This window comes from Desmodus rotundus, chromosome 10 (assembly GCF_022682495.2).
Source record: "Desmodus rotundus isolate HL8 chromosome 10, HLdesRot8A.1, whole genome shotgun sequence".
Classification (NCBI taxonomy): domain Eukaryota; kingdom Metazoa; phylum Chordata; class Mammalia; order Chiroptera; family Phyllostomidae; genus Desmodus; species Desmodus rotundus.
The window spans coordinates 49,891,045-49,962,719 of NC_071396.1; the positions used below are offsets into that span (position 1 = coordinate 49,891,045).

General features: G+C 43.6%; 2 protein-coding genes and 2 non-coding genes across 4 annotated transcripts; all 4 read right to left on the bottom strand.

Moving 5' to 3' along the window:
- Positions 1–220: 220 nt before the first annotated feature.
- On the bottom strand, positions 221–15,712 carry HSPA9 (heat shock protein family A (Hsp70) member 9). The gene is made up of 17 exons (XM_024575118.3): positions 15,502–15,712; positions 14,035–14,093; positions 13,737–13,824; positions 12,716–12,897; positions 11,791–11,915; positions 11,167–11,240; positions 10,962–11,068; positions 10,277–10,439; positions 9,708–9,800; positions 6,434–6,643; positions 4,669–4,896; positions 3,496–3,600; positions 2,793–2,910; positions 2,317–2,411; positions 1,630–1,722; positions 1,303–1,443; positions 221–974 (listed from the first exon to the last, which is right to left on the bottom strand). The coding sequence occupies exons 1-17, from the start codon at positions 15,580–15,582 to the stop codon at positions 897–899; spliced, it is 2,040 nt and encodes a 679-aa protein (XP_024430886.2). The 5' UTR covers positions 15,583–15,712; the 3' UTR covers positions 221–896.
- Positions 4,121–4,189, bottom strand: LOC112318219 (small nucleolar RNA SNORD63). The gene has a single exon (XR_002976192.1). It is a non-coding gene; the product is annotated as a small nucleolar RNA SNORD63 (small nucleolar RNA).
- LOC112318218 (small nucleolar RNA SNORD63) lies at positions 5,963–6,034 on the bottom strand. The gene has a single exon (XR_002976191.1). It is a non-coding gene; the product is annotated as a small nucleolar RNA SNORD63 (small nucleolar RNA).
- A 40,223-nt stretch (positions 15,713–55,935) lies between the features above and the next one.
- On the bottom strand, positions 55,936–56,106 carry LOC112318206 (small ribosomal subunit protein uS14-like). Its single transcript, XM_045184020.1, has one exon. The coding sequence runs from the start codon at positions 56,104–56,106 to the stop codon at positions 55,936–55,938; it is 171 nt and encodes a 56-aa protein (XP_045039955.1).
- Between the last annotated feature and the right edge of the window lie 15,569 nt (positions 56,107–71,675).

Below are 71,675 nucleotides of genomic sequence, written 5' to 3' on the forward strand. Positions count from 1 at the left end.
AGAGATCTATCTAGTCTTTGTTAACATTCCAAACTAAAGATGGGGTTATTAGAGGGAAAAAAAAAAAAAATCCCTCAGAACCAGACTTGTCCTTGGTGATTTCATTATACCAGCCCTTCCAAATCCTGTTTTAGTAACCCTAGGTCAGGGAAATGGAAGGTATGATGCATATTATATTCTCAAAGCTAAATCTCAAGAGTCTCACTCCTCACAAACAAGATCAAGATGCTTTTCATATTTATTTTTTTAAAAAATCCAGAATGGATCAAAAAAATCAAAGATACAGGTGCCAGGCAAAGGCCACAAGGTAGTTATAAAAGTGTCCCACAGGAAAATTACGAAGCCTTATTACTTTGTTTTAAGATTTGTACTTAACATAAATACTTAAGTTTTCCCATTGACCTTGCTTCCTTCCGTTGCTCTACCTCTGAATGTGGCAAGGCAGACTTGGCCTTGCAAGGCCTCGGTTGAAGGATCCAACATACACACATACTGGCAGAGCAGCAGTTAAGTATCTTATCTGGGTGGTCTCATTCCACGTCTTTGACTGACTACCTTCATTGTTGTGTGGGGTGGTTTCACCCCTTGGAAATATGGTTACTTCAGCACAAAACAATGTTAAGTCTTTATAATGATCAATAAATCATCATCTTCCCTTTCACGTGCAGCTGAAAAATGATAGGCTAAGGACAGAACATTGTGAGCTTTGCACTGTTGGAATTATCACTCATTAAATGATCATTAGCTAATAGTCACTAAATTTACATATCAATGAAATTATATATAGAATACTGCAAAAACACAGTAAAAGAATGAAGTCTGCCCATTTCTGCTCAGGAAGTCCCTTTACTCCCAAGCGTCATAAGATGTTGTCCTTTTGGCTTCAAAGTTTACTATTACTGTTTCTCCTCTTTTTGATCTTCCTTTTGTTCCCCGGTGCCAGAACTTCCGGAGCCTTCTCGCTCAGAGGCCATCTGTTAAGAAAACGTTTGATAGCCACTCATTTAATGTTAAGGCGGACAGCTTGCTCTTTGATGAACTAAAAAATGAAGGAGCCACATCCTGCCTATTCCACTCTCCCTCCCTCCACACACACTATTGGTGGTTTCTGTGACTCCTCCCCTTTAACCTCACCTTCCCTCTGGAAGGGGAGGAGAGGGGAGGAAGGGTACTGTGAACACACAGGTTCTAAGAATGGCTAGGTAAGGAGCCATTAGTCAGAGCAATCAAGAGCAGTTACAACAGGATCAAGTCAGGAGGAGCAAAATAGTAATTGAGAAAAACACCCTTCAGTCCTTGTACCTTTTTGTATGCCATTTCGAAGAGTTTCAATGATGCTTGCTGAAGGGAAGATGCTGCCTGCCTTATGTTTTCTCCAGTTTCGCTATCTTTTCGAGCCAGGAGCTCCCTCATTTTGGAAATCTCTTCTTTTAGTTTGTTGCACTTAAAAACAAAATGACACAAAACCCTCACTTTTTCTGGGTTTCTTATCCTATTACGTAAAGCAGTAATATTCAGAAACATTTTTTAAAACTAAATTCTTATCAAGACCCACAGAGATAGATGAACTTCATTGACACTGGTGACAATGCCCAACTTCTTGGACTGTTCCATTATAAGAGGGCTTACCTCGTCAGCCGGCAATTGGTCCTTGAATTCTTCCATCTTGCTTTCTGTATCATGGATGATTCCTTCAGCCATATTAACCGCTTCAACTCGTTCCTAAGAGAAACGAGAAAGTGAAGACTTTCCACTGAACCCGTTGGCTGAAGGTTCTCACTGAGAAAGACAACCTACTGACTGCTGCATATAGCTACAGAGTAGAAACAGTAAGGGGAGGAATCACTGGGGTTGGTCTGAGATGTCTGTAAGAGATTGCAGCTGGATTTTGTAATACAAGAATTGATATTGGAAGACAGAATAAATTACATGAAGGCATTTCACTTATGTTATGAGCAAAGGGGGACAAAGGATAGACTGAGGGTAACAGGAGACACAAGATCAATGCCAAATGTTCCAACTCCCACTTTCATCTCCAGTTGAAGATGGAGAAAAGGAAGAAGTACTAATCAGCCCTGGCTGGTGTGGCTCAGTGGACTGACCACTAGCCTGCAAACCAGAAGGTCACTGTTTTGATTCCCAGCCAGGGCACATACCTGGCATCTGTGAGCCAGGTCTCCAGTTGGGGGCATGTGAAAGGCAACCGATCTATGTATCTCTTACACATTGATGTTTTTCTCCCTCTTTCCCCCCGCTTTCCCTTCCCCTCTCTCTAAAGTAAATATATAAAATCTTAAAAAAAAAAGTACTAATTACCTTCTTTCGCCTGTCTTCCTCAGCATACTTCTCTGCATTTTTAACCATATTTTCAATATCATCTTTGCTTAACCCACCAGAAGACTGGATCACAACTATAGTGAAAAGAAAGCATTGTTACTTCACAGGTAAAATTAAATGTTTTATTCTCTACTGCATTAAGAAAAATAATACTCCTGCTCAAAACAGCCAATGATGTGAATTATGAAGAGGAATGATACCATGATGATGTCCTATAATAAGCAGAAACCAAGGAACTGATATATACAAACACCAACTGTCCTGCCTCCTACCAAAACTTCAGCTCAGCCAGCAATCCAGAGGCTCAGTCTGAGAGTAAAGGGACAGAAAGGACTCAGCATCATCCTGAGGCTGGGACAAAAGATAGGCACAACCTAGAGGATCTTGTTCCCAACAGAAAGGCACTCGAAGGTCCCTTACCTCACTCTTACAATCTGATAAATAAGAAAACTTACTCTGCTGCTCACGTCCTGTACCCTTATCTTTGGCAGAAACATGTACAATCCCATTGGCATCAATGTCAAATGTAACTTCAATCTGAGGGACTCCACGAGGGGCTGGGGGAATTCCGATCTAAAATAAATAAATACACAGAGTAAGCTCCTCTCACAAAGAGCTCTAATTCCAAACTTACAGTCTTCTGGGGAACAAATCACTTGGTTCCAAGGAGGTACAAGCTATAGCTTCACTTAATTAAATGTGCAAAAAAAAGTCTGTAAGTAAAGGTAGCAGTTCCATTGCTACCTGAAATAAACAGGGCTCCTGCCAGGGAAGGGTGGGTACAACAAGTAATCATAATGGCTATACACACCTGGGGACACAATGAATAATAAGAGCAACCCCTCCATTATTGTTCATCTCACTAAGAACCAATAAGCAATGCTAATTAGAAGCCAATATCAAACGTCTCTTAAACCAGTAACTAGGAATTTCTCCTAATTAGCACTGTTACGAACATTTCCGTCTCTTCTCTTTATGATAGTCTTAAAGTTCCTAAGGCACAAGCAAGGCTTTCAGGTAAAATTGAATTTGCATGTACACTATGTTAATAGACTATCTGTGTTTCAACTGTTTATGGTAGTATGAACAAGGGTCAGAATACCATCAAACTTACAGTAAGTAAGAATGAGGGGCGTACTTAGGATTCCCGATACCCACCAAAGTAAACTGTCCAAGAAGTTTGTTGTCTCCAGCCATCTCTCTCTCACCCTGACACACTTTAATCTCCACCTGCGTCTGACCATCAGCGGCTGTAGAAAACACCTAGGGAAAAAGAAACTTCGTGGATTGGCAGTCTAATAAAACTACTTCTCTTACACAAAGTATAAACCAAAGAAAGAAACCAACGCCCCAACACTCGTAGAGTCCTAATGTACACAATTTTCAGAACAAAGGTTTGTATGTCTTTGCTGGGAACACGAGTAGGATTAGCACAGCAAAAGGGCATGCAGCAGCTACTGTTTCTGCTAAGCAAATGCACTGTACAAAGATGCAGCACTGGCACAGAGGGCCTCATGGAGAGAGAAAAAATGAGATGTTGAAATATGCTCATCTGGGAAAACAGGTCAGAGGTAGGACAAGTACAGGGTCTGGCACAAATAACCCCCCCCCCCCCCATTGCAAAGTCATAAGCATGTAATTCTGTAGCATAATATCATACTCAAGCACACCATATAACATTTTAGGTGAAATGTTCAAATTAAAACTATAAATTATCACACCCATATTACTGCCCTACCAATCACACTCAAGTAGGCGCTACTTCTGCTGGACCCTGTTATCTTGTGCTCAGCCATAAGAAGTCATCACACACTTTTCTTCAGAATGATGTGTTGGCAATACATCACCGCACAAATACAGCAACAGCAAGTTTTTAACACAAACATCAAAATTGGGCAAGTCAGGAAATAATTCTTAATCCGAATATTAACAAACTAAGACCCAAGCCATTGTCCAAATAGCCCTGGCGTGGCAGTGCAAGACATCCATCATTACTCCGTAACAGAAGCACATTCAACTGTCTTAGGCCATTCTTTTTATTGCCTTTGAGAAACAGAAGGGTACAGGGAATTTAGTCCTAAGTGATGAGGCTCCTTTTGGCAAATTATTTTAATCCTGTGAAGGAGACTATTAATGCCTTCCCTACAATCACCACTGCTGGCTGACAGGTGAAGAGAACAAAACAACAGATAAGAGCCTTACCACCCACATTCAACTAGTATGGACTGCAAAACAAAGGCTGCAGTTTCCAGGAAAAGCTCACAAAAGTGGCTGGAATCACACCGCTCACAGAACCTAGTAACTCTAACATTAGGGAGGGGAGGTTCTTACCTGGCTTTTCTTGGTTGGAATAGTGGTGTTCCTGTTAATAAGTTTGGTAAATACACCTCCCAGAGTCTCAATACCCAGAGAAAGGGGAGTGACATCCAGGAGCAGCACATCTGTGACATCACCGGCCAACACACCTCCCTGAATGGCAGCTCCAATGGCCACAGCCTCGTCAGGATTGACAGCTTTACTTGGGGCTCGGCCAAAGAGATCCTGCACAGTCTGCTGAACCTGAGCATCAAGAAAAAAAATAACCTGTTACCCACTACTCAAAGCAACTAATTGCCCAAGGGGGGGAGAACACGTGTGTGTTCCAAGACCCTAGCAAATCATAGGACAGGTTGCTTCATTTGGATCCGAGAATTTCACTCAAATTACTAGTATTTCAGAGTTGAGTTCTTGTTAATGATCTGAGTGTTAGCAGGCAGACAGCACTCATATTTTACTCACATGACATCTCATTCATAGCCCTTTTAAATTTGAGAAGAATTTGTTTTTGTTACCTGGTTTCCCATACAACACATTAAGTTGGAAATACAGGTCCTGCCCTGGCTGGTATATCTCAGTGGACTGAGCGTGGGCCTCTGAACCAAAGGATCGCTGGTTTGATTCCCGGTCAGGGCACACACCTAGGTTGTAGGCTGGGTCCTGGTAGCGGGTGTGTGAGAGGCAAACATACATTGATGTTTCTCTCCCTCTCTTTCTCCTTCCCTATCCCTCTCTAAAAATAAATAAAACCTTAAAAAAATTTGGAAATACAAGGTGCAAGGCATGGGAACTTAAAAATCGTACAGCCCAAGTCCTCTTCTACATATCAACTAAAAACCAACTTTAAAGAAGCAGTGGTTATACAAGGACAACACTGACACTAAACTGGGACGTGTTCTCTTTTCCTTTTTTTACTAATGCTAAAAAAACCCTGCTATTTAAATAGCAACCAAGATAATTTGTTAACATATTCATGGTCCAAAGCTTCTCTCCTTCACTCCAGACTTATTCTGTGTTTATTTTCCTAAGCCCATGTACTCAAAAAATTAAGAAAACATCAAGGTTCAAGACAATTCTATGATGGCCCTGGCTCAGTGGATTGAGTGCCAGCCTGAAGAACAAAGGGTCGCCAGTTCAATTTCCAGTCGACACATGCCTGGGTTGTGGGCCAGGTCCCTGGTAAGGGGTGCCTGAGAAGCAATCACACATTGATGTTTCTCTCCCTCCCTTCCCTTCAAAAATTAAAAAAAATCTTTAAAAAGAAAAAGAATTCTACATAAGCTATACAGAATTTCATCTTCAACAGTTCTGTGCTCAGTCATTAGCTTTCCACACACCTGTCTTTTCAGAATGATGTGTTGAATAGAATGCATCATTGCACAAATCTTTGGTGAAGAGATAAAGTTAGAAACCTCAAAGACTATGCTGCAAAAACACATGTTCAAAATTGCCCCATAGAGGCTAGTGAGTACCAAGGTTTTGAGTTATCTGACCTCAAATGTTCATTCCTAAAAATTCTGCAAGATTTAAGTTTAAGATTCTCCCTGCTACCAACCTAAAGACATTTTGCCCTTCCTAAACCTTTTTCTTACACCCTTGAATTTTAAAAAAAAAGGTGAAAAGAACTCTTTAGATAGGGCACAAATTCATTCTCCTTTCAGGGTTACCATGGAAGAAAGGCCACATATTCATCTCCCTACACCTAGGCCATTTATCCCAAGAAAACATCTGCTGGCCTTCTCTGCTCTCCATGTTGAGAATCCCACGGGTCCATCCATACCTTAGGCATTCTAGTCATGCCACCAACAAGAATCACTTCTCCTATGTCACTCTTGCTGACTTCTGCGTCTTGCATGGCTTTTTGGCATGGGGCGATGGTCCTCTTGATTAGCTCCAACACAATCCCCTCAAACTGAGCCCGGGTCACCTTCATATTCAAATGCTTAGGTCCAGAAGCATCCATTGTAAGATATGGCAAGTTGATGTCAGTCTGCAAAGGAAGCAGGGAGACCAGTAGTAGTGAAGTTTCTTTATTCAGTTAAATACTGTAGGACAGAAAGACTCTGAATGCTACAGTGGTCACACCTACTTTTAAAGGAACAGCCAACAACTTAAAGGGACGGTGACCCTTTAAGACTCAACCTCTTTATCTTTCCAAAGGTAAACGCTACAGAATTTGTTATTAAACAATGAAGAACAGAGAAGAGAAGCAGGAAAAAGCCCTGTTCAGGAGATGAAGAAATTCCTTCATCTAACTTAATTAACTAAGTCAATTTAACAACTAACATGGCCACAGTCACACCATATAATATCCAGTATTTAATAAACCCTAAATCCTAACAAGACCTGGAATATCTGGACTAACAAAACCCTTCACTAAATATGCCAACATAAATGTCCCAGAGGTAGACCACCAGGAACAGAATGACCTTATGTCTCTCCTTCAACTTCACATCAAAGCAAGCCAGCAGGGCATTAAGAACCGAGAAGAGGAAATCCTTAACTACTTTTTTTTCAGGTAAGGTACCTGAGACTATTAAATGCTTAACAACTAGCAAGAGTTAACATACCTTCTGTAAAAATACTGTTATTGGGTATTGCCTTAAAGAACACTATCTTTGCAAAATGTCAACAACCTGAATCAGAAAATAGAATGTAATCATCCAAACCAACGTGATCCAGTAGAATTTTCTGTGACAACAGCCAATGTTCTATAATCCGTGCTGTTTGAGCGGCCACTAGCCACATGTGGCCAAGCCTCTGAAATACAGCTAGTACAACCAATGAATAATTTTAAAATTTTATTTAAAGAGCCACATGTGGCTACTTTATTGGTAGTTTCATATGCTGCAAGTTAATGGCAATCGGCAAAACTCTAGGACTCTCAACTCTGTAAAACCAGTTCATCACAAAAGTACTGTCCTTCATCTTCTCAAATTCAACCAAGTCCTCTCACCACCTGGTATTACAATACAGTGATTTCCCACATCCACTCAGGCTGCCCTCTGCCACAGAACCCCTCCCTACTGAAAACAAAACTTGCTTTGAAAACAAACCTTGGCCAAAGTGCTTTTCATAAACCCAAATCGGACCACGTCACTGCCCCCACACAAAGTTTTCAGTGGTTTATACTCACACTCAAGACAGACACCAAAGCACAAATCTATTAAGCCTCTGGCCTCATGTCCCCGGCTTCCCTCTGCCCACCCGTACTTCAGCCACACTGACCCTTCTCAGGTCTGCACCCCAACGCTTCACACTTGACCCCTTTTCCTGATTAACACATTTTTCAGAAGTTCTCTTTGTTATGTCCAACACCTGTCAATTATCAGGTTCCTCTGTTATAACTGTAAATCTAACTTTGCCATTTTGCCACCTTAACAGCTTAAGAGTACTTACTATTACATGTTGTCCCAAGCATGTTACATATGTATATTAATTTAATAACGGGGGGAAAGTAGCATCCTCGCTTAACAGATAGGACAGAAATGTTAAGTAATCTATCCAAGGTCACACTGCTACCAAGTGATGAAATAAGACTTGAACCACAGCAGTCTAGTAACAGAGCCACCCTTAACCTCTACCTTACATTACTTCTGATTTGACATTTAATATAACATTCTAAATATTAAATAATATCCACCTCCCACACCAAACTGCATGAGAGTAAGGTTTCTTGGAATTTCTCCTATAGCTTTACAATCATACATGCATGAACATTTATGTACAAGGGTGCTCAATATACTTTGCTGTAACAGCAAAAAGCTGGAAAACAATACAGATGCCTATCAAAAGGATACAGCAAGTCTTGTGAATGGTGACATTGTTATAACATTGCTCACACATCACAGGAATTTAACTCTTGTTTCCATCAATTAGTCTATGGTAAAACTGGTTTCCTTATACAGTATTTTGCTTAAAGTCGCAGAACCTACTGATGATGGTAAGTGAGGACTTACTGTATAGCCACACTATAACCAACCAACCTCTTCCTCCAGAAAGTGTCAGACCCCTGGGAGGAAGTACAAGCTATTCTCCTGCATTAAGTACCCCAGTAGTTCAACCCTAACCCTACCCATCATGTTCCACTCTGTATGATAGGAGGAAACAAAGCAACATCATCGACATCATGGGTGACTTTATACACCTGTCATTCCTCATAGCTACTTAAAAAAAAATATCCAGGTTTGATTGAAAGTTAATACCTCTTCTTCCTTTCCTGGTGGGTAATCAAACTAACAACTAAAATAGTCACAGGCCCTGCTTCTGTGCTGCCACCAGAGAACCTGGAATTAAATCTCCTGCTTTCCATGTTGTTTCACTTCTGACCCAGATCTAACGTGCTTTCTACAATTCTGTTCTAAGTGATTAAGTCAAAGTGAAGCTTCACCTCTTAGAAATGAAGCAACATAGGCTGACACCTTAAAGCAGGGGTGTCAAACTCATTTTCACCGGGAGCTACATCAGCCTCATGGTTGCCTTCAAAAGGCTAAAATAATTTTAGGACTGTAACTATTCCGTAACTGTTAAGGAGCTGAAATTACATTTGGCCCTCTGAAAGCAACCATGAGGCTGCTGTGGCCCCTGGTGAAAATGAGTTTGACACCGCTGCCTTAAAGAGATGCTGAGTAAATCTGATGTCCAGAAGGAAAAACTTCCTCAGGTGTATAAACCCCAGTCTTCAGTGAGGTTTCATAGCTCACTTTCTAGATTAATGATCCAACTAATTAAATTAAATGAGAGACAATTGGAGACTCAGACAATGAGGTATTTTGAGTTAAGACAGTAACAGTTCTGAGAGTCACCTAGTATTTATAGGATAGCAATTCTAATTTTGCACACTTGAAGTCTAGATTTTAGCTCCAGTATACATAACCTCCAATTTGGATGGATAACAAATTTAGCTCCTCCATTAAAAAACAAAAAACTGCTCCTTTGCTCATGGAAAGGTTTTTACCGTCACCAGAAAACTGTAACGCAATTAGAATATGCTATTGGAGAAAGTTCAGGCTGCAAAGATCCATCAAGACTGATGGGATTTATCCATGTCTCACCTGCACAGATGAGGAGAGTTCACACTTAGCCTTTTCAGCAGCTTCCCGAACTCTTTGAAGTGCCATGTTGTCTTTGGTCAAATCAACTCCCGTCTACCAAGTGAAGACACACAATACTGGTATTAGTGAAGTGATGAACTACTTAAATTGCAGTGGTAAGCTGTTAACACAAAAGAGAGCCATACCTTTGTTTAAAAGCATAAATTACTTATTACCTTTGAAACTCTATAGGGAAAAGAAAATCTGTTCTAAAAAAGCTAATCTGTGCCTGGAGCCAGAGGGTTGAACTGATCTCACTTCCTTCAGCCGTAGGATTCCAGCTCAAAGGAGTTCCTAGAACCCTTTTTCCAATATTATATACACAGTGCCATATCCTTTCAACCTGTTGTTTATTCCCAATCTGAAGGTGCAAAAACCAGAACTAATCAGTCTACCCATGAAACTTAAATACAAATATTTTAGTATTCTATTTGGGGCAAAAAAATTCACTGCCCTATTCAGGGCGGCAATCTGAACAAGGAAATTTTCACTATCCCTACGTCTGCTTATTAACCACACTGGTAACTAACCTCTCTTTTAAACTCCTTCACAATGTGTTGTAGCAAGGCCTGGTCAAAGTCTTCACCACCTAAGAAAGTGTCTCCATTGGTGGATTTCACCTCAAATACTCCTTTCTGAATTTCCAGGACAGAGATATCAAAAGTTCCACCACCTAAATCATACACAGCAATGCTAGAAAGAAAAAAGGGGGGCCTTAAAGAACGAAGTAATGAAGTACTGATACACGCTGCAACGTGGACCAAATCTTGAAAACATATCTGACCAGCACACGATGGAACCTATGCAACTATACACGAACTTGGCTATTTTCTCCAAAGTATAATTACTATGAAACTTAGTAATTATAAGTGACATTAACATATGGTCCTAACAGCTACATGTGAAGTATACATACAGCTGAAAAATTCATTTAAAAGCAGAATTGACAGCATTCAACCACTCTTTTGGATAAATGCCTGTCAACATACCAAAAGGGACGGGACTGGGATTGGGGGCGGGTGGAATGACCTTATTAAACCAGTACTTAGGGGAAAAAAGTAAATAAAGGAATGGTCTTGAAATAAATGAAAAACAGACCACACAGCCTTGAATAAAGTCAAGGCAGTACATTGTTAGTCTAAGTAGAAGGCTCGATCACTAGAAATCAAGATGACGACTTGGGATAGTAAGTCCCAGTGAAGTCTACAGACTTACACTTTGTCTTCCGATTTGTCTAGACCATAAGCCAGAGCAGCAGCTGTAGGTTCATTAATCACTCGAAGCACATTTAGTCCAGCTATCTGGCCAGCATCCTTAGTGGCCTAAAAAATAAAAATGAAAATTAAAACAGAGACAATAAAGTATTTTCCACCTTTTGTCCCAAGTACCAATAATTTCCTAAATAAATATGCTGACTTACCTGTCTTTGAGAGTCATTGAAATAAGCTGGGACAGTGATCACAGCATTTTTTGCTGTATGCCCCAAGTAATTTTCTGGAAAAGAAGAAATGAATGCAATCATGAGATTCCGTCAGATGAAATAGGTAACAGAATTACTAATGGAGCCTAACAACCTGTGTCACCCTCCTGGAGCCACAAATAGCACTCACCAGTTTTTCAGCTTGTGCTCTAACATTTAGTAACCTTGTAGGAACACACTCCAAATAAGGACACTGGTTAAAAGCCAAGATCTCACCTCCAACACTGTAGTGAAGGTTCACCAACTAGAATGACTTAAAGTGGCTACTAGTTTCTTCAAGTAGGAAGTTCTAAGTTTTACCTAACAGAGACAATGTATGTACAGTTTAATGTACAGTCGTTTGGCTTTCAATGCAATATTCCCCAACTGGGAAAATAAACAAGAAAGCCACCATTAGGGAAACTTGGGAGATACATTCAATCTGCGGGAAAGTATGAAGAGTAACCAAGCTTTGCCATTCCTCGTTTTCTGAATAAAAGCCACCAGACTCATCCAAGGGACACTGAGATATGAAAGCTAATGATGTCAAGAGACAGTCCCCAGGTATAAACTAAACCTTCTTACCTGCAGTTTCTTTCATCTTCATTAAAACAAATGCTCCAATCTGACTTGGAGAATAAAGCTTTCCATGAGCTTCAACCCAGGCATCACCATTGGAGGCACGGACAATTTTAAAGGGAACATTTTTACTGCAAGACACAAAAAATTGTATCTGAAAAAACATGCTAGTGCAATCTACCATACAAGGTTACTTTACAGCATGAATGTCCACCCTCCATGCCCAGAGATCCACAGCCAATGAAAAATTCATTTAATGAAAACCTTTAGAAAGTAAACATTAACACATTAAAACATCCTGATGAAACCTGAACATTCTTTACTTCCCACCAAACAAAAGATTTATGCAGCTGCTTTGTAAAATGATCACAGTTACCACCACAGGACCCAGAATTTCTATTAGGTGTCTAGCCAAGAGAAATGAAAATATGTCCACACAAAAATCTGTATGCAGTGTTATTCATTTAGTTGTAGCTAAAAAATGAAAACCACCCAAATGTCCGTTAACTGTTAAGTGGATAAACAAAATGTAGTATATATCCACACAATGGAACATTATTGGCTATAACAGGTAATGAATTATTGATACATAGTACAACATGAATAAACCTGGAAAACATATCTGATCAGCACATGATGAAGTCTGTGCCACTAACTGCTTTATGAGTTTAACACCAATTTACATGGTGCAGGAATGACTAACAAATCTCCATAGACCTTGTCTATCACAGCAAACACCCTACCTGTAGGGGCAGAGCGAATTTTTCCTGTGGGGGCAGAGTGAATTTTTTTTGAAAGGTATCCTTTTGGCATGGGCAGGGCTTACTCCCAGGGACATGTAAAATTACTAAGGTAAGGTGTTCCAGGGATCCTGCTAAAAAGAGTCTTCTGTGCAGCCTTTGCAAATAACTATGCTTTTGCTATTACTCACATGTCTTTCTGGACTTCAGGGTCATCATATCGCCGGCCAATAAGACGCTTGGTGGCATAGAATGTGTTGTTTGGGTTGGTGACAGCCTGTCGCTTGGCCGGCATGCCAACAAGTCGCTCACCATCTGCTGTAAAGGCCACGACTGAAGGGGTGGTTCTGGCACCTTCAGCATTCTCCAGCACCTAAAACACCCAAAGCAAGACAGAGAATGAGGTTCCAGCCACCACTAGTGTTTTTCTATTAACCATTTAAGACAAAAACAGATATCAAATCGCAAAATGCTCAAGAATAGTACTAAAGGGCACTTTTCTTCTACTACATATAGAGGATGTTTAAGTAACTGTAGTACTTTACTTTGAAGTAACTTATAACTAAGAAATACAAGACCCCCCCATACATATAAACCAGATCTTTCAGTCAATGTAGAGACAAGATAGTCTTTCTTTGTCAGACAATTAAATCTACTCCTTAATTTTTGGTAATGCCTACAAGTTTCAGGAATATAAAAAAATTGCCAAGAAGCAACTCAAGAATCCCAGGTGCTTTAAATCTTAAGAAGAACCTAGAAGGAATAAGGACTCTTCTGGGAGAATAGCCTGTTATCATAGCAACTCCCTAAGAACATGCTTTACACAGGATGCAGCCCGTGTGTTATGTGGAGCTCCACTTGCTTCTAGACTGTTCCTGAACCTCTAATCTTGGTTTAACTGACTTACAAAAGTACAGGAATGATTATGGAAGTAATCTGTAATCCATCTGCAAGCCATCCCAATGGGTCCTAATGGTAATTTAGTAGTCCAAGAGGATACGATTAGTCCAGGAGGACACACTTAAATCCTGGGCAGTCAAATCTTCAACTATCAGTACTATGCAATTAAGCACAAAGGTTCACCTCACAAGAGTCTTAAAAACTTAAAAGCAGCTCTAAAAATGTCCGTTATCTAAGCCAAATGGCACAGAATTCCAAATTGGGTACTATCTACCATTATACGATCCAGAACTTCCAATGATACATGCTCACCTTTGCTTGTTTACCTTCCATAACTGCCACACAGGAGTTAGTAGTACCCAAATCAATACCAACAACTGCTCCCTTGATTGCTTCTGATCTGTAAGACATTTAAATAATGCTACAGTTACCATCTTAGTAGTGGTCTTCAAAATGACTACAGAGACACGTAAGAAAATATTTGGTTCTGTGGAAATAGTGGCACATTATGTAATCTGTGTCATTTTTCCGAGCAGAATCATTAATCACAAAGAGACCACTGCTGTGGGGTTTAGTATTTATCTCTCAAAGAAAATGAAGTTACACTTACGCATAGTCCCGCCTTGAAACAGTTCTAAAAGCCTCATGACTAAGGCCATTCCAGCAATCCTAAATAAGAAAAAAAGTTGCATCAGCCATGACTATGTATGAAGTCTTTAGCTTGTTCCATATTCTTCTTGAGAATAAATGAAAAATTGAGACTTTCATTCTATTAAGTGGGTATCATGTATAAAGTATACTGAAATGATAAAATATTTTAAGTGTAAGAGGCACTGTGGTACTTAAACAGAAAACAAATGTAATAAAGTGTGTTTTCCAAATAAACCAGTTAAAAATAAGTAGATAAAATGAAGTAGGTGTAAAATAGTCTTGAATTACATTAAAACATGGTTTTTCAACCTTGGCATTACTGACTTTCAACCAAATATTTATTGTGGGGCTGGGGTGGGGGGGTGGCACAGAGAGGAGGCACCTGTTCTATGCATGGTAGAATGTTTAGCAGCATCCTGGGCCTCCACCGCTAGAAGCCAGTAGCATGGCTCCCCAAGACATGACAATGAAAATTATCTCTAGGCATTGTCAAATGTCCGCTAGGGAGACAAAACTGCCCCTGGTTGTGAATCACTGCATTACAAATACTCCTGAGACACCCCTCAATTTAATCGTCAGGAACAGTGTACACGTAAGCCCTACATATGTACTTGTGTACTGTAGGTATAAATTTTAACTTATTCAGAGACACTTCCCCTGACTCTGCCAAGCAACTGCTTTAAAGAGATAGGATTTAAAGTTTTATGGAGTCAGTTAAAAGAAACATTTTTTTTCAGGGATGGCCTCCAATTAGGATCAAAGAAAGACCTTTGTTACAACCTAAACTCAACCTACTCTCATGCCTTCCTCTAACCCCACGTGACAGCAACAAGACAACTGTAGTTTTCCAAAGATCTATGTTTTTGAACTTACACGGTAATGAGCACCGTGGTTTTTTTCGTAATCTGCTTACATTTCCTGAAATAACAGAACAGTCTTACTCCAAAGATTGGGGAATTAACCACACAAACGTTTCTAAGGAAAAAAATCGGAGCTTGATTTTCGATTAAGGTGTTCTCTTCCTTTATTTCATCATAGCAATGAGGTCCTTGCACACTGTCTTTTAAGAGAAGGGCCGTCCTCTCTGGCTCGTAGGTTAAAGTACAAACTAGAATAGCGGTTTTCCCTCCCAACCAACGCCAAACATGTCCATCAGCCACCGAACGTACTGTCAAGACCACTACCTACCACTTCGTGAAATGAGACTACGTGCTGGCAAGGGATGTGACTCAGCAAGGCCCGAGACACGGAGGCAAAACCCTGAAATAGGACTTGAACTGGTGGCGATGATTACAGAATGCCCATTATCTTCCTTCCCACCTGATCTCCCTCAGAGGATTCTGACCCCGAAGGGCGCAGAGCCCGCCGCTCCAAGGTCCAACACCATGAGCCGTGAACCCTCGGGTAAGGCCCGGCAGCTTCTTACCTGGTGGCGGGCGACGGTGGGGCCCCGGGAGGCTGCAGCGCCGATGAGACGGGATGCCGCGGCTCGACTGGCGTTTATCATGGCGGTTAGATGGTGAAAGTACGAGGCAGCAAACAGTCAGTCCGACAGCCTTAGAGCTGCGCGGCACAGCGCTGGAAACGCTTCTGGAAACCTCCAACCACGTGGGGTGGCGGGGGCGGGGGTTGGTCGCTGGGGCCTGGACGTCCGCTCTTCCGCTGAGACGCTGCCAACGCTGCCTGACCAAAGACTACCTGACCTCTGCTCCCGGAGTCAGAGCGTACGGCTAATACACTCCGCACTATGGTGGTTGAAAAAGTATGTCCTTCCGTTCTGGCTGCGGCAGGTATGGGCTCAGTGAGAGGCGAGGAGGCTGAGAGAGGTAAAAAGGCAATATACTAGACAGCCGGGGTCCTCCGAGGCAGCAAAGCCTCAAGGTCACACCGGATAAATTGCGAAGAGATTACAGTCTCCTTGCGTTAGTTGCGTGAGAGGAAGGGCCTTTTGCGCCTGCGCAGCTAGTACCCTTCTCTGTGCCTGAGGCATTTGTGCCCAGGGAGTGGCGGAAAAACGGGGGTGGAGTCTAACTACTGCACTCATTGGACACTCCAGGGAGTGTGAGTTTGGTCCGAACGTAGCCTGGGACAAGCCCGGGCGGGTGCACACTCCTGGCGCGTGGACGTTTTCCCTGCTACTCCTCCTTGGGGAGGGCGCCATCTTATCCTGGGTCTTTGTTACAGTGTTGTAAACCTTAGGCTCAGAACCTCTACTGGTCCTTCCAGTCCTTCATTCGTTTTCTGGCTGCCTGTTGGTATTGCAGTAAATTGAAAGACCTTTGACGTTCACTCTGTGTTTTACCACAGGGCTCTCGGGTTTCGAGCTAATATAGCAGCCTGTGGCTGACACAGTGCATTGGGTTGCATTATTCTAATTATCGTGCAAACCCTCAAGAGAAAAAAATACTTGCGCTCAGGCTTTTCCCCGCGTGACTGCGCTGGTCCTCACTGAGGCCCCTCAGGCCCATTTCAAATCTTGTGCTGGTTGCTACGGACAGAGGCTCTGGGTTCTGTAACAAGATGGCAGGGGCGACAGCGCTGTTACCAGTTTCAGATTTTTAAGGAAAAAAAAAAATCACTGATTCAACAAATATGTACTGGAATGCCCACCATGTGTCAGACACCGTTCCATGTAGTGAGAATATGATGAAAACAAAACATCAATTCACTGATCGCAGATGGAGCTTGATTTTGCAAATGAGGCCAGTTGCCCTTCAAACTTTTGAAGTCCCGTTTCAAAAGGGAAAGATACTCCCCTATTAAGTGATAACTGGGTGAGGAATTGTGAAGGAAAGTTGGGGAAGAAAAAAGAACAGTTTACGTTGTGAGGGGGATGGAAGTGAAAGTAAGAAACAAAAAAAAAAGGTTATAGATTATACGGATTTTTTTAAAAAGCCGCTCCCCCACCCCGGCCTCAAGTGTTAGCTCTTAGTATGTTATCTTCTCTAGTCTACTTAACATTCGTTTATGTTTTTTTAAAATTCCTTCAGAAGTAGACTTTGGTGAGGTCATCAAAGTCACTGGCTAATGACACCTGTTTGTAGATATCAATATTCTAAAACAATATATTGATGCAAAAGAACATAGAGAGGAATGACAAGTAATATTAAACATTGCAGCAACATAGAAATTGAAAACTTTACATCCTTGTGTTGTATATGACAGGAAGGGAGGAGAGCAAGTGGAATAACTGGAGTAATTGCATTCTCGTCTCACATGGCTCCTTCTGCTCTCAAATGTTCTCTTAAGAGTTTGTATTTTTCCCCTTTCTTGTTGCACACATTCAAAAGCCACAAAGTGTTCGTTGAAGGAATCCGGGAGTCATACAGTGGTAGCTAAAGAGTGCCTGAGACCACGATTTCCTGGTGGTTTCCCCAAGAGCTTGGCAAATTCTCGTCATGACCACTAGGGGGATGTGGTAGCTCTAGGTATTGAAAGCAAAGCCTGAGGATGGGGCGGTATTGTGTTTGCCAGGTTGAAGGGCAGGCTTCTGGACTGCTTTGCAAATTAATCTGGCCTACAGCCTAAAGGCTTGAAGACATGAGCCTGGGGCTAAAAAGAAATAGGGTGCAAATGAATAGGAATGGATGGTTAGATCCACAGCTAGATGGTATAATTCTTAACCATAGAGCACATACTGTATTTCATTTCTCTGCTGTCATCTCAGTGTCACACTGGAAAGTGGAAGGAGCTGCTACATGATTTGCACGTGGGTAAATGTTTACCAGACAGAACAGGTGGGTAATACCTGTGCATACCATATTTTAAATTATATTCTAACCGGTGTGATATTTTAGCATATTTGAAGGTAGGAAATTAGTTTTAGTGTTTAAGTAACTCTCAGCCATTAATAGGAATTGTCATTAGATAATAATCATTAATAGTTGTTAAATGTTTGCTTAAGTGCCACATACTGTCTTATATTCATTAGCTAATGGAATGCTCACAACAATAGTCTTAAGTAAATACTATTGGTATTCCCATTTTGCAGATGTAGAAACTGAGGCTTAGAGTTGTTATATAGGTCACATAATAGCATGTTATAAGGTCACATAATAGAATGATAAAGCCAGAATTTGAAGCCAGACTGTATGACTCCAGAACCTGTAGTGCTGATCATTAGGCTCTGCTGCCTCATAACCAAACTGGGTCCGATCTTTTACCTCCACATATACAGAAGATACATTTTATAATACCCACCTAATCCATTATTAACAGTTATTTTAGGCAATGGAGTAAAAATATTAGAAATACTTTTTTTTAAATGTTGTGTAGTTTAGGTTTCAGGATAACTATAAAGAAAGCTCAATCTGTAATATAATTCATAGTATCAAGTTCATATTTTTAAAGCAAAATCTCTTTAAACTGGTGACTCAGATGACGTTTTATTCAGTCTTGCCAAAGATGAATATCCTGCTGTGGCACCTTCCATCTTTATGAAATAAAAATGTGGCATATTGCAGGGATGTGTCACTTTTGATCTCCTTGGGATTTTTCATGTACCTGAAGCAGATTTCAGGAAACCGGTCTCACTTTTCCATTTTGGCGTTAGCTACAGTCTATTGGGGTACATTATATGGTGTCACTCCATTCAAGTCTGTTGAAACATGGGGAGTGTTATGTTAGGTGATGTCTCTGACCCAATGGTAGTGACAATTAGCAGGTTTCTTTGAATGCCTGGTAACCTCTCAACCTGCCCTCCTTCTCATAGGAGAAAAGAGAAATAGAGGGTGACCCTGAAAGAAAGTGAGGCAGCAATAAATCAAAATAAAATGACACTTTCATTAGATAGAACATTTACATCCTGGTGATAATGCAGTCTCATTGTGCAGGGTAAAGATCAGTCAGTCTCACTCTGGATTTTCATTCCGGTTTTGGAAACAGGTGGCTGTTGGATATGTCAAGGACCTATAAATGAAGTCCCTATTAGGGTTGGGGGTAGGGCTGACAAAAGCAGAGTTTTTCTCTTTATGAATATCCATTTAATAGTTGATTCTTAAGGATATAGGAGCCTTTTCTGAGCGCTTTAGTTTGAAGGGCCAGAATTTTAATTTATTCTTGATCAGCATGGTATAGTAAAAGGAACCCTGAACTAGGAGTTGAGTCCAACTTTGGGTTATAGGAACACAGAAAGTACCTTAGATCATTTAAAAGTCTAACCTTTTACGTAATAGATGAGGAGCAGAGAGAATATGTGATTTGTTCACGGTCACACAGACAGTGCTAGTAGCTTCTGCTCCACAGCTGCCTTTTTTACTTGGTATGCTTTTAAGAAATCACCCACATGATTTCATATGAAATGTTTAATCAGTACAGGACCTTTTTTAAATGCTTACAGAAAACTCTGGCCAATATGCTCCTCTCCCTTCTTCCTACCTCATTCTCACTCGTTAAGGTACATGATTAGTGAAATTATGTCAGCTATCTTCTCAGTTCACGTGGATTACATGCTCTATGTAAAGGACTATTGGTTTCTAAGATTCCACACCCCTGCTCCTTAAACATCAGGAGAGGAAGTGCCCAGGTTTCTTTAGGTGATAAGGATTTAAATGAAAGCTAGTTAGGGAAGTACAGGGATTGTCTTAATACCTTTAGAGCAAGAGTTCTGGAAGAACAAGGACGGTGGCTTCTTCTTGGTCAGGCCCCAGGAGGATCTGCTTATAGCTGCCAGTTAAGTGGGCTTCTGATGTTCTCATGTGCACTGACTCTACCCCTTCCATAGCCCATCTTGTTTATGTCTGCTTCTCTAATTCTTCTATTGCAGTGTTTCCCAAACTCCAGTAGTATCAGACTGGCAAGCTCTTTAAAGCATCCCACTCCTAGAGATTCAGATTTTGTAGACAGACATGAGTCAAGGAATCTGTATGTTTAACAACTTCCATGGGGGATTCTGAAGGGGGTAGGGTGGGGATCAGGACCATACCTTACAAAGAAACACCTCAAGCACAATGGTGTCTTCTGGTCTCCAAACTTTTTCATTACACATTTCTATTAAAAAAATATCTGAGCACGCACCCCCATTATTTGTATATTTATTGTTTTTTTAAGAGATTTTATTTATTTTCAGAGAGAGTGGAAGGGAGGGAGATAGAGAGGAAGAGAAACTTCAATGTGAGAGAGAAACATCAGTTGGCTGCCCCTTGCATGCCCCCAACCAGGGACCTGGCCCACAACCCAGGCATGTGCCCTGACTGGGAATCGAACCAGCAACCCTTTGGTTCACAGGCCAGCACTCAAAACACTGAGCCACACCAGCCAGGGCATATGTGTATATTTATGTATTTATAAACTATATACAGTTGACCCTTGAACAACTTGAGGATTAGGGTGCTGACCATCCTCTGCCCCTGGCAGTCAATAACTGCTAATAGCCTGCTGTTGACTGGAAGACTTACCAGTAACATAAACAGTCTGCTAACCCTTATTTTGTATGTTATATGTGTTCTATATTGTATCACAACAAAGTATGGTAGAGAAAGGAAAATGTTATTAAGAAAATCATAAGGAAGAGAAAATATGCTTATAGTATTTATTGAAAATAAATCATGTATAGGTGGACCCACACAATTCAAACCCGTGTTTTTCAAGGGTCAACTGTATATATATGTAGTACTATTATTAAACATATATGAAAATAGAAAATGAAAATGTAAAAGGTAAAAATAAATATAAATACATTGGAATGCATCCTTCCTATACCTCAGTGCCTCCCTTGGGCTGCTTGTACCTCCCTTGTTACTGTTCTGTGTGGCTTAAATTACACCATCCCTATAGAGAGCCTTTATTGAGCAGAATAAAGGCATAGGAAAGTGACAAGTTGTCTCAAGGATCAACTTATAGGCCTTTGGTTTAAGTGCCAATTTCTTGTTTTACTCAACTAGCAGTTGGGATGGGTGTGGTGACTGTGTGTGTCTGTGTTACCTGATGTGAAGCAAGCAATTTTTCTGGAAGGAACCCTTGACCCTTTCAGAGGAAAGGGGGAATCTGTGAGCATGACAGCTGCCCACAGGTCTTACGAACACGTCTTCCATCATAGCATTAGGAACTGTTTCTGAACATGGAAAAGTGCAACAGTGACTTCACAGAGGGTGTGGATGAGGCTGCGTGTGCTCTCAGCAGCTTTGCATGGCTTCCCAGAAGGAAGTCGGCTTTGCCCCAGACAGCTGTGCCAGGATATATATGTGTATGTATGTATGTGTAGTGCTTACTCACTTCTCTCTCATTCCATTTTTAGCATGACTCCCTGGCCTGAGCTGGGTGTTCACTCTCAGGATTAAAGGCAGCCAACAGAACACCAGTACTCAGAACCCTGGAGAACAGCACCTGTATAAGAGTGGCCAGGGGCCTGCAGGTAGCTTAATGAGACGTAGTAACTGAGTCTCTGATCCCAAACGCAGTTCTTCCCTGTGCAGGTACTCTGCTCTTGGATGTACTCCCAGTGGCCAAAGAGGCTTCAATTTTCCTGATGAATGTCGTGTTGTTCTGTTTTGTGAGTAGGACATCATTTTCATGAGTTAGAACAACCACATTGGGACAAGTAGACATAGGGTATTATCAGAGCTGAAAATCAGAATTGGACAAGTCCCAGACACATTTCAGAAATCAAGAGACTTAATAATTAGTTATTAAAGTTGGAAGTGGGTTCCCCACATTTTTTTCCAAGTAATTTTCTTACCCCTACTTATATTTTCAGCTTTCTTCAGTTGCCCTCAGGTATTTGAGTGCTGGTGTTCTACACTCTCAAAGGCCAGGGAGGGTGGAATGCTGTTCAGGGAGCTCTGCATAGGAGAGAGGGACAGGGTAGGTACTTCTTGGATTCAGGGCAGTTAGCAGCCATGTATATGTGTCTATTTCCTGAATGACAGGGATATTTGAAAGTAAGTTACTTAGAATTTTATTGTTTTCCACTAAGCTTTATACTATTGCAAATCTCTAGGCCAAAAACAGTTTTTCTGTCACTTTGCCTTTTTCCAGTTGGCATGTGTGCTTACCATTTTTGTGTTTTGCTTTTTATGCTTAGCATTATCTTGTCTAAAGATATCTGCCTGTCAACTGGTCCCATATACTTGTCATTTTTAATGGCTGTCTATATAATCCCATTCTTTCTTGAGATTCATAAGTTTATTCTACTGAACCTTCTGTGCTTCTACTTTTTTTTTCAGGGTATGGGGAGAGATTTGCTGCATTTCTAAAATATCTCTGAAAACAAGCTGTATTTCAGAACCTAACCCAGCATTTCCTTTTCTTCATTCTGAGGGTGCATGAAGGAAGCCATTGGGCACACCAAGGTATTGAATTCTCTCTTCATGTCTGTGGGTCTGTCTGGGCTACTTGAGGAGAAATCTCAGCAAGAGGTCTCAGACACCAAACTGGGGGAAAAAATAAACTGACAGAGTGTTTGATATTTCCAAAGAGTCACTTGGGTTCTGCTATTACTGCCGCGTTCAAAATGCAGACATAGTTCAGCGATGTCTTTACAGTGGCTTTCCCTGTTAGCCACTGGAAGATATGGTGGTGGGCCACAGCTGGTTCATCATTTGGGTTGTAATGATTAGCTAGAGCTATTTTTCTATTTTTCTCTAAAGGGTCAGTTATTTCTCTTGTTTTTCTCCAAAACTTCAGCTTTAGCGAGAAGGTGCCATAAATTCTATGACATAGCTACCTCCTTATCTGTCTTGGGTGTTATAGACTGCATGTATAAGACAGTTCATGTACCTCTGCATAATGGGTTGAGTTTTATAAATCATAAATCTTCACTTAACACGCAGATGGTGTTGGGTGCCAGGTTTCGAAAACCTGATGTAGTTGCCAAGTTCATGAATGTCGTAAATCATGCTAAGGTAGCCCAGAATCATGCTGTCCTCTGAGGCAGACCAATTCAAGGTGGTTATTAAACACAAAAATGTGAGTCTCAATGATTATTTTTCAAAATCAAATGCACCTTTTATTTGAAGAGTCATACCAAATTACCCTTCTCTTCTTAGTTGAAGTCAGTTTTCTAGGACCCTCTCTTTACCCTCAAAGAATCTATCAGTAATAATATTTTTCTTCCCCAATTCCTGAATTCTATCAGAAACCCACCACAAAACACATAACCTACACACGTTTGCAACCCAGACTTTAATGTGGTGAAAAGGAGACTCAGGCATTTCAGTAAATCTTGAGGCACATTATTAGGAAAAAACTCCTTGAAGTTTTGGGGTGTATTTTCTTTTCGTGCCATTATTTTACCTGAAGTTACCATGGGCAATAGGCAAGCATAGCCCTCTTTCACACTGCCTGTGTCTTCGGAGCCAAAGACGGAGGAAGGCCTGAAGAGAAGTGATTCCCCGGGACAGAGCACTGTGCAGTGTGATGTGCCTCTTTAAGTTCCCAGGCGTTATCCAGACTACTGGAATACGGGTATTAAAGGGAATCGTTTTCCCTGAGTGTTGCCCATCTGGTAGATGAAGAAGGCTGTGAGGTTTGATATTATTCAAGAAGGAAAACATGTGAGTGCTTTTGATGAGGTCCTTAAAGAGAAAAGCAGAAAAATGAAGTTTTGCCTGAGGCTGTGAAGTACTCTAAGGGTAGTTAAGCGTCTGTATCCCTTTGTGTAGTCTCCAGCAGAGGGCCATATGATGTCACAGATGACCTGCTGACTTCTCTTTGGTGTACCACAGAATTCCTTTTGGTGTGTATGTGTGAACAGTCACCCCTGCTGTGTTTATCATGATCCTAGGGGCCAGTTCCAGATAGATCTTTTTCACTGACTGCAGTCAAGCTTTCTTCTTTGATGAGATAATCCCTACTAACCCGTGAATCCCAACTCTGAGGCTTAGAAATAGGTTGTAACCTACTAGTGAATTTGCAAAATCACTTACGTGACCTTTGTAATTTTGTAATTTTTAATTTTATTTATTTATTTATTTTGTCAATTATAGTTGACATTCAATATTATTTTATATTAGTTTCAGGTATACAGCATAATGGTTAGACACTTTTTGAATAATTTTTGAAGGAATCCCTCGATGAGTCTAGTAGCCACCTGGCACCGGACATATTTATTACAATACTATTGACTCTATTTCCTGTACTGTACTTTACATCCCCATGACTATTTTGTAAGTACCAATTTGTACTTCTTAATGCCTTGACCTTTTTCATCCAGTCTCCCTCCCCACTCCCATCTGGCAACCATCAGTTTGTTCTCTGTAGCTATGAGTCTTTCTGTTTTGTTTGTTCATTTAAAGCTTTTTTTTATTTATTGATTTGAGAGAGAGAGAGGAAGAGAAAGAAAGCAAAAGAGAGAGGGAGAGACAGACAGACATCTATTTTGTTCTTCCACCCACCCATGCATTAATTGGTTGCTTCTTACACGTGCCCTGACCAGAGATTGAATCCACAACCTTGGCGTATCAGGACGATGCTCTAACCAATTGAACTACCCGGCCAGGGATATGTTGTTTTTTATTTTATTTTAAAAATATTTTGTGTATTTATTTTTTAGAGAGAGGGGAAGGGAGGGAGAAAGAGAGGGAGAGAAACACTGATGTGCGAGAGAAACATTGATCTGTTACCTCTTATATGCCCCCAGCCAGGGACCTGGCCCACAACCTAGGCATGTGCCCAGACTGGAAATCCAACCAGTGACCTTTTGGTTTGCAGGACGACATCCAACCCAATGAGCTACACCAGTCAGGGCTATATTGTTACTTAAATTCCACATGTAAGTGAAATCATATGGTATTTGTCTTTCTCTGTCTGATTTGTTTAACTTAGCATAATACCCTTCAGGCCCATCCATGTTGTTGCAAATGGTAAGATTTCATTCTTTTTTATGGTTGAATAATATTTCATTGTAGATACGTACCACTACTTTTTCATCCACTCATTTACTGATCGGCACTTGGGTTGCTTCCATACATTGGCTATTGTAAATAATGCTGCAATGAACATAGGGGTGCATATATCTTTTTGGATTTCTTCACATACATACCCAGAAGTGGTATTCTATTTTTAGTTTTTTGAGGAACCCCCATACTGTTTTCCATAGTGGCTGCACCAATTTGCAATCTCACCAACAATGCATGAGTTTTCTCTTTTCTCCATGTCTTTGGCAGCACTTGTTGTTTGTTGATGAGCTTTGTAATTTAATTAATCTTGTGAAAATACTAGGCAGCTCATTCCTCCAACTTCCTTTTCATCCCTTCTCCCCCTCCTCCACTGTAAACTCACTATTTCTTTATGCCTCCATGCCTTGTGTGTACCTTTCCCACAACCTGGAATGCTCTCCTCTTTCGTATCCAAATGTCGAGCTCCTACTCATCCTGTAAAACTCATTTAATTCTCACCTTCTCTGTAAAGCCTTCTCTGGGTTCCTGAGGCAGAGCTTGTCACTTGATCCTCTGTGCGTCTAGAACATTTGTCCCCAATTGTGCTGTGACACACATGAGGTAGTTTAATTATTTGTCGGCATGTCTATCCCTTCCACTAAATCGTGAGCATCTTAAAGACAAGAATAGCTTCATCAATCTAGGTATTGCTAGTACCCACCCTATTTGACGTGTAGAAACTCAGTGACTAAATCTCATCCTTTTTTCCCTGTTATTACCCTATATACCTGAGCACTAACATACAGCCTTGGGAGAGAACAAAGCTTTTTAAAGTTGCATTTCATCATAATTTATGGGTGCTAAGACTAACTATAACATATAAAGCATTTACTTAAGTCCCCTACAGGGATGCCTAAGGGGAGAGAGTGACAGAGGCAAGAAAAATGTCCTACATTCTCCATATGTGCTGGGATTTTCTGTAGAGTCTGAGCAGATCAAGTCCTGTTCTTTATTTCTGCATAATATCTTTAGGACTTTTATGTCTTTTTCTTCTCATCGCAGTGATTCTAATCTAGGTGTCATCCTTTCACACTTGAACTATAGCAGTTTATAGCAGGTATGACTCTCGGTTTATAGATTCATGTATCTGGGAAGTTTCATATTTATTTACAATCTTAAATAAAGGTAAACTCCAATTATAGGCTTCTACCCCATGTGACTGGTGGGAAATTTTAACATCTTTAGGCTTGAATTCTGGTTCCCGGATCTTGTATTTTGCCAGGAGGTTAGAGGGGTATTTGAATTGCTACTTATTGCTGAGATACCTGCTATTTCATCATTCACACCATCCCGTCCAGTCCAGGTTCTGACTGCCTATTCTTCCTCCTTGACTCTTTGGTGAGGCTGTGAGTCCTGTGATCTAGGGTCCTGTCTCCTAGCTGCATCATACAGCCAGCCCTCTCTAGGGCTGCATTCCCTTCTCAGGTGCTGCCAGGGAGCAAGGCTTGTTCTAGGTCCTACAGATCATCTTATCTACAACCCAGCAGAATCTCTAGTCTGCTTGGAGCACTTCCCTGGATCTTGGTGCTCTGAGGCCTGTCCTCAAGCTTTAGCTTCTATTAAACTCTTCCACAGTAGTCTCAATGGTATTTTTAAAATCTCAAACCTCTGTCACTATAATGAAAACTTTTATTTCCTTTTCCTTAAATTTCCATGGGAGGTTAAGGGAAATATCTCTAATCCAGTTCTTTCAGAAAAAGAGAGAGAGAAGGAGGAAAAATTTTAAAATTATCTAATCCTGCCATATGTTGATCTCCGAACTGGCTTCCTTGCCTTCCCTGCCCCCTCCCCCTTCTTCATTCAAATTATTTTGCACATTTCAATCAGCATAGTTATTCTAGAATTCCTGCCTAGAAACCCTCAGTGGCTTCTCACTGTCTTCATAATAAAATTGAAGCTCCAAGTGCCTTTGTCTACCATTAGGACTATTCATGATTTTCTTTACTTTTCAAATCTGATTTCCTGTTACATCTTCCTTTGTCAGAAGCCCCTGGTCTGATCTGGTTCCTCTTCCCCTATTCCCCAGTGCTTTCCCACCTCCTCACCACACCTGACTCCAATGTGACTCCCAGATCAAATGCCAGCTCCTTCAGAAAGCTTGGGGTTAATCTATCCCACAACAATCTAGCCAGGAGTGTCCAACCTGTGGCCCATGGTCCTCATGCAGCCCAGGATGGCTGTGAATGCAGCCCATCACAAAATCATCAATTTACTTAAAACATTATGAGATTTTTTTGTGATTACATGTTGCATTGTATTTAATGTGTGGCCCAAGACAACTGTTCTACCAGTGGTGCAGAGACATCAAAAGGTTGCACACCCTTGATAGTCCTTCATAAAGCCTAGCTCTTGGCTGCTCTGCCTATGGAGTAGCCTTTTCTCGGTCCCACTGCTTCACTAAAAACTCACTTTCACTTTAAACTATGAACAAAAAAAGTATAGCTCTTTTGTGTACATCCATTTGGTATTTGAGGTTATGCTTTACCTTCTGGTGCATGACCTTCCTCATCTAGATTTGTGAGCTGTCAACTGCAGAGACCTCCACTTTTTTGTTTCTTGAGTCACCACAGGGGTCTTCATGGTGTGGAGTGCTTATTAGTAAATGCTGTTTAATGATAATCACATGGACATGGGACCCTTTGTGAGCACACCAGCTCTACCATACAGTGAGAAGCAGGAAAATGAAGGGGAAAGGAGTCCAGGTTTCATTACTGACATAAAAGACATGAGTGTTATATTGGTTTGTACCACCCAGGAGTAGTCTCCTCGTCCTGCCTCTAGCATAAGAAGCAGCATTTGCCCTAACAGTGATGAACAAATTCTACTACTAGAGTAAATGGGCCAGCACTTCTCTGGGTGGTGGGCATTCTTATATTGCCATCCTTTGTCTTCTTCACAGGCTGCCTTGCCTTGCCTGGCTGTCCACAGTAGGCTTCTGTATCATGAATGCAAACTAGCCAAGCCCTCTTAAACGAACCAACCTTTCTGACATCTGCTCAGAGTAGTTCTCCTCCCACCAAGCTATGTTTGCCATCTGCATCAGCTTGGCCAATCCTATGTGGGTGCCTTCACGTAAATAAGCAGGTTGATTAGTCAGAAAGCTCCAACTCATAATCTGGGGATGGAGAAATGGAACCAAGAGCCCTCCTGCCTCAGGCCTTGAGGCACCATAGGTACTTCACTTGCTCCCTTACACCAGCCTCCTGTGACCCATGCTGAGCCTTATATCTGGTCTCCATTCATGTTGATCCAGTTAAAGGAAACCGGCAGAGAGGATTCCATTATCATCTTGGACTGAGACCTTTAAGTTTCTTCAATCCCCAGAATCTTTGATCCTATATTTTTCACTTGCTTTGTTCTTAATCAATATTTAAAAGTCCCTAGGTTCCTGTTAATCCCTTTAGCGTCCTCAGCTTGGTCCCTTTCCGGCTTGATGGTTCAATTCACACAGGCCTTCTTTCAGTTCCTTGAATGTGTTGTTGCTTCTGCCTTCCCATATGCCCTTTCTTCTCCCTGGATCACTGTACTCCCCACCAGCTATTTGTCTAACCCTATTCCAGGTCCCAATTTAAATGTCACTTGGGTTAGGCAAGCTTCTCTAACCCCCAGACTAGATTAGATTCTTAATGCCTAGACCAGCCCTGCATATTATTTTTCCACAGCACTTTGTGCATTTATATTCATTAAACTACTTTTTAGTAAAATTTTGTTTGTTTATTTTTCCAGTATTTTGAAAGCTCCACATGGGCAGGGACTCTGTTCTGTTCAAAATTTTATTGCCAGAACCTAGTCCTATGCCTGACACCTAGTAGCTGTCCAGTAAACATTCATTGACTGGCCCATTCTGCTTCCCCTCTCAATCAGGCATTTCCCCTACTGTCCATTCATGTGTGGGTTTACTGCTGCTTTTCTGTTTAATTTATACATTTATGCCTGTCTTTTTAATATTAGCTGCCTTAAGCTGTACTTCACTGGAGGGCAGAGAATCCACGTATATAATTTTCTTTTATAGTGCTTTGTATGTGGATGTTATCTCTTCAGGAGGTGAACTTGAGAAGATGACGGTGTTACCATTGGAGGAGACTGAAATTCTGTGGGGCAGACTTCTAATTCCCTGTGTTGTCCCTGAGGACGGGCAGGGTGTGGGTCAGGACTATCACAGCGCTGGAGGTTTTAAACATTGTTAAAAGTAACTTTGCTCAGAAATGTGGTACATACTTGCAGGGTAACAGAAGGAGGGAATAGGATACTTCAGGAAATTAAGAAGAAAGGGGAGAAGTGGGCAGAGCTTGAATCCAAAGGCCTCATTTTCCACAAGGACGTCAGGGTGCTGTTACGCGAAGGAGAACTATTAGCTCTGACAACAGCTCTACTTGTTATGACCCCTTTGTTGGTGTTTTTATTACTTTTTAAAGGAAAGGTTGAGGAACAACTTTTACAATTGTAACTGGAACAGTGACAAGCAGGACTCATGGGGTGTAATCACAAAAGAAACTGTTTTTGGCTCCCACTGTTCCTTACACCTGCTCGGTAGAAATGGTCCGAACTGCTCCTGAGCAAACGCTTTTCTTGCAGGTATTAGGAAGCCCTATAGTTACTTTTCAAGGTAAAACATGATCTCAATCAGGTACATACATATTCATTCCAGGTATTATCAATGTTTCCAGTTTTTTTCAAGATTAAGCTATTTGTCCTTCCCCGTCTAGGTCTTGCTGTAAATGAAAAGAGAGGATATAGTCCTTTCTTTCCTGAAGTTTCTGACTCTTCCAGGATTAGAGCAAGGAAGTAAGAGGTGGCAGGAATATTTTCCTTGTCTCATGGTGCTGAAGCTGGCTTTGTGTTCTCCAGGAGTGGCCAGTGTTTAAATTTGGTTTTCTTCTAGGGCACTTTTGTGGGTTCTTTAGGGATCTGCACTACCCTCCACACACACACATCTGACCTGTGTGTGTCACCTGCTTTCTTTCTCTGTAGCCCCTCATAATTCAACAGTTGACTTTCAGTTTCTCCATGAGAAACAGGTTCTTTGCTGGTACCAGCTCTGAGACTATGGGCAGATTCTAGCATTGCAAAGCAGCTGCTGGCCCATACAATGACCCCTACATTTCTTGGGCTGGAGTCAGAAATTAGTTCAGCCTTCTCCTCTAACTGCAGGAGACACACATCAAGCTCTCCGAGGGGCTCCCTTGAAGCCCTTCTCATTAGGCTTGTGGTGAAATGCAGGTCCCTCCCTTCTTTGCAGGCAGGTACCCATAGCATACCAACACTTCTCACCAAATAATTCCTTTTGAAAAACTTTCTCTTAATGTTCACCATCTTCTTTTTTCCTTTGATAGGGGTGAAGGTTTTAGAGTTTTATAATTATTTTTTTAACAGGTTTCTATGAAAATTTACATCTTTGCTGGCACCTCACTTTGGTATGACATGGATACTACATAGTGGAGCCTGTCAACTTCCAGATAAAACCAGGTAGTTACTGTAGTTACTGATTTTAGGAACCAAGTAATTAATTTCCGGTAAGAGTAGGTAATATCGTTTTCTCCATCTCTCTGCTGTTGAGGAACCTTCATTGTCCTCATCTATAAAGTGGATCCCCACCCTTTCTTTGTCTCAGTAAGGATAGAAAAATAAGGAATTGTGAGCATGAAGTGACTCTGGATGGACTGTAGGCCCTGGGGAATAGTTAAAGAATCTGTAGGGGATTCTTTTTTTTTTCATAAAGAAGGGAAGTACAGACGAAGGGCTTAATGGAAAGAAGAAAAGAGAATGTCCAGTTCATCAGTGTTTTTCTAAACCCCATCCTAACCCTCCCACCCCCGCCGTGGTTTGGAGCTGTTTTCTTGTTATACGCAGGTCCCAGCTGTAACCCCCAAAGTCATGCTTGTTCAGAGCTGAGCCAGCTCCTGTTCAATCAGTAATCCTTGACTCTGTGCTTTCCAGCTGTATTTGTATCTGTATCTGTGGGTTTAAAGTAGGAGGGGGCAGATGTCATCACTTTTGATAAAATGGCTGAATATCTTTATCATGATCAAAGGGCGTCTAGTCTCCTGGTTCAGAGCCAGAGCCTGCGTCGTAAGGAATTCAAAGGCTGCAGCCCAGAGCTTCTGTCAAACCAGCAGGTGGAGTAGCAGTCCTTCTCTGCACCTCTGGGCCCACCTGGGCTGGGATGCTGGGAGATTCTGCGCCCAGCCTGTGGCCCACAGGGACAAGGAAGTGAATACAAATGATTGCACATAACTGTTGTCCTGTCTGCAGAGGAGTTTGGTAAAATATGATCCTGGGAAAGTTGCTTTCATGTGCCTCTCTGGAATTACTGCAGAAGCAGTGGTCAGGAGTGAATGCGTGTAGGCCTGTGATAACTGTGGGGCACAGGAGAAAGACAATATAGAGATGACGGAATCAAGTCCTGGGCAGTGGGGGGTACGTCATGATCCCCTCACCCCTGGAAAACCTTGGAGCAGACACAGAAATACAACCGGTCGCTCTTAATGGGAAAGGGAGGTCTGAAGAGGAAAGTTTGGATAATGAAGCTGCGTTACAGTCTGCCTAACTCACTCTGGTCTTTGAATTGCAGGCACTGGAGTTTTTCTTACTAAAATCTGTACATTGCTTAAGAAATTTACTTTGGGGCCAGTAGTACAATTTGAGCTTCCCTGAGATTACTTCTTTCTCTTTTCTAAGAAGCAGCGGATATAGGGCAATTCTTAATAAATAATGGAGGTATGAATGGAGCTCTCACTGAGAACTCTCTTCCGCCCCTCTCAGGCCTACAGGACCACTTCTTTGAAATGGAGAGTCCTCCCTGCCTCCTCTCATACACTGGAAAGGGCCTTCAAACTGGAGGATGGGCAGTGGATTCCTTTTCCCTAAGGTCAGGGCCTGTGACTCTCCCCTCCCACATGACTTTCTCTATCAAAATAACCCAAATCCAGAAGTAGGGGTGAATTGGGGGACTCAGCAGGATAGCCTCCATTACCCCAGGTCTAACCACTACAGACTGCCCAGGAAGCCAGAAGGAAGGTGGCTTCCTAGCTGGTCCTTTGCTCAATCCTGTAATGAGAGGAGGTGGGCCTGCTTGGGTTCTCAGCTGCAGAGCAGGCAGCACAGTTTGTTCCTTGGGAATTCAGAAGTATCTGGCAAGTCTCTTGGCCACAGGCTTCCCAGGAGCCCAGAGCTCTTTGAAGAGAAGAAAAGGTTCTAGGAACAAGGAAGCTGCTGCTCTTGATGAAAAGGTGGGGAGGGAAGAAAAAAGAGACTAACAAGGGCTGAAGAGAACTGTCTGTGGCTGAAGAGAATGTTAATGGCTCGCTCCTGAGCTTCAAAGCCTGAGCCGGATAGGATCACACACAGATACCTCTGCTGTTACCTACAGAATACTTACCAATTTTAACTTGTCTCTTCCACATCAGTCAATAAATAGGATTCCAGAAGAATTTAGGTGCAAGGAAAATGGCTGTCACTGAGCAAATCTGGCTAACAATTGTCTCTTTTTCCTGTTTACAAAATGGTAGCTGCTATGGACTGAATTGTGTCCCCCTAAAATTCATATGAAAAAAACCCAACCCTCAATATGGGAATATTTAGAGAAGGGCCTCTGGGAGATAATTAGGTTTAGGTGAGGTTAAATGACAGTTTATGAGACTGTCATGATGGAATTAGTGCTGTTACAAGAGGAGACACCAGAGGGCTTTCTACATACCCTCTCCCACTTCATCCACCCCATTTGAGTACACAACAAGAAGGTGGTCTTCTGCAAGCCAAGAAGAAAGCCCTCCTAAGAACTCAACCACACTGACACCTTGGCCTCAGACTTTCAACCTCCAGAACTATGAGAAAATAAATTTAAGCCACTCAGTCTCTCATATTTTGTAATGACAACCAGAGCTAATACAGTAGCTCTAGTGAATGCTGTTGGTACCTGGCCCAAATCTCATTTACTTATCAGTGTGTCCATTTCCCCAGCTGCTGTATTGGGTTCCAGTGGCTCACAGATGCCTGCCCTTCTCCAGAAAATTGCTCCTGGTGGATGGAAGACCCCTTCTGTACCTCCCTACAGCTTTTAGCCAAGAGGATACAAATACCATCCCCTTTACCTCAAGGAAGGGTCAATTATTTTGGTGCTTTTAGGCTCCTGAGTTTCCCTGTGGGATCAGGCTGAAGCCAGACACAAAGCTGCAATCACATTCTCCTCTCCTACCATTTCCTTCTTTCTTTTCTTTCTCTTCTCTTTAAAAAAGATACAGAAGGGAAGGGAGGGAAAAAGAGGGAGAGAAATATCAATGTGCAAGAGATACATGGATCTGTTGCCTCTCGCATGCCCCCAACTGGGGACCTGGCCCACAGCCCAGGTATGTGCTCTGACTGGGAATCAAACTGGTGACCATTTGGTTCACAGGTTGGCATGCAATCCACTGAGCTACACCAGCCAGGGCCATTTCCTGCTTTTTTCATTCTCTTTCTCCTGAGAGCATGCCTCAATAAGTCATAGGTCCTGAATTTTGTGTCAGGCTCTGCTTCTGGGAAACCCACATTAAGAGAGCACCTCTCCCAAGTAGTAGAATATTGAGCAACCCAAATGACTGTAAAGTACTTTGTGACTGTAGTGACAATGGTTAATGCCCAATGATAATGAACATTAGGAACAATATCCCCTATTTCTGTGTCTAGGAAGTGTAGAGGAATAAAGGTCCACTGAGAAAGCACATAGATGGCTTCTTCAATGGGTATCTGGAAAACAGCTGTGCTTTCCTTGCCAGCAAGCATTTAAATAGCCTTGTTAGCATAGGACCACAGGCCGAGGTTCCATGGCTTAACCAATTATGGAAGCATCTTGACTGCAAGAACCCTTGAGTCGTGACTAGACAGCAGAGTCAATCAGGCAGGTCTGTGCTCTGATTTGGGAGCCCCAGCTTCCACACTCCCTTGGGCAGGGTCACTTCTCCTGAAAGGAGAAGTCCATCACCTGTCCAGAGAACTGCCTGCTCTGATTTGCTCAGCCTTTTGGCTTTTACATGATGCTGTTCTTGGGAGATTCTTTTTTTCTTTTTTTTTAAGATTTTATTTATTTATTTTTAGAGAGAAGGGAAGGAAGGGAGAAAGAGAGGGAGAGAAACATCAATGTGTGGTTGCCTCTCATACCCCCCACTGGGGACCTGGCCTGCAAGTCCAGCATGTGCCCCAATTGGGAATCAAACCAGAGACCCTTTGGTTTGTAGGCTGGCACTCAGTCCACTGAATCACACCAGCCAGGGCTAGAACCACATGGTCTTAGAGTAACTAGGGAATGAGAATGACTGATCCGCTAAGGAAATGATGCTTGGGGAAGAACATATGTCCATTACAGCATGCATTGTCTGCTCTCTTCTTTGACTGTGGACTACATCTCACTCATTCCAATGAAAGTGCTTATGAAACACCAATTTGAGGTTCAGCAGTCAATGGGAATGGTGCTTTCTAGACTCAGGCGTGAATAAAGGCAATCTTAGCTCAAGAAAGGATATGATCAGTCCATCTGGTTTGAGGAGCCTCTGGTCATAGTGTCCAGAGAACCAACTTAGGGTGTTGGAGAACCATAAGGAGGAGGCCATCTTGCCATTAACCCAAGGACTGTGCCAGAAGGAGCAGGCTGGCACATAGTGGCACTCAGTTAATATTTGTGGAATGGCTTCTCCGAGAGTCACAGGTCAAAGAGAATGCTGGGAGAAGCAGGAAGAACCAAGAACTCAAAGCAGATTCCTGCACTATGCCAGAGTTTCACTCTGACCAAGCTGTGTTCCCACATTTTGCCAGAATATACACAGCTGATACTCTAGGATTTTCCCATACTGCAATTCAGGTTATTTGCTGCTATAAACGTATGACCTTCTAATAACTCACAATGGAGGACAGGGCAGGTACCAGATAGCAATGACAGTGCAGATGCCATCTCAGGTCCAGAGTCTTTAGAAAACAGGCAGTGTTCCTCTTGAAAGTGGTTTTTAGGCTTTGCGACATTGTAGTAAATTGTCACAATTATAGACAAATGTCAGAGAAAGCTTTCACAATCAGGTTTTTTAAAGCAACATTTTCTTGGACATGGCTGGCCTTTGGGAGATGTGTACTGATTTACCATTCCATCATCCTCCCTCATGTGTCTCTGTGCACTGCTTCTGTGGCTGGTAGACAAGCAAGCATCAGTGTGTGCTCCAGGGAAACATGTGGGCTCTCAGACTGGGAGTTGGCATTTAGCGACCTGACTGAGACACAGTGTGGAAATGAAAAGATAAAAACCTGAGATATGTGATAGGAGTTATAGTTTGGAATAAATGAGTTCAGACCCCAGTCAGCCTAACACTCTGGTAAGCTGCTGTACTTAATGGACAACTCCATTAACGTCTTCTTGGATGGAGGCAGAAAGAGAGAGGGAAAGGAGGGGGAAAGGGAGAAGAAGAGGAAGGTGGGGAGAGAGATGAGTGAGTGTATGTGTTGGGAGTAACTAAAAAGCTTGGAGCTTTCCTCCATGTCCCCTTGGAGGATCTTATGTAGCTCTCTTAGTCTGTGTGCCATTGCAAGCTTTGACAGCTGAAGTGGAGCTGGAAAGTGTAGCAATTTGGATAGGGGAGGATGAGGGTTCAAATCACCTGCCTCCCACAGGATAGGGAGGATGAGAAGAGATGTATCTTTCCGCCCTTATAATGAAGAAATTGTACATTCTGGAATTCAGAAGATAAAAAATTGGGGGGGGGGGGGGCGGGTAGGGCTGCCCTCTGAGAGCTTCTGTGAGAATGCCGATGGATGAGGAGAAGAGAGGGGAATGGAGAGGCAAAGTGAGTCCCAGGATTCAGAAGCTGGTTCATGAGTGAGAAGAAACTGGTTCCCACTGCAGGAGAAGAGGGACAGGTCTAAAGAGGAAAACAAAAGAAGCAGACACCCATCTTCTGCTTGAGGGTGCTTAGGATCAGGCCCTCTCTGGAGGCTAGAGAAGGATGAGATGGCTCTTACCATGGCTGATGAGAGAGACTCGAAAAACTCTCAGATAACCGTGGTGCCTGAGACTTCCTGAGTAGCTGGTACCTAGAGAACACAAAGGATAGTAACAAGAAATCATGTTTCTTTCTGCTGAATGATTTTCAGTCTTAATATCTGTTCACTGCAGCATTTTAGCTCCTGTCAGACTGCATCAGGGCAGAATATTGAACCCAACCATATCACAACTGCTACAGATTTCCCCAGAGGAGTGTGTGACAAGAATGGGCATAGCAGCTGCCCATTCTTGGGCTGACCCAAGACTTTGCTCCTGGCCTCCCCGGGTGTCCTTGCCAGCTCACCTCTTCCCAAAGGGCACTTCTAGAGGCAAAGTTAGGTATTTAGGGTGCTGCCTACCCACAAATACACAAAACTAAGTATGACCTGCCCAGAAACAAGTTCTAGGTCAGAACTGTAATTCCCGAGTGTACAGACCTGACCCTGCATCCTAGGTGGGGGGGGAGGACCAGATTGGAGGATACAGTCAACAGGCCCATGGCTTAGAGGTCACAAGTGCTGGGGTTCAGGTCCTGATTCTACCCCAGGTAGTGGTGTAACCTTGAGTTATTATTTGAGTTCTTTAAACTTTAGTTTTTCATCTGTAATATGGGGATGATAACACCCCCCTCAGAGGGTCTTTATCAAAATCAGGTAATAAGCACCTTGTGAAATGTCATATTGGTGGAAGGAATTATTTCCCCATTCCTTCATTCTGTCTGATAAAGACAAAGGCCTCAGCTTGGAAGGTATAAAAGCTGTTGGGTTCAAGGCAGGCACCTGGAAAGGTATGCATGTGGTGAGGGCAAGGAGGGATGAAGGGACAGTAAAAGATGTGGTGAAATGGTGTCCTCTATAGTCACAGAGGATATGACATGAGTTTCTTACTCATACAGTAACAATCTGTAAACACCTATTGAGTTGGTACCTGTGTTAAAAGAGGAAACACATATTTGATTATTTTCCCCAGTTTCTCACAAAGAGCTCCTCAAACCCTTGCAAGTTCCTGAGTGGTAGGGGTTATAGCAGCATCTTTTATTTCTGACACAGAGCTCCTAAATTCCTTGCAATTTCCAGAGTGATAGAAGCCTCTTTTGTTCTAATGAGGCAACTCTTGATGGGACCCTAGATAGCTTCAGGATGAGGGCTGATCACTAGAAAGACTAAGCCCTGATTGGAAGCCTAGAACTTTCAGCCCCACTTTCCCCAGCTTCTGAGGAGGGGAGAAGGGCTGGAGATTGCCTGTGTGGTGAAATCTCCACAAAAGCCCCTAAATGACAAAGTTCAGAGAGCTTCCAGTTTGGTGACTGCATTCATGTGCCAAGTTGGTAGTACACTCCAAATCCATAGAGACAGAGGCTCCTGTGCTCAGGACCCTTCCAGACCTCGTCCTATGTACCTCTTCATCTGGCTATTCATTTTTATCCTTTACGGTATCTTTTATTATAGACCAGCAAATGTAAGTAAAGTGCTCTTCTTAGTTTTGTGAGCTGTGCTTGGAAATTATTACACCTGGGGTAGAGAGGGAGATGTGTGGAACATCAGATTTATAGGCATGTTCCATTCCTAATTCTATACAGAGAGCATCTGACCCCCTTGCCTTTTCATACCAGGCCTCACCAGGTTGTCTCAGTTCCAGAGATCTGGTTGGAGTGCTTGGACTCCTATCGCAGAATAATTGGCTGCATAATGTAAAAAGAATAGCTCGCAGTTACTGAGGTATTACTATGCACCAGGCATAGTGTTCAGTGCTGTTCACTGTTCATCTCATGAATTTGATTGTCCAAACAACCCCACCAAGGTTGGTTCTAATATTTTCCCCATTGTAGATAAGGAAACTGAAGCACAGAGAGGCTAGAAAGCTACTAAGTGGTAGAGCTAGGATTTGAATCCAGGTGGACTGGCTTGAAAGTAAGAGCTTGTAAGTAACTTCTGTACAGCTTCTGAGTTAGGGCCGTGGGAAGCTATTCCTCTAAGCACAGGTAGTGGGCGTGCAGGCGGTGTGATCTACATATGTAGTCCAGACGCATCCTGCAGGAGTCAAGGCAAACAAATTTGTTTCCAGAGTCTTCCAGCTGTTTTGTGAGCTCTCCTTTAGGGGCTTGGAATGGGTGTGGTGTGAAAAAGTCTCCATTGCCATATAAGGTTGATAAACACTGGTGGGGGGGGACGGTATATGGCACCCTTGAGATAGTACAGTAAAGAAACTACTTTGTCCTTTGTTGATTCTGAAGTTTCCTAAAATTATCTGAGCAGAGAATTCATTCTTTTCTTTGCTAGATGCTTACTAACCTACAATAGACTGCTGTTCCAGGAAGACTGGTTTGGGAAATGCTCTTCCAGACTCACTCTCCACCCCATTACCACTCAGTCCACTTGAAGTAATGGCTACATTTAGGATGGCAGCTAAGATTTGTGCAGAGAGCAAAAAAGTGCTCAGTCGCCAGTCAGCTCAGATGGCAACAAGAAGATGCTAATTAACCGAGGTGAGGCAGCGGCTGACATTCCTAGGCTGTACGGAGAAGCCATCCAACAGAGTTGGGTGGTTTATTTCTTGTTTAAATTTCCCCTTGTCACTGCTCTTGTCTAGACCCTTTACATGTTAAGTCTGGACTGTCAAAACAGCCTACTGACTAGTTTACCTGCCAGCAGGCTCTCCGCTACAGTCTGTCCTGCACACCTGGCCAGATTAGTCTTCCTAAAATGCTGCTTGTCACTTTCCTGTTCCAAAAGTATTAATTCAATTTGCTTTCAAGAGTGTCCTGGTTGGCCCCAGCCTACCTTCCCTGCTCCTCACATCCTACATTCTAGATGAAGCTGAATCATGCTGGAGCCCCTCTGTGCTCTGGGTGCGCTGTTTTCTCCACCTCGTGCTTTAAAATCGACCCCCCACCCCCGATCCCCATTTCCTCCTGTCAGCATCTTGTGTTCTCATTTATTCACTTATCCCATTCAACAGGCATTATTTTGTGCCACCTGTGTGCTACATCCTGTGCTACAGTAAGGCACAGTCCTTAACCTCAAGGAGCTCATAAAAACAGACGAATACATGCAGGGTGATGTATGCTATCATATAGTGATGCTCAGGGCTTCATGGGCGTGGGCATCTATCCCTGCCTAGGGCACAGCAGAGGCAATTCAGGGTAGGCTTCCTGGAGAAAGGGATGTTGATACTTAATGAGTGAAAAGGCATGTGGTGTGCTGGGGACTGGCTGAGGATGTGTTGGTACCCAGATCATTAGTGCAGGGAAAACGGGAAGCGTTCTTATGTCAGGAAGAATTCTCACAGGGAATCTCAGGCTGATATTGTTGACTTAGGGAAGACAGGTGAGGGGAAAGCATGGGTACCCATCAGAAGAGTGGAGTCTGGGGTTGGGAGGAGGAAAGGAGGATAATGACTGACATGCTCACTGCATCCTGTACCTCCTCCAGCTCCCAAGCCTCATCTAAGACATGCAACCACTGGAGCAGCTTGGTTGCCAGGGGCAACCCCAGAGGCAGCCTCATTCTAAAGGCAGTCACTGAAGCCCCTTGCCCCAGGGCTCTGATAGACAGTAGTGCTCTCTGGGAAGTGACAGGACAGTCAGTGTGCTCAGGTGGATCTAAGTGAAGGGTGTGGAAGACAGCCCTGCCAGCCACTCAGCAGGGTCTGCAGAAAAGAAAGGACTGGCAGAACAGGAGGCATTTTAATCCGCCCAAATACTTAATACGAGTAACATAGCCTTGTTTTTCTGAGACACAGCCTAATTTACTTCAGGCCCCAGGCTTAGTAACTTACCTTTGACGACCTGCAGGTCCGATGCTCTGTGTGTGTGTGTAGGTCTGTAGTGCTAATGAGATTGTAGAAATGGTGAGTTTTTCTCTTTTTCTCTTTTTAAAGATTTTATTTATTTATTTTTAGAGAGAAGGGAAGGGAGGGAGAAAGAGAGGGAAAGAAACATCAATGTGTGGTTGCCTCTCACATGGCCCCCATCGGGGACCTGGCCTGCAACCCAGGCATGTGCCCTGACTCAGAATTGAACTGGGGACCCTTTGGTTCACAGCCTGCACTCAATCCACTGAGCCACACCAGCCAGGGTGAAATGGTGAGTTTTTCTTAGTCACAGTTTTCCTACTCTGCTGAGATTGTCCACCAATAAGTTTTTCCTTTTTCTGATTTAAGACTTGTGATCTGGGAATATGGGCCCTTTCTAGGGGAGAAAGCAGAGCATGTAGGCTGAGAGAGAGATACAGAGAGAGAGAGCTCCTGGCGCAACTGACATAATTGGGTTTACCAAGGCTCCCTGCTTCTTTCTCTGGTTCCTGCTGTTCTCTCTGCTTGAATTGCCTGCTGCTTTCCCCGCAGAGAGGGAAGCCTGCACTATGTAGATTCAAAGCAACTGGGTTTCAGTTTCTGCTCTGTGACTAGAGCAATGTATTTAATTATCCTGAGCCTCCTTTTCTTCACCTGTAAAATGGAAACAGTCACACCCTCCCTGCCCAATCACAGGATTATTATTATAAATATCAAATAGAGTAATTTAGGAGAAAGTGTTTTGTAAACTGTAAGTAGCAATAATAAGAAGAAAAAGAGTAAGAAGCAGCTGCTGCCTATTATTGGTTACTATGTCAATTGCTGCCACTTTATTCACATTGTCTCCTTTTAATCAAAATATTGCTTTTATTGAGATCCCCCCTGTTCTTTAAGACTCTGCTCACAATTTACCTTCCCATGGGAACTCCTTTGACAGCTCTTGCTCACGTTGGTTCCTAACCTCTCTAAACTAGTTTTTGGCTTCTAGCTAAATCCATCATTTAAATCCACCACAAGCTCAACTTCTCTCTCCCCAGCTGAAGTAAAACTCCTTTGGGGTGGTCTACTTCACTTGCCTTCCCCAAGATACTGAACACATAGTAGGTGATCTGGATATCTTGAGATTGAAATTTTCTGACCATATAGCTATTGCATAAATTGAGAACTCCCCACATTTTACTAGGCAAAGCCCTGGGTGAAGAGTTAGTTACTGCACCCTGGCTGCTGTGGCTTGGTTGGGCGTTATCTTGCAAAGAGAAAGGTTGCTGGTTCCTCAGAGCACATGTCTGGATTGCAGGTTAGGTCCCTAGTTGGGGAGTGCATGGAAGACAACCAATTGATGTTTCTCTCTAACATCAATGTTTCTCTCCCTCCCTACCCCTCTCTAAAAATAAATAAATAAATAAACTTAGAAAAAACAAAAGAAAACAAAGGAGAGTTACTTATTGCTCTCTGCCTTGGCTACTAGGAAAGAACCTACCGTATTTTTTCAGACTATAAGACGCACCCCCCAAATTTGGGGGGTGGGGGTGCGTCTTATAGTCCAAATGTAGCTTACCTGGCTCACTGAGGCCAGGGCGGGAGGGGGGCAGTGGTGGAGCGGGGTTTTTTTCCCTATTTTCCTCCTCTAAAACCTAGGTACGTCTTATGGTCCGGTGTGTCTTATAGTCCGAAAAATACAGTATCTGCTCCATTCAGGTTGGTAGTCATTATCTTTACAAAGATCTTACCAAGCTTGTAGACTGAGAATTCTTTTTTTTTTTAGATTTTATTTATTTATTTTAGACAGAGGGGAAGGGAGGGAGAAAGAGGGAGAGAGAAACATCAATGTGTGGTTGCTTCTCGTGAGTCCCCCACTGGGGACCTTACCTGCAACCCAGGTATGTGCCCTGACTGGGAATTGAACCAGTGACCCTTTGGTTCACAGGCCAGCCCTCAATCTACTGAGCCACCCCAGCCAGGGTATAGACCGAAAATTTTTATTGCTGGACCTGCCTCTAGGAACGTCAATCATGTTATCCTCCCTCCTACCACACACACATTTCCCCTTCCATCCCCTTGTCCTGTTCCTTACCTTTCTCCATGTTCATACAAATATACACAGCAAATACAGTTGAATTCTATTATTAAAAGACAGAGTGGCCCCTCTTTAAGATTCAAGAGGATAGTAAAGAAGACTAGAATTAAATATCAGGAATGACTTCCTTCTCTCCAGCATAGAGACTCAGGAACAGGGATATATGGACACTATAGAGCCTTTAAGAGGAGACTTCCTGCTTCCTAATTTCTCTCTAACTTATCTCAAATCACTGCCCTCTGACTCATTGTTCTCCAAACCAATGAGCCTCCTTTCTCATCTTAGGCCCTGCCATATCTTGCTTTAGGGCTTTTGTTCTCACAGCCTGGAAGCTGCTGCTCAGAGATGTTTGCCGCTGGCACCTTCATATCATTTGAATCTTAGCCTGAACCTCCCAATTTAAAGTAGCTTCCTTGGGGGAAAAATATAGACTATACACATGTATCTGCTTTTTATATGAATAAATTTCTCTGGATGGATGCACAAGAAATTAACATGTGTTGCTTGTAGGGAGGGAATTTGGGTTGCTGGGAAATAGGGATGGGAGAGGGACTTCTCTGCATGTCCTTTTCTATTTTTCCTTTTACCTTAGACTCATCAAATATGTTGCCTATTCAAAAATTAATTAAAAGATACAAGTAAAAAGAGAAAAAAGAAAGTAGCCCCTTGCTGAGCATTCTTTATTTACTTTATAAATGTTATTTACATAACTGGCAGTGGGCAGGTTTGCCCCATGGGCCATAGTTTGCTGATCCCTGCTCTATCCTATCATCTTATTTAATATTCATTCTGGCACTGATTGTTACTCGTTTCTCATCTGCCTTCCCCCACTAGAATGCAAGCTTCATGAAAGTAGGGTGCCTTTTCTGTCTTGTTACCACCATATCCCTGAACCTGGAACAGTTTCTGACTTATATGTGCCCAGTAAATACTTGTTAAATGACTGAGTGTTTGAATGAATTATGCTTGTATGGACCGAAGGAAAGAGCAACCCTATTTGGAAGGAGGTAAGATAAAATAAACTTTGATGGCAGTCCCTCCAGGAAGAATACAGTAATCTCTCCTTTCCATGGTTTTGCTTTCCACAGTTTCAGTTACCCACAGGCAACTGTGGTTCCAGAGATAAGTAATTCATACATTTTAAGTTGTGTGTTGTTCTGAGTGGGGTGGCGAAATCTCACGCTGTCCAGATCCATCCCACCCAGGCCATGAATTATCCCTTTGTCTAGCACATCCATGTTCTATATTCATTGGCTTCCCACCCAACCCCCTAGCCACTTAGTAGCCATCTTGGTTATCAGATCAGTTATCAGGGAGACCATATTCATATAACTTTCATTACCATATAATGTTATAATTGTTGTTTTATTATTGTTGTTAATCTTTTACTGGGCCCAATTTGTAAGTTAAACTTTATTATAGGTATGTATGTATAGGAAAAAACATATATGCTTTTTATATATTTAGCACTATTTGGGGTTTCAGGCATCCACTGGAGGTCTTGGAACATATCCCCCATGGGTAAAAGGGGACTACTGTAATCTTTAATTGTGTCATTCTCCAGAAAGTCCCACCCATAGTTCTAGCTTCAGGGAATAGCTGCTGATACCTGCTTCCTGAAAGCAGATTCGAAACTGAAACCAAAACCTGTCCCGCTAGGATGGGTTCTAGAAAGTACAGAAACCAATGGATTCACCACTTTTGAATTTGGGAAGAGCAAAACATACACACACCTGAGGAAGCTGCTCAGTTGGCAGGTTGACCTTTGCAGTCACCCTTAAGGGAATGAGGGAGCAAAGCTCGCTGCCAGAATGACATGGGTTGACGCAGATCTTGCTGTTGAGGTTTCAGTATTCAAACACACATACACACGGACTACAGAAATCCCGTGGAGGAAAAGGGGCTACATGGCCACTCTCCAAGTTAGAGAGAGACCCCTTCACCCCCCGCCTGGACAGGCTTTATTGTTTTTCTAGGCCCCCTACATCAAAGATGGTCCTCATTTATTATTCATAGGTTTGTCTTGGGTGGTTATCTTTTGCTGACAACAGAGAGGATGTCACTGAATACATCAAAGGAGGACATTTGCAATGTAAAAGGAGAAATGGTTGAAATGGCTTTGTCCCATACCTGGAGGGCCTAGCCCAGATTCTGTAAAGATAAAAATACTCAGTAAACATTTGCTTCCTCAATTCAGGGTGAGGGAGTTTCAGCAAGAGCAAGTCTCATAGCAGTCTGGGTACAATGCAGGCCTGATTTCCCACTGGAGAACTTATCCATGGACGTGGGTCCTGCCCACCAACCTCGCTCCCCTCTGGCTTTTCCGAGTGGGGGCTGAGCCACATTTCCCACGCTTGGAACAGTTCCCCACAATGGGTAACAGCCAGGACCTGGGAGGGGGAGGGGTTAGAGGAAGGGGAAGGAGGGAGTTTGGCACATTATAACCTAGGCAGCACATACCCTGAACAAACAGCCTGCATTACCATGTGTTGATTGAGTTTTGAACAGTTTCTGAATCAACACATTCTCTGTGTGTGCAGGGCTGGGCTTTTTGCAGCCATGCAGCACACTGGCCAAGAAAGTGTGGGGTCCTAAAGGCAAAACAGCTGTGGATGAACCCCCCATGCTACTAGGCACTGTCTGCTCAGGGCAGGGCTCTGTTCCAAGGGAGCTGCAATGGTTGGAGGTTGAACAGAATGTTAGGAGACTCAGGCTGCACTACTTTTTTCTCCCCTGGAAGAATGTCAACAGGAAGGTTCCTCCTCTTCTAACTCCTTCACCACCAGACACAGTCTCACACTTACTCTGAAGCAGATGGGGGGGGGGTTCCCAGTGGAGTGCTCTTGAGAAACAGTGGAAAGGGCAAGGGTTTTGGAATCACCTAGGCAGGGGTGTGAATACTAGCTTATTCACTTGGTAACCATGTTATCATTTTTTTTCTTTAAATATTTATTATTTGTAGAGAGGAGAAGAGAAAGAGAAAGAGAGGGAGAGAAACATCAATGTGTGGTTGCCTCTCACACGCAGCCCACCAGAGACCAGGCCCACAAGCCAGGCATGTGCCCTGACTGGGAAACAGACCAGCGGCCATTTGGTTCGCAGGCCGGCACACAAACCACTGAGCCACACCAGTCAGGGCAGGTAGCCATGTTACTTTGATCAACTCACTTAAAATCCCTGAACCTCAAGTGGAGTTATTTAAATGAAAATAGTGTGCATAAAGTTCAAGGAATAGTGTAGGTGCCTAAAAAAGAGAAGGAATTAGGGAGGTGGGAAGGCAGTGTATTTACCCAGCAGTGGCTAGGAAGGAGAAGGATTGAATCCATCTTAGACTGGCTACCTGCAGCTGAGCTCATAAAGCCTCATCTCATGTAATCGAGAACCTCTTTTGACTTTCCCGATCAGGATCTAGCCTGGCAATGTTTGGTCCTCTATATTTTAGCTTGGTATTCAGATGGATAAATTGACTTTCATTGGCTGTTTCTTCTGGAGCTTTGAGAGATCATTGGATCGTTTTTCCTTCCTTAATTAGAGGGTCTCTCCCTCAGAGAAGCCCAGGATATCAGCTAAGCCTGGGCTGTGGCCCAAACTGTCTCTGCCCTTTAACCAGAACTTGGGTCTGTGCTTTCCAGACTGTGCTTCTGGAGTCCTGGGAGAGAGCCCATGGGTGCTCTGAGTAGAGACTACTGAGGAGAGGGTTAGTAGTCTGCTGGCCCTGACACTGGTGGTCCCTCTGTTTGAAGTGCCAAGTGATGACAGACTAGGCCATTCACTCAAGACCTGCCATTTTCTTATACCACAAGTATACCAACCATCCAGCAGCATTCTCTAGCCCATCAGAATGGAGAAGAATCAAAGAAGGGGGACCTGGGTCATGTGTTGCTTTGAACAGATCTGTGCCAGTGTGACATGGGATTTCCTATCCAAGTGTTACTGAATGGATGGCAGTTCCTGCTGAGTTCCAGTCGTAGTGTGTGTGCCTGTAGGGGTGGAGGGTAGTTCACAGCTCTGTGTGTATACAGATGCTCTGGGCATGTATGAGGTTCAGCACTAGGGGGAGCTTCTAGGATTCGTGTGTAGCTTTATCTCCCCCCACCCTCCCTGCTCCTGGAGGGGGAGCTGTAACACCACCCTCAAGCTACCTAGCTACATTCCACTCCCTCCAACCCACCAGCCTCTCATTCTGTCACAAGGAGCTTTGGCAGAAAGGGAGGGAGCGTGGGTGCTGCAGAGAGAAAAACACCCCAAAGTTTCAGTGAAATGGCAAGAGAGATGCCAGCACACAGGGAACAGGAGCCTTCTGTTTCTCACAGCCTGCACTGCAGGGCTGGGGGACACATACCACGATTTCCTTCCCTTCCTTCCTCCTTTTTTCCCTTCCCTCCCTGCCCCTCATGATATTCAGGAAAGGGACACCTGCAGTGAGGGCAGAAAAGAAACTAAGATGCTTTTCCTAGGGACCAATATTTTCTGTAACCACCAGAATAGACAGCTCTGGGCTCTGCTGCTTTGGGCAAAGTGACGTGTGAGTGTCTCTCTGTATATGTGTGAAATAGAGTTAATGTATGTGACTGTGGGTATCTGTGAGAGGGTATGTTGTTAGTATATGAGTGTGTGTATGTGTTCAGGAGGCTTTAAAGATAAAGGTCAGATAAATGGAAAGAATCAAACACAAGGTTGGTTAGAGATCTGGCTTTGATAGCACTCCCATGAATAATTGAAAATCAACTGTATTTGTACAGTAGGTTGGCCTTTATCAAATATTTTACAAAATTAGAACAAAGATGTTTAAAAGGGCCCTGGCTGGTGTGGCTCAGTAGATTGAGTGCCAGCCTGAAAACCAAAGGGTCTCTGGTTTGATTCCTAGTCAGGGCACGTGCTGGAGTTGCAGGATGGGTCCCCAGTTGCGGGCGTGTGAGAGGTGACCAGTTGATGTACCTCTCACACATTTATGTTTCTCTTTCTTTCTCTCTCTCTCCCTCCCTTACCCTCATTCTAAAAGTATATAAATAAAAATCTTATGAGACTTCTGGCCAAGATGGAGGTGTAGGTAGACACACTGTGCCTCCTCGCACAACCAAAAGAAGGACAACAACAATTTTAAAACAAAAAACAACCAGAACTGACAGAAAATCGAACTGTATGGAAGTCTGACAACCAAGGAGATAAAGAAGAAACATTCATCCAGACTGGTAGGAGGGGCGGAGATGGCAACCAGGTGGAGAGGACTTGTGACTGGCGGACCCAGCAATGTGTCGGATTGAGGAGCGGGGTGGGCAAAGCTGCAGCTAGCTGGCGAGGCAGCAGCTGGTGACAGACAGTGCAACCCAGAGGTCCAGAGTGGGGAAATAAGCCTCAAACCACTGATTGAAAACACCTGTGCGGGTTGAGGCAGCAGTGGGGGAAACCCCCAGCTTCACAGGAGAGTTCGTTGGAGAGACCCACAGGGTCCTAAAACGTACACAAACCCACACACTCGGGAAGCAGCACCAGAAAGGCCCAATTTGATTGTGGGTAGTGGAAGGAGTGACTGAAAACTGGCAGAGAGTGGAGCAAGCACCATTGCTCCCTATTGGACCCTCCCCCACATACAGTGTCACTGTGCAGTGATGAGCATTACCCCGCCCTGGTGAATACCTAAGGCTCCGCCCCTTTACATAACAGGCGCACCAAGACCAAAAAAAAAGGCCCAAATGAAAGAACAGATCAAAGCTCCAGAAAAAATACAACTAAGTAACGAAGAGATAGCCAACCTATCAGATGCACAGCTCAAAACACTGGTAATCAGGAAGCTCACAGAATTGGTTGAATTTGGTCACAAATTAGATGAAAAAATGAAGGCTATGCTAAGAGAAACAAAGGAAAATGTACAGGGAACCAATAGTGATGGGAAGGAAACTGGAACTCAGATCAACGGTGTGGACCAGAAGGAAGAAAGAAACATCCAACCAGAAAAGAATGAAAAAACAAGAATTCAAAAAAATGAGGAGAGACTTAGGAACCTCCAGGATATCGTGAAACGTTCCAACATCTGAATTATAGGGGTACCAGAAGGAGAAGAGGAAGAGCAAAAAATTGAAAACTTCTTTGAACAAGTAATGACGAACTTCCCTAATTTGGCAAAGGAAATAGACTTCCAGGAAGTCCAGGAAGCTCAGAGAATCCCAAAGAAGTTGGTCCCAAGAAGGAACACACTAAGGCACATCATAATTACATTAGCCAAGATTAAAGATAAGGAGAGAATCTTAGAAGCAGCAAGAGAAAAGGACACGATTACCTACAAAGGAGTTCCCAATAAGACTGTCAGCTGATTTCTCAAAAGAGACCTTACAGGCAAGAAGGAGCTGGAAAGAAGTATTTGAAGTCATGAAAGCCAAGGACCTGTATCCAAGATTACTTGGACCTACATCCAAGATCCAGCAAAGCTATCATTTAGAATGGAAGGGCAGATAAAGTGCTTCTCAGATAATGTCAAGTTAAAGGAGTTCATCATCACCAAGCCCTTATTATATGAAATGTTAAAGGGAGTTATCGAAGAAAAAGAAGATAAAAAATATGAACAGTAAAAATGACAGCAAACTCAGTTATTAACAACCACACCTAAAACAAAAACAAAAGCAAACTAAGCAAACAACTAGAACAGGAACAGAACCACAGAAATGGAGATCCCATGGAGGGTTACCAACAGGGGAGTGGGAGGGGGAGAGAGGGGGGAAAGGTACAGAGAATAAGTAGCATAAATGGTAGGTAGAAAATAGACAGGGGGAGGGTATGAATAGTGTAGGAAATGTAGAAGCCAAAGAACTTATATGTATGACCCATGGACACGAACTATAGAGGGGGAATGTGGGAGGGAGGGGATGTGCAGGATGGAGTGGAGTGAAGGGGGGAAATGGGACAACTGTAATAGCATAATCAATAAAATATATTTTAAAAAATTAAATCTTATAAAAAAGACGTTTAAAAGGAAAACCTCAAGATAGACATTTTTCTTTGTGCTTTTGAAATTAGGGCATTTCATTTGAGCAGTCGCTCCTTTTTGATAAAGTAAAACCTCATTTGTTCAAAACTCAGGAATACAGTTTTGTGATAGTTCATCTAAATAAGGGTTGGAGTTCATCTTAGTACTATTTGCTTACAAAATAGTTGAGTTTGTAAACAAACAAGAACCCAAAAGGAATGTTTATTCCACTCAAGAAAGTAAGTTAGCCCTGGCTGGTTAGCTCACTTGGCTGGAGTATTGTCCCAATATGCCAAAGTTGTGGGTTTGATCCCTGGTCCCGGCACATACAAGAAGCAACCAATGAATGCATAAATGGGTGGAACAACAAATTGATATTTCTCTCTTTCTCTCCACTCGCCTTTGTCTCTCTCTCTCTCAAATCAGTAAAAAAAATTTAAAATGTTTAAGAAAAAACAGAAAACAAGTCACTCCTCACCCTTTTGAAGTATCTATTTGCATTCTAACAATATGGTACTTATAAATCACTCCTTCCTAGCAATTCATTAAAACAACTCCTACAAGTGATACTTTAAAAAAATAGTAAGGCTATATTTCTTTATGTAAGAGCCTATAATGGGTTTGAACAGTTTATCTGACTTATTGATGTCTATTTGTATATGATCATATTAACTTCTAACATTTGTTGAGTACTCTCATGTACCAGGCACTGCATTAAATGCCTTATATATGTGTTCTCTTTTGTTCCTTCCAACCAGGGAGGTACTGTTACTTTACAACTAAGGCATAGAGAAATTAAGTAGCTTAACCAAGTTCATGTACATAGTAAGTGTCAGGGCAGAATTTAAATTCAAGTTTCTACTCCAAAGCCCATGCCTTACCCTACATGCTCTATATTGTACCCATATATTTACTTCCTAATGATGTCAAAGCATGCTGGCAAGAGGAATAACCGTGCAGGTGCCTACAGAAGGGCTGTGCCTAAAGAATTCTTGGCTCCTAATCTAGACCTAGTCTGCAGGGCCAGTACCTTGGTATTTGGGGTCAGCCCATCTTGCAGATGGGGAAGTTAAACCCAGCCAGGTTATGGCCCATGAATCCCCTTGGGTTACTTTTTAAAAATCTGACATTATTTCACTACTTCTAGAGAGAGAGGAAGGGAGAGAGAGACACACTGATTGGTTGCCTCCCATGTGTGCCCTGACCGGGATTGTACATGCCTGGACTGGCTATTGAACACGCAACCTTTTGGTTACAGGACAATGCTCCAACCACCTGAGCCACCCTGGCCAGGGCTCCCCTTGAAATTTTTCAGTTCTCTCTAGAACAGCAGGTTTTTGTAGGGTCATCTCTGATAGATATATAGCCTGGGACATTGACCCGAGGAAATCAACAAACACAAAGAGTATCATAAATTATGTATTTAGCACTGTGATCACCAAACCAACTACTAACAATTTCAGGAGGTTCTAGGAATAGTGTATGATTTTGAGGAATGGCAATGACCTGAATTCTCTCTGGAAGGGGTGAGGGAGAAAAGGAAGGTGAGGGGAAGAGATGGAGGAGAGGGCAATGAGGGTATATGTGATAAGGAGGAAGCATACATTCAATGAATACTGGAGAACAGCATTATTACTTCGACTTTTTGAAATAAGCACTGCCTTATGAAGGTGGGGAGGGAGAGGCCTGGGAATAAATGAAACGAAGGAAATTGAAGTCATCATTTCTGGCCTGCTGACAAGCAGATGTCAGCATGCCCTTAGCCTCTTGCTGTATTCAGTACTTTTCTAGAGATAAATGGTGGAGCTCATAGAGGTTCCAGTGAGCCTTGTACTGTAAATTCAAAGGTTCTAGGATAGTTTCGTTGTGAGAAAAGAGGGCTGTAAGTTGGGGACTAGTTACCTAGTCACTGGAGGATTTTTTTTATGATCTATTTCACTATAGCCACTGGATTTAACTGTAAAACGGAAGGGATATCAAGTAAGAATTTATAAAAAGAGAAGGTTATGAAATGCTGGGATTTCTACCAAGATGACTCTAGGGATAAATTGGTTGGGGGATCTAGATGGGGAGGAGCTGGCAACACCTTCACCGAGCCAGAGAGAAGCCTAGCAGAGTAGACAATACTTGGGGCAATGCTGCCTTCACACCTTCCTTTAGAAGCCAGCCAGGAGAGCAGGGGAGACAGGCAGTTCAGTAAATGACAGCATGAAGGGCAGAGAGAGAGGCTGGCTCAGAGACCTAGCATGGGGAAACAGCCGCTATGCTGATATTAATGAGAAGTTCTCTGTGAAGACTTATTCCCTGCGAGGGGATATAGGCAGAGTGCACCAGACACTAGGCATCCTCATCCAGATTCTTTGTTTGAATCTCTTCTGCATCCAGCCAAAGGGAATTATTCACTAACAGTTGGGAGATATGGGCAAATATCACAGCTTGATAGGTTAACCAAGGTCTGCAGCCCCCTTTGGAGAGTACAGGCCCAGTGGTTTTGCCCCTGTGGAAAACCCTGTTGATGCGAGGTCTTTGGAGCCTGAAATCCTGCCTCTAATAGACAAGATTGAGAGCCCGGGATGGAAAGAGAAATTCTGTTGAAACCCTTGTTCATCATCAGTGCTGGAATCAATTAGTAGTTATTAAACACTTCGGGGTCTTATATGGGAGATGTATAGAACAAATATGAGACTGCCCCTACTCACGAGGAAATTAATGTACCTTTTGATGGGATTGGCTGTTCCTTCAGTGTGTTCCCTCTTCATTGTTTTCACCTATGTGATCATTTACCTCTATACTCTTTCTCCTGTAATATTTGTTTCTGGCCCTTTCCCACTCTCTTTGGTCATTTTCCTCTCTGAATATCTTTGTTCTCCCTCTCCTACTTGGTCTTTCCTAACCTCTGTGTACTTGGTCTCTTGGTGTTTCCAACTCCCCTTCTGCCCTGGGGTGATGGTGAGCTGGCTACCCTGTTGCCTCCAGATTGCTGTAGGACTCAGGGGAGGTTAAAATTCTATGCTCCTGCAAGTGTGCCTGGTGTAGACGGGCACAGGTACCCGTGGTTTCCCAGAGCTTAGAAACTGCTCAAATGATCTAATCTGTCAGAGACAGTAGAGGCTGGGTCAGGGGAGTCCTAGTTGTGTCCTAACTATGTTAGATACGAGTCAAGAAGCACATCCTGTCCCCACTTTTTAAGTGTCATGGCCAAAAGACATAGGACAAGCTAATGTGGAATTGATGGGGGTGGTGACTCATTAAAATTATAATAATACTTAGGAGCAAGCAGAGAAAGACTATAGGAAAGGATAGTTTCATGGATGAGATATGTTTTCCCACATTTTAAATTTGGTGAGTGTGTGGGAGTGATCAACACATCCAGACTCTACTCTCTCTTCAGCTACAATTTCAGTGTCAACCAAAATCTAACTTTGAAGCCCGCAGCCCATACTCTCTTTTCCTTTACTGAGCACCAAGGCCCCTGTTGGTGTGGTTGGCAATGGTAACTTCAATGGGTTTGTGTAAGTGAGTTTGTGGAGGAAATGATACCTGAATTTTTCTTGCTCAGCTTCAGCAATGCCTCAGGCACTAAAGGTAATGAAGGATGCATTAAGGTTTTGGTCAAGGATTTCAAGGATTGGCATTGTCTCTCATAGCTTTTCATACCCTATGGGAAAAGAAACCTGACTTTACTACTTTAATTCACAATTGCCTCTAACTCTGCACTGCCCAGAATGAAAGGGAGGGTTAGCTGTTTTTGTTGTTGTTATTGTCGTTTTCTTTTACATTCATTCATTTATTCACAAACAGTGCCAAACACCGGAGATGTGAGAATGGAAAAAGTCATGGTCCCCGCCCCACAAGAGGCACAGTCGTAGGCGTAGAAATAATTACAATCCAGGTTGGTGATTGCTACTGCACAGGTAATGTGATCCCAGAGGAGCAAACAGCTAACATGAAAGAGGGAGGGAAAGAGACAGTAAGCTGCATCTTCTTAAAGGATAGTTGGGAGTTGGCCTATCTGGAAGGAGGGAAAAGGCAGATTCCAGGCAGAGGGAACAGGAATTACATAGGCACAAAGGAGCATGATGAACAGGAAGAATGGTGAGTTTAGTGTGACTAGAGGTTAGGGACATTCTGTGAGAGTGTCTGAAAAGAGGACTAGAGAGGGTAATTAGAAACCAATTGTGGATGAACTAGTATACTCTGCTGAGGAGTTTGGACTTTATTACACAGGCTGTCGGGAACTACTAAAGGCTGTGAAACCAGGCAGTAGGATAATCAGCTCTTTGCTTTGTAAGGAGGTCACAGGATAGAGTGGGGTGGAGACAAAGAATATTTATTTGTTCCAGGGTCGCACTTACAATAGGGCTTCACATCTATTTCCTATCATGGTCCTCAACTGGGGAATTCTTTCCTTCATCCAGTCTTCCCTTCTTTTTTTCCATAAATATGTGATCATAAACCAGGCTCTGAGTTAGGCCCTGGGAATACACAAATGAATAAAAACCATTCCTTACTCAGAGGAGCTCACAGTCTGGTTTAGTTTTTTCCAAACTCTATACTGGAATATTCACTGGTCCATTTCTCTGCCATGATGAAAAAACAAGGACAATATAGTGAGTCTTTAAATAAAGCTAAATATAGTCAATATAAAAACCTATCCTCTTCAATGTGAGGTTATATTCGTATGTCCATACTTGAAAAAGATGATAGTAGATGGATTTTTTTTTGTTCTGTTTTGCTTTCAGTTTACTTACTTGCAAAATGAAAAAATCAGCAATCTTTTGTCATATGTCAAGAATTATGTGTGTGAGGAAAATTTACTGGAAGGTTAATTTTCTCATTCCAATGTGGGACTAAGTAAAGGCCTTTTCACCCAAAGGAGTGGACCTATGCAGGGAACATGGATTTACCAGAGACAGCTGAGACAAGAGCAGGCTCTTGTGCCACTTCCCATCCCCTGCTAGACTCAGATATGGGGGAAATTTCCCCTCTGGGGAGTGGCTCCTCCTCCTGATAATATTGAAGGGATAGCTGATGTTCTGGGAGCCCATAGGCCCAGGAGGTCTGAGTTAGGGGAAGGTAAGCAATTCTACAGAGAGATCCAGCAAGTGTAACAGGAAAAGCTGGTGAAACAGGAACGGGATGCCTCTGGCCCTGACTTTTATGTGGGTAATGGAATGTGGTCCCCAGCTTCTATCAAAATTAGCGAGGGTATCCATGGCCCCCAGCACAAGTAACCCACCCACCAAGAGCAATCCCTGCGATCATACTGCTTAGTCAGCACCTAAACTCAGACTACTGCACTATAACAAGGCTGCTTCATTATAATTTAGGGTTTGTAGGTTTAAACTGATTTAGGAATCAGTCTGGGTACCAAATGGAGGAAGTCTTTTTATGAGGTGGCGCTTGCTTAGTGAGTAGGATGCAGTCCAGAGGTTAGGGAGCCACTGGTCTCATGGGAGAGTCAGACCTCTAAGCAATTAGTACAGTGTAATAAATGCAGGTACAAAGGCACAAAGAACATAGTTGTAAGGGGACAATGATGGGCTTAGTAATGAGTGGAGGTAAGGTGCATCTGGTATGAGTGTCTGAAAAGAGGGCTGACTGTGAGGGTCCAAACCAGGAAGAGATTCTTAGAAAGCAAAATTGAGGAGAATGCTCCTGACCCAGGGATTAGGGAGATTAGGGGGCTTTTCCAAGGAGGTGGTCCTTGGGATGGGATCTCTTGACTAGCCCTTTGCTTTAAGGCTCTCTTCTCTCCTTTTCTTCCTGCTCCACATTTTCTGCATATGCCAGACCCAGAACATCCTCACAGCCTGCTGCTCTAATTACTTCATTCCATTTTAATTCTGCTGAGTTAGGAGCCTGTGAACTCAAGAGGAAATGCACGCAAAATACCCGGCAAATTGAATGTGCTGGCATTTCAGAAACACATCTGACCCTATCTGCCCCTTCCTGTTCCCTTCCTGTAGCACTGCCTCAACCAGCCTCAGAATGAAAAATCAAGGGTAGGCTGTGCTGATGGGAAGAGGCGGTGGCTCCAATGGAGTAAGATGTTGAGTTTTCCTGACTCATTTGAACCATTACTTTTGGGGGGAAGAGAGAAAGACAGGGTGGGTGGGGGCTTTTGGATAGGGAACTTTTCCTGGTACCTTTGGGAACTGATAGGGTTTCATATCTGCAGCTCCAAAACATTGTGAGTATATGTGAGTCATAATGTTTCCTCTTCCTTAGAGATGTTACACATTGGGAGAGATACTTTATTCCAAGTTGTTTGTTCATAGAGATGGTTAGAATGACCGCAAAATGAGGGGATTGGAGCTTATAAATCAGGACTTCTCAAATTTTCTGGTCTCAGGATTCCTTTACACTCCTAAAAATTACTGAAGGCCTCCCAGAGCTTTTGTTTATATGGGTTATACTTATTGATAGTTACTGTATTAAAATTTTAAACTGAGAAATTAGCCCTGGTCTGGTAGTTCAGTTGGTTACATCATTGTCCTGATATGCCAGGGTTACAGGTTCAATCCTGGATTAGGGCACATACAGGAATCAACCAATGAATGCATGAATAAGTGGGACAACAAATTGATGTCTCTCTTTAAAAAAAAAAAAGCCCTGAGAAATTAAAAGAATATTTATTAATCCATTTAAAAAACAACAATAAACCATTATATGTTAAAACAACACATTTTGGTGAAAAAAATTATTTTCTAAAATGAAAAAAAAATTAACAATAAGATTGTCATGTTTTACAGTTTTGAAAATTTCTTTACTGTCCAGCTTAATAGAAAACATGTAGATTCTCATTTTTACTTTTGCATTCAATCAGTCTTGTTGTTGTTGAAGGTTTTTTAAAAAGATTTTATTTATTAATTTTTAGAGAGATGGGGAGGGAGGGAGAAAGGGAGAGAAACATCAGTGTGTGGTTGCCTCTCACGCACCTCCTACTGAGGACCTGGCCCACAACCCAGGCATGTGCCCTGACAGGGAACAGAACAGGCAACCCTTTGTTTCGCAGGCCTGTGCTCAATCTACAGAGCCACACTAGCCAGGGCTGTTATTGAAGTTTAAAAAATTTTATTTTATGTGCAAAGAGCTAGTAGCATCATTTCTGCAGTAAGATGGATGTCTTGAATGACCCATTCATGGATATTCACTTAGTCCAACTTAATGAAGCCTATATTCTTCGTGTGCTGATGGAAACACTGGCAGCACATATTGAAGCTGTATTTTCGGATCTGACCATGCCAATTTAAGTAGATGCGGCAAGAATGAGAACGCTGGGCAAATTTTCTCGGATGACTCCAGTAAAGCTGCTGGTGACTCATCTTGTTCTCTCGGATGCATCAGTCAGTTTCAGTATGTGTTTTGGTTGAAGTATATGAAGAAAATCTGGCCTCCATACACTTGGGGGAGGGAGGAGTATTTTAGCTTTCAAATCATTGTAGATATTTTTCTTCGATACCACACCAAAACTTGAAACATGATAATTTCTTAAGGTTAGTTGCAATGTGGAATCTCAAACAGTATCAATCAATTCCTATTCTGTTACATTAAAGTCCATTGGTTTATCTTGCACTTTGAATAGATTTTGTAACATCATGCATTGGTCACTTGGAAAATATAGATTCTTGTGAGTTATATAGATCTTCCAAATGTTGATACATTTCATTATATTTTAAAAATCACATTCATTATATCACTGTCAATCTCTTTACAGGAGTCTTTAAGCATTGGGAAGACATCAAGTTCATGGTGACAGATATAAGTGTTCCAGATTCTAATTTTTGCTTGAAAGTTTGCATTTTATCATTGGCAGCAAATGCTTTCCGTTGTTTTCCTTGAAGTGACAGGCTCACTTTGTTCATTTTGGGGAAACTGTCTGCCAAATACTCCAATCTAAATAATCTTAGTTTATCTTTCAGTTGTTCTTTCAAGTAAAAATGATGTTCCATGAAAAAGAGGCTAGTTCAGCTTGAAATTCAGACAGTTGCAGCAGTGCTTTTCCTGGAGGCAGCGACCATTGTACTTGGAATACACCAGAAGCATTTTCTGTGTACTTTCTCTTTCATCAGACAGAATATTAAAGAGATGTACTCAAGTGTTGAGATTTAATAATTTTCACTGTTTCATCAAGGATATTTCCGACTGAAAGTGAATTTTTTTACTGTACATGTGTGGCAGTGAGGAGTATAGGAACTGCTAGTATAGTTTAGTGCCACTGCTTTGATTTGCACTAAGGTACAAGCTATTTTACCCACCATTGCTTTTTCACTGTTAGTGCAAATGTGAACACAGTGAATAAAGGTAAATAATGTCTTAATAGTGTTATGAAAATAGTTTTAACACTTAGGGTCTTGGGAACCTCCCAGGGATCCATGGATCACACCTTGAGAGCCATTGCCCTAAATGATAAGTCTGAGTTCTTCAGGGTTTGACCCTAGGTCCTCCCTTCTTCTCACTCTCTACTCTCTCCTTAGGTGAACGCTTCTACTGCCTTTGAACGCCCTCTGAGTAAATGACTCATACGCTTGATATCTCAAGTCCTGACCGCTCCCTGGAGCTCTAGAACCAGGTATCCAACTGCCAATTCAACAAGTGGCACTTGGACATCTCAAAGGCTCCTCAAGGGTAACCTCGAAGACTTCACTTGTGGTCTTCTCCCTTGTTGTCTTCCATCCATTTACACAAGCCAGAATCCTCGCCCTTACCACATTTGTGCTCCCCCTTATACAATCAGTCACCGGTCTGTTAATCTTATCTCCTAAGTATCTATTGAGTCCAGAAATTCTCTCTATCTTCACCACCACTACCACTCCCAAAGTCAAAGACACCATAATCTCTTGCTGGAATTACCACAACAGTCCTCCTACAATCTATTCTCCTCATTGTAGCTGAGTGATCTTTTCAGAACAGAAATCTGATCATGACGAAACCATGCTTAAACCTCTCAATGACTTCCCGTTGCTTTCACAATGAAAGTCAAAATCTTTAACATGGTCTTACTCCCCAGTCTAGGTCAGGTTCTTCCGTATATGCTCTCATAGGACATGTTTCTTCCCTTCCTCGTGCTCATCATGGTTTGTACTTATATATTCATGAGTGGGATTGTTTAATTATTGTCTGTCCCTGATGAGCTTCTAAGTTCCACGACAGAAGACATTTTATAAATAGTTGATCTGCTGAGCCAATGATCAAACGAGGCCTAGGGTAACTCCTCTGAGCATAGATTAACTACTGAAAAATAAGTCTTCTTCCCCAGACCCTTGGGTTGAGGGAAGACCTATTTTATTTCTATTGTCTCATAGCATTTCAAAGAAAAATGCTACCTTGTCCTAGGCTTTCCGTCAAATTGTCCTCCCAAGAGCTGGGGCACATTAATCTTCCTTTTGACATAGGAGCCCTCTTTGCTCCCCATCACTCATGCTGCCAATGGCTTTTGAAGAAGGTTAGCTAGCAGTCCTGGCCTTTTGTGAGTGTAAAGGAGGAAATCTCATCTCTCTACTACTAGGTACTTGGCTTGAAGGCCCACTTCAGCAAGAGAGAATAAAATATACCAAGTGGAGGGGCCAAGAGGGAGACCAAAGGAAAAGGAATCATGACGTCTGTCCTCAGGGAGACTTCAGTCTGCTGCAGCAGACAGAGCCCCACTTTGGGGTTCTGGGAATGAACACAGTCAACTCTGAAGAGAGGTACCAATTTAAAGAAGGGTGTGCTATGTGATGTGAGGTGGTCAAAAGACTGATTAATCATGCTGTCGTTTTGCAAACACTTCCTGAGAGCTAAAATCCATGCTGGCTAATAGCCTTCCCATTGCCAGCCGTAGTTCAGTGTGTGACATCATGTGGGAAGTCACTAGTTGTCAGTGATATCACTCAGTAGTGCCATTTCCATAATGGCCCTAGACCACAGGTGGTAGACACAAGGCCCACGGGTCTAATCCGGCCCTTCACCTTGTTTTATCTGGCCTGGCACCTTGTTTCTACTCAGTGGCATCACCGAGCTCTCGCTTAACTGTTAAGGAGTAGTTACATTCATTCAGCCCTTTGAAGGCAGCCCTTTGTGAAGCTGATGTGGCCCCCAGTGAAAATGAGTTTGACACCCCTGCCCTCGACCTTGGGTAGCTCTGTCTGAGGAACTGCAGAGAGCACAGGCTTTGGAATGGGCAGACTGGGATTCAAATCCTCTTCCTGCTTGTCTTCAGAAAACGCAGCACTACTTTCCTGGGCTGTTTCTCAGTGTCCTCATTTGTAAAATGGGGATTCCTGTCTCACAATAAAGATTGTAATGGTTAAATATGCAAGACCATACACTGGGGGAGTTAGTGTTTAATGCGTTCAGAGTTTTAGTTTGCAAAGTGAAAAAGTTCTGAAGAGGGATGGTGATCGTTGCACAACAATGTGAATGTACTTAATGCCACAGAACCATACATTTAAAATGGTAAATTTTATGTTATGTATATGTTTAATTTTTTTATTCTCACCCAAGGACATTTTTTCATTGCTTTTATAGAGAGAGGAAGGGGGAAAGAAAGAAAAAGAAACATTGATGTGAGAGAAACATTGATTGTTTGCCTTCTTATACATGGCCCAACTGGCGACCAAACCCACAATCTGGGTATGTGTCCTGACCAGGAATTGAACCTGCAACCTTTTGGGCTATGGGATGATGCTCCAACCAACCGAGCCACACTGGCCAGTGCTGGTATGTGTATCTTACACTAAAACAACAACTTTACACTGGTCTCCCATGTAGCAGGTGCCTTATAAATGTTGGTTTCTGTCTTCATCTCCTTAGCAGAAGCCAAGGTCCAGTTAATCCCAGGGCTCTTAATCCAAGGCAACACTGTTCTCCAAGACCCTGAGACACGGGGCCCACCATAGCCCCTTCCCTGGAGAGCTGAAGGCCTATTGGGGCAATGAAGTAGTCTCCAGACCTGGGAGGTCAGGACTGCTATGAGATTAACACTTTTCAGGTCAAGAAGCCAGAACTTGACGCTGTTAGGGAAGAAGAGAGCTGGGTCTAAGATTTGACTTCACTTCCTTCAGGTATCTGCTCAAATGCTGCCTCCTCACAGCAGCTTTTCTTGACCCCTTTTCCTACCTCAGGATGCCAGGTGATAGGACAGTGTCCAGGGCTCTGACGACTGAGGCTCTCTTCTCCATAAAGAGGAGTACCAATGAAGCTCCTCAGCGGGGAAGAGGGAATGGTTGAGCTACATCTCTGCTGGAAACTCCAGAGCTCTTCTGGGAGGGCTCCTTTTTCTCTAGCCATCAGTTTTCTGATCATGCCACTAGCAATGCTTACTGTGTGCTGTATAGAGCTGGCTTGGTGCCCCCCTCCCCTTCCTCACAGCAGCCTCCCTGCCTTCTCCAAAGCCTGTGGCTGTGTTAATATGATAATGCCCCAATAGTGGCCAATACATGACTTCAGCTAACCGATTAGGGCCTCTGGAACGGCATCTGAGGCACTGCCTTCATTCTCCCTGGTGAGGAGGCAGCACAGGCACTGGCTGGGAAATTGCATCCGGGAAAGCACTGAGGGGTAAAATTGGAAGTATCAGAATTTCCCAGGGTGCTGTTCCACAGGGGCCAAACATCGTTAGTAGCAGCACTAATTATGATCCAGGAGAGTCAGGCCTGGCTGCCTAGCTTACACAGGCGGTCCTTGAGAGTGGCCTTGGGAGCCAGCGGGACAGAGGCAGAGCTGCAGGGAGTTCCTGGGCTTCAAAGCCTGGGAAATTCAGGAGAGGCGACATGTGGGAAAGGGCATCTGGGTGCCCTCATGTCCTTTAGAATGCTTAGAACTGTGATAGGAAGGGAGGAAGTTAGATTACCACAATGATTTCTACCTGCCCAGAGTTCAGAGTTGCCTGTACTTCATCTTTCCTCATTCATTCTTGTCCTCTATGCTCCACTGAAAATTCTTGTGTCATTGTCACCAGTGATTTGCCTGTTGCCAGTTTCAGAGTTCGTCTCTTTATCCTCACCTTACTCATCCTAGCAGCAATATTTGACATGAATGTTCGCTCATTCTTTCTTAAAACATTCTCTCCATTTGGCTTCCAAGTCACTTCTCTCTCAGTTCTTTTCCTGCCTCCACGGCCCCCTGTGCTGGCTCCTCCTCACCTTCCCCGTTTCTGGAGTGCCCCAGGCCTGCCATCACAGCTCTATTCCACTGTATCTATTCTCACTCCCTGAGAAATCCCATCCATCTCAGAACGTTAAATTCAGCTACGTGTTGATAAATCCCAAACAGATATCTTCAGCCCCTACACCTCCCCTTTCGAATCTTATCCAGCTGCTGCTTAGCACCTCCATGTGAATGTTGCTCATAGTCTACTTAAACACACTGGTCCCTCAGTCTTCTCCATTGCAATAAATGCAGCTCTCTTCTACCAGGTTCCAGACTTTGGAGTCACTCCTGGCTCTTCTCTTTCTTTCATGCCCCCTTGTCCAATTCCTCAGGAAATGCTTTCAGTTCTACCCTTTGAATTATCTCCAGAATCTGGTCACTTATTCTATTCCCACCCTCATCAGAACCACCACCATTTCTTGTCTAGAAAATTTCAATCACCTCTGAATAAGTTACATTTCAGATTAGGCTGCTATACTAGAGTCTCCAAAATACAGTGTTTTATGCAAGCTAGAAGATTAGTACTTTCTCAAGTATGAACCTGTGCATAGTAGTCTGGGGTTAACACAGTCACTTCACGATGCCAGGGATCTTAGCTTCTCTTGGCTTGCTGCTCTGTCATCTTCAACATGTAACTTGCATCTTGTGGCCTAAGATAGCTGCTCCAGCTGCCACTCTCTCACACATGCGATTCTAGCCTGTGGAAAGGCGAGGAGGAAGAAGTAGAGGGCCAGCCCATTCCTTTAAGAACATGACCTGAAATTTGCAGATATCCTTCTGCTCACATCCCATCAGGATGTTCTCAATACAGCAGCCAGAGTAGTCCTGTAAAATCATGACCTGTCATTTCTCTGTGCGGACTTTCTGATGACCTCTCTCTCAAAGTGAAATCTAAAGTCCTTACCGTGGTCTACAAGGCCCCTGATCTTATTCTCTACATCTGTCCCTCTTGCTCATTCCACCCCAGTCATGCGGGACTCCTTTCAAAATGCTCCCACCTCAAGGCTTTTGCAGTTGCTGTTCCCTCTGCCTGGAACATGCTTCTCCCTGATAGCTACAAGTCTAGCTCCTTCACTTCATTCAGCTATCTGCTCAAATGCTGCCTCCTCACAGCAGCTTTTCTTGACCAGCATCTCTAGTCCCCTTACCCTACTTTTTTCCCCAAGGCAGTGAACAGCACCTGAGACATTATATGTTTACTTACTTTCTATCTGTTTCTCCCCACTAGCACATACCATCTAGGGTCCACATATAGTGGGGTGTGCTGTACCTGCTTGTTGAATGAATGGTGGATGAAGATGGCGGTGTCTGGGCTCAACAATGGCAGGAAGGGGCGTCTTTCCTAATCATTTCAGGGAGGATCCATTTCTTTTTTTCTTTTTTTCTTTTTTTAAGATTTTATTTATCCATTTTTGGAGAGAGGGGAAGGGAAGGAGAGAGGGAGAGAAACATCAGTGTGTGGCTGTCTCCCACATGCCCCCTACTGGGGACCTGGCCCGCAACCCAGGCATGTGCCCCGACTGGGAATCAAACTGGCAACCCCTTGGTTTGCAGACCCGCGCTCAATCCACTGAGCTACACCAGCCAGGGCATTTTCTTGATCTCTGTTATGTTTCCAGTTTGGAAGCAGAGAACACTTCTGAGCATTCCCTTCAGTTCAATTTACCAAATATTCACTAGTCATCTAGTGTGTTATGTATCTGGTAAGGTGGATATAAAAGAATAAGCTATAGACTAGTACTGGTCCTCAGGAAACCTACAGGTTGGTTAGGAGCCTTAATTTTGTTCTGTTCTTTTTTCTTTGCAAGTATGACCACTGAGGTACAATGCAAAAGATCAGTGCCCTGGCTGGTGTGGCTCAGGGGATTGCTGGCCTACGAACTGAAAGGTTGCCAGTTTGAGTCCCAGTTAGGGCACATGCCTGAGCTGTGGGCCAGGTCCCCAGTTAGGGGCATGTGAGAGGCAACATTGATTTTTCTCTCCCTCTCTTTCTCCCTCCCTTCCCCTCTCTCTAAAAATAAATAAATAAAATCTTAAAAAAAAAAAGATCAGGGAAAGAGTGGCTCCTTCATTTATGACAGTACCATGAACTGTTGTGGCCTGGGTGGGAGAGGAGGGTAGGGTATAAAAAGAAGCTGATCCATTATAGGTTATGGTTCTACATTGTGGTGAGCTTCTTTCTCTTACTACCTGGAGAGTAGGGCCTCACTCACTGCTGGTCTGGTTAAGAAACAATTTGAACCAGTTCTAGTCAATGGATGAGGGGAAAGACATGAGATGACTGGGGTGGCCAGAGGGCTGGGGAGGTGGAGGGGGGGTATGGGAGTCTGGGGGCTGGGGCTGGAGGACAAGATAGTTCAGAAAAGTAGGAAATATATTACCTAAAACAATTGTTCCATTATCTTTTCCTGCTCTGGGCAAAACAGAAAAGGTCAGGGTTCATTATTTTCCCTAGACTCCTCCATGCGGGGCCACTTAGACAATGCTTTTACAGCCTGAGAAGATCAGAGGCCTCCTCTGAGGCCTGCCTTTGAATTTCCACATTGGGAAAGTTCCAGTTTTTTCCCCTTTGGACAAGGCTGCTTGTTGCATCCCCTTCTAATTTTTATTCTTTCTTTTTTGACATTGTCCTTCCATCTCAGAGGTAATGCTAAGAGCAGTGGTTCCCAAACTCAAACATGCATTGGAACTGCTTGGAGGGCTTGTTAAAACTAGATTGCCGGTTGTCACACCCAGAGTTCACTAATTCACTATATCTGGAGTGGGACCGAGAATTTACATCTATAACAAGTTCTCAGATGCTGCTGCTGCTGCTGCTGCTGCTAGTCCCTACCATACAGGCTAATAGGAGAACCATTAGCCTAGAACAGCTAATTTGGGTCTAAAAATGTCCCATCCCTGATCTTCCATTCCAGTCCTTTCCTCCCACTCTCCAAACACAGGGAAGTGGGCCTTGAGTTATCACACGATTAATTCCAATTAGATGTAAAGGAGTTTCTGACCATCAGAGTTGTAAGCCGAGTGAGTCCCAGGAATCCCCCTCTCTGTAAATCTTTGAGAATCTCTTCCATTCTCATATGTCTGCGTAAGTGAAGATCTGTTGTCTGCACACCCCCCCACCCCCAACCCCTGTGCGCAGGCCCTCCTAGGGTAGGGAATCTCAGGTAGGGACCTGAGAATTGTAGAAACTCTTGCAGGCGGGAGGTGGGAGAATAATAGATGCAGAATAAGCAGAGGGAACTCCCACCCCTCCCATACTTCTATTTCTGTGAAATTAAAATATTTGTTTGTTCCTGGGCTCTGCTCAGTGCTGATGTCTGGGAGACCATTTATACTTAATGTCCCCAACCCATTAGCAGCCTGGCATGGGGCACTGCTAATCATGTTCCTTAATAGCGGCACTGTGAAGAGTGAGGTTGTAAGTGCCTGTGCCAGCCTTAGCTGGAGAGGAAGCATCTAGTCAAAGATCAGGGCCCAGATAGGCTCAGAGGCGTCCTACAAAAGATTCATGCCAGTGTTGGAGGTCCATCTAATGGTAACCTGTCCTTCCACCTCCATTTTGGTAGAGATGCCAGAGTAGACCCCCCTGATCACCTTGGGTAAAATAGCAAGACCCCCACTCCTACTCTAGCCTGCTCTCTCCTCACATTAAATGGGTTCCTTTGGAAGCATATTCCTGTACCAGTGACCCCCATCCAGCATTTACTGAGCACCTCTATGCATGAAGGTCTCTCTCCCACATCACCTGCTTCCCCCTCCTAAATCCAAACCCACATTTTGTTTGGTCACCAAATAGGTGGTGAGGTTCTTTGGCCAAGAACCTAGGGGATCCCTGAGGACTCTTTAGCTCTAAGGCTCTGTGGTTTTGTGTTGGCTGCTACATCGGCAGCTGCTCTTGGAGAGTTTGGGTTTTGTGGCTTTGATCTACAGGTAGAATCTTTGGAGTACCCTCAGGTAAGGGTAATGAGATAATATTCTCAAAGAGAAGGCTGTGCCTTGAATCCAATCTCAGAGTATTTGTCTCTTGCTCTTCTTGACAGCTCTTGATGTTTCTGGCCCTAGTAGATAACTCAAACTACTGGTAGCTCCACAAGAGGCTGAGAGGCAAAGAACCCTACCCTCTGCCACCCTCCAATGAAACACTTGAGAGAGGAGGCGAATTTCTTCTGTTAAAGAAGCATGGAGCCCTGGCTGGTGTGGCTCAGTTGGTTGGAGCGTCATCTGTACACTGAAGGGTTGGGGTTTGATTCCTGGATGGGACACATGCTTGGGTTGTAGGTTTAGTCCCAAGTTGGGGCACGTGTGGGAAGTGGTCAGTTAGGGTTTCTCTCTTGAACTGATGTTTTTCTCTCACGAACTGATGTTTCACTCTCTCTCCACCGTTCTTCCTCTCTTGCTAAAATCATTAAATCTATTTTTAAAATTTTTCTTGAAAAGGAGCATAGAAGGAACCATCAAGTGCCAGTGACTAGTTCATGTCCACCCTCCCCTCATTCCTGGGAATGAACTCCAGATTGAATACCTCTTATGGGAATCCCGACACTGAGCCCCAACATCCATGAGAATCACAGGGCTGGACAATACTGACTTTTCTCCTAGGCAGGGAGAGCCCATATGGGCACCTATGTTCCAGGTCACCAATAAGTCCTTGGTTGGCCAAGAATTTGGGGGCTTCCTCTTTCCTGCTTTGTCCATCTTTGGTCCTCAGCCTCAGGTCTGAGCCGTGGGTAGCTCTCTCCAATCTGCTGGAACAGAACATCACAAGCTGCTTCTATTGTGGTCTGGGCTGCCAGGTCCCCAGCCTGCTGCTGCTGCTGGAAGAAGCCTATGATGCCAGTAATCAGTCAACAGCATCCCTACACATGCCAGTCCTTTCATGGGAGAAGAATCTCATTTGAAGCAGGCAATTTGGAGAGAGTGGGGAGAATGGAGGAAGGGAGAAGTGCTAGGTCACCAACTGGGCAAAGCCATGTTTCAGCCAGGCCACTTTGTGCCCACACTTTTGCTATAGCCCAGCCTTCCCACATGGCCTGTTTAGGCCCATCTGCCCAGCTCTCATCCTCTCTCCTGCTCCTGGGTCCTGGAGAAATGCCAGCATTTCCCTTCTCTGTCCCTTCTGCCTTCTGGGCCCCACCTGGCCCATCCCCAAGATGTATAAACCTTCCAGCTGGAGGCTGGCTTGCAGGCAGGCAGTGTAAGCCAGGCGGGGGCTAGAACTGTAGGCTTGAACTCATGACCCTGTGTTTCAGGGCCAAGAGTAGGTGGCCCTAAAAGGCACACTTAGCAAGTGAAATATCACCTTCTTCCTGGACCCCTTCCTACCAGGACATGATCTCCCTCAAGCAGGCTTTAGAGGTAGAAGACCAGTGCTTGAAGCAGATTTCTGCCTTTTCGAGGTGGTAGCTTTGGGCAAGTCTAAGTCAATGCTTCTGAGTCCACTTTCCTCATCTGTAAAATGAAGGCATTAAGTAGGGTATTTGAGAAGGAATAAGTAAACCTGGAATGGCAGTACAGATCTTATTCTCTTGTCCTGTTACTTTGGGTCCTTCTGGATGCTAGATTGCACAGGAGATGCTCTTTGGTCTGCCCAAGGGGCCACGATGCCCCAGGAGATAGCCCTATCCTTCCTAGGAGTAGCCAGAGTCCTGAAACCTCCAGGAAGGGGTGTGTGAGTCCATATCTCTGTTTTTTTTTTCCAAGGACCCAAGGGAGAGGGGGTGGGTGGAAAATAACAGGTCGAAGGAGGCATTGTGGGGTAGTGGGGATGGGCTGGGGAGGTGAGGATGGGGTGGGGAGGTAAAGATGGGTTGGGGAGGTGAGGTGTCATTTCCATTGTTTTGCCCCAGGAGCCCCCAGAGTTTGTGTGTGCAGGGTTTTTCTTCAGCCCAGCTCTGGCCAAGTTTGAGGGAGAAATCCCCATTAAAGATTGATGTCACAGGCTTGCCTTCCCCTCCCCCAACCTCATCCTTGGTGATGTAAAGAAATTATTTGAACATAGGTGTTAATGGAAGTAGGTTGCTAGTGTGTGGGTGAATTCATCACTGTCTCTTTGCATTCCAAGAGCAGATCTGTCTTTCAGGGTGAGATATCCTGGGGTGACTCTCCAAGGTCTGAGAAATAGATGTCACTTTGGGAGGGCAGGGTTGGGAGCAACCTGGTTAGGGATTTTGGGAAACTGGGGTGACTGCGAAGTGGCTGTAGAGATTGACTGGGAAGGCTTTCCCTTTTGTTCTTTAATTATGGAGGGAGAGGAGGCAGAGCGTATTGGCTTTGCTGGGAATACTGCTTCCTCAGACCCCCTACCCCAGCTGTCTCTTGCCCTGGGAAGTAGACATATCCCCTGCCGCCCACTGCTCAGGGTGAGAAGGGCTGTTTTTGTAGCTGTTGTTGACAGTGATGAAAGAGATGGAGAGGAGGGGAAGGAAGATGAAGGGGGGCTGCTTGATGGGGTAGTGCTCTGGAGAGAAGACACCAGCTCTCCTTCCGTCCATTTCCTCATCTGAGCGGCTCAGCACTTCCTGAAGGTGGCACTCAGCAAGCGAGCTGTTTCAAAAGCACAATGACCTAGTGCTATATGGCTTGGAGGCTGGGGGTGTGGGGGGTGTGGGATGAGAACAGGGAAGATAATTATGCAGGTGGGGGCAGAACTCTGGACTAAGGGAAGATTGCTGCCCCCTCCAAACTCCCACAGAGCCAGGCCTTCCCAACAATCTAAGCACTCACTCTTACATGTAGTGTGAATGCAGAGATACAGCTATGAAATGTTTAGAGGGAAAATGACTAGAGACCATACTGAGGCTTGTTCCCAACCTCTCCAGATATTCAGATGGTTTTTCTCAGATATTTATTTGGGTCTTATTCGGTCATCTCTCTACTCCTTATTCTTGGTTCTTCTTCCTATTCCCTTGGTTTTTCAGTGTTTCTCTCTCTGATCTTGAAAATGGGATGTGTTGGGCAATGACACTTTCTTCTTGTTGCCACTCTTCAGGATGCAGCAAGATGGATTTAAATCAGATGGAAGAAAGAATGAGGAGTAGGGAGTAGTGGATGGTCAGGAGAGAAGGCAACTATTGGAGGTGGATTGTGGAATCCTATAGACTCATAGAGTGTTGGAGCTACAGAAGCCTGAAGAATCTACAGACATGTAACCAGAGTTTCTTTTATGAACAGCTATTATCTGTTATGATCTGTACTATCAGTGGCAAATTTGGATGTGTCCGACTGGTACCTGGGAAGAAGTGGAGTCTCTCTTGTGCTCCCTCAAGGCTGGCAGATCCCCCACCATGTACTCACTGAGATGATTCACTGGATGTGGAACAGCCTCTTTCTTCTGAGGCTCAGAGGAGGCAGTTGATTTCGCTGCATAGAGTGACTTTTCTCCTGAAGCCAGGGACATCTGCAGACTGGACAGCCCTCATCAGAGCTCTGGACATGTGCCCAGAGGCCAAGCTGCAGGGCCCCAGTATGTTGTCCTCCTCCCAGACTGTTTTCTGGACATCCCCTCCTCAGTGACCCCTGGGGTAGTCCAGCTCTAATACAGGCTCTGGCAGTGTATAGAAGGGGCAACTAGAATCTGCTTTAACTTGCCTTCCTTCACCAAACTGGCTTCAGCCAAACAAGACAGCAGGGGGCGCTCCTGGGTCATCCCAGGAGAGGATTCTGGGCATTTTTTCCCCCCCTCCAGCCTGGACTCAGAACACTGGAAATTTTGTCTGTCCACTTGCCAATCTGAGGGTGAGCAGGGCAGACCCTTTGAGAGCTGGAAGCAATCTTTTCCTAGCAGGCAAAGATGGAAACTTGAGAGAAAATGGACTTTTCTGACTTGTCCCTGAGATTCCTTGGACAGGAAGGACCCTGACTTCTGTCTCTGAGAGATGGGCTAGTAGGGCAGCTTTCCAACCCCCAGCCATGGCCAGTGCCAGGTAGATCCCAGTGTGGGCACAGTGTACCTCCTGGCCCTATGCCAGTCCCCAGCAGCTGACCCTATCTTTGGCTATCTTTGGAGAGCTGCATTTTCTTTAAAATGACTCCCAGATTAATGTGTTGCTAGTGCTTATGCCCTGCTCACTAGGTTTTTCATTGTGAGAAAGAAAAAAAAAAAGTCCTTTTCTCTTTCTCCTAGACCTAACACCATGCTCTGTGACTGTTCCTGGACCTATGTGGGGGTCAGATGGGGATGGGGTAAGACAGAGAGTGCTGAACAGATTGTGGGGTGTGGCACATTCCTGACACAGCCACGGCTTTCTGGCAGCAGCAGCTGCTTCCCAAGACTCTGCTCCGACTTTCTTTCCAGTTGTTTCCCTCAGGCTTCCTCATCCCCACCCAGTCACCATAAAGTCATGGACCCTCAGGAATTCTTCCTTTTCAATAATAGGGCCTGTGTGGGCATTGATTTATAGGAACAGGGAGAGCAAGATACCTGTATCAGCTTACACAGACCCAAAAGAAAAGCCTGGCCTTTAGCTCTAGCACCTCCAAGTCTTCTCTAACCAAAGAATGGGGCATGGTGCCTGGTATGGAGGATGGGATCTCTGGGCTGGAGACACAGTCTTTGTTGCCAGAAGAGCTGAGGGCACAGGCCCAAGTTTGTGAATATTTCTGGGGGAGGACATGCCCGAGTCATCCTCAGATCTGGTTTCTGCATCAGAACCCAGAGTCACTGGTTTTTCCTAGAGTCTGGTTCTACAGGAGAACCAGTACATCCCGCAGGGCTTTGGAGTTGCTGGGAACATTAAGGCAGCTGGTATTTTGGGCTACGGAGGAGAAGGGTTAAGGGAAGGGAAAGACATGACCAGTGTTGGGGGCCCTGGCCTGTACAGCAAAAGAACTGCCGCACCTTCCTCAATGTCTTAGGGGTCCTGACAGCCCCAGCCCACCATTACTGAGGCATTACCTTTCAAGCTCTCTTGGACGGTAGAGGTTAGAGACAGGGCCTTTTCTGGTCAAAAATCTGCGGAGAAACAGATTCTGTAGCTTGCCTGTAGCCTTTTCCATGTGTAGCCTTCCACCCAGCCTTTTAACCAGACCATTTCCACCGAGGTTTTCTCTAAGTTCTTCCAGCTATGGTTTTAGTCTACCCTTTAGCTTGTGGCACACTCTAGAGACCCCTGGGACACCCACTTATGCAATTAGTGTGCCATTGGACCAGTGAGGCACAGATGTGTGGAAAGAGCTGAGGATGAGGAAGACTGCACCCCAAATCAGCCTATTCATGGGTCTCAGAGGTCAAAAATGTTACTGGGCCCTGGAGGAATGTTGGTGTTTTCAAGAAGGAAGATGGTGAGGGTTTGGGAGCAGTCCACAGTTGCTCAGCCATATCTGAGGTCTCCTTATGGAAACGAGGCCTCAGCTGGACCAAAAAAAGTCAGAAGCCCCACCTACTTGGTCCTCCCCTCCATTCTCTTGTGTCATCTGACCCTCTGTGGGGGGGCAAAACTTTTCCATTCTAAATAAGCACTTATCCTTCTTTCCAGTATGCAGGCCTCAGCTGCATATCAGCCCACTCAGGGGACCTCAGGTTCCTGAGATGGAAACGAGGGAGCGCAGCAGTCAAAGGCTTGTTCCTCATGCAGGTGTGAGTTGGAAGTTCATTAGCACATCCATTAGGTATGACTACTCCCCACCCACTCACCCACTGCAGTTCCAGAAACCTCATTGTCATGTACCCTACGGTTTAGGGAATTAGGAGTTTGACTGAGCTCAGTGATGGTTCCTGGTATATAATCTGAAGGCATTGGGGTGAGAAGGGGATGTGGAAATCATAACAACAGCTCCTATTCATTGAGCCCTTTCTATGGGTAAGGTGTTGGTCTAAGCATTTCACATGCTTCATCTTATAAAATCTTTAAACAACCCATTAAATCATGATCCCTATTTTGCAAATGAGTAAACTGGGGTATACACTTAATGACAATAACAATTAAAATAGTAATAATAATGATAAAATTTTAACAGCTTTAAATTTTTTAAAGATTTTATTTATTTATTTTTTTAGAGAGAGGAGAAGGGAGGGAGAAAGAGAAGGAGAGAAACATCAATGTGCAAGAGATACATCCTCTCAAATGCCCCCAACTGGGGACCTTGCCTACAACCCAGGCATGTGCCCTGAACCAGAACTGAACCAGAGACCTTTCAGTTCACAGGCTGATACTCAGCCCACTGAGCCACACTAACCAGGGCTAACAGCTTTAATTTTTAAGCTGACCCAGTGCCAGGCCTTACACAGCGCATTATATATGTGATATTATTAAGTCCTGAGAATTCATCATATTATCCTCATTTTCAGCTAAGAAAACTGAGATAGAGAGAAATGACTTATCCAAGGTCACACAATCTTAGAAAGTGACAAAGCAAGAGCCAATCCCACTTCTATCTGATTCCAAAGGAGCCTGTGCTTCTCATAACCCCTTAGTAACACTGCCTCCCAAGGGACATCATGGAGAGAGCCAGTGGTTATGAAAGAGAATTCTACTGGCCTTTAAAAGCAGGGGGCCCATGGGCTGAGCCAGAAGCTGCAACATCTGCCATTCCAGGGGAACTGTGGGAGAGTACCCCCCTATTCCCAGCCTGACAATCAGGGAAGCTTTGATGCTTCTTACCCACCTGGGACTCGTCTGTGCAAACCAACAAACTGCAGAAAAACAGACCCTGGAGCAGGCTGGACAGAGGGGCAGGGGATGTTAGCTTTGCCCGGAAACCTCCTCCTCCCTGCTCCTTCTGAGATGTGTACCCCCCGCCCTGGCAGCTTGTTGTGAGGCCTGCC

What these genes read in the sequence shown, in the direction of transcription:
- HSPA9 (XM_024575118.3), bottom strand. Translation starts at nt 15,582, where the DNA reads ATGATAAACGCCAGTCGAGCCGCGGCATCCCGTCTCATCGGCGCTGCA. An exon ending in CCTGAAGTCCAGAAAGACAT is followed by an intron (nt 11,916 to 12,715) that starts GTGAGTAATAGC and finishes TGTGTCTTGCAG; the next exon opens with TAAAAATGTTCCCTTTAAAA. An exon ending in TGAAGGAGTTTAAAAGAGAG is followed by an intron (nt 9,801 to 10,276) that starts GTTAGTTACCAG and finishes TTCACTTGGTAG; the next exon opens with ACGGGAGTTGATTTGACCAA.
- LOC112318206 (XM_045184020.1), bottom strand. Translation starts at nt 56,106, where the DNA reads ATGAGTCACCAGCAGCTTTACTGGAGTCATCCGAGAAAATTTGCCCAG.